The sequence below is a fragment of the Staurois parvus genome, unplaced genomic scaffold (genome assembly GCF_062004578.1).
Source record: "Staurois parvus isolate SC_StPar_1 unplaced genomic scaffold, SC_StPar_1.0 ptg000122l, whole genome shotgun sequence".
Classification (NCBI taxonomy): domain Eukaryota; kingdom Metazoa; phylum Chordata; class Amphibia; order Anura; family Ranidae; genus Staurois; species Staurois parvus.
In genome coordinates, this window is record NW_028317918.1 from 10839567 (window position 1) to 10911655 (window position 72089).

Consider the following 72089-nt stretch of genomic DNA (forward strand, 5'->3'; position numbering starts at 1 on the left):
TCATTTACTTGGAGTTGGATTTTTTTTGGACAAAAGAAGGATTTCACCTTGGACTCTTTATACTGTATATTTATAAATTATATTTGGGATGGGTTATTTATTTTAAAGAATGCTTAGTTATTTTTTCTTAACAAATTCCTTTATTTTTTTAAGCATTACCTTTATTTAAGATGATTTCTTTGTCATGACTCACTTTCAGGCTGTGCAGCTTACGGTGTCTCACTAGTCCAATGTTTCCTGTTTTATTGTTGATTGTATTAGATATATAGTATTTAATATAAAACAACATGTATATATTGTTAAAAGTTTGTACAGTGCTTTACAAAATAAAGGATACAAGACAGTTACAGTGCAATACAATTCAGTACAATATATTAGAGGGTTCTGCTCTCAAAAGCTTGCAATCTAAAAGGGAAGGTCATTTGCTACAAAAGGTAATAAGTGTGAGGGGCGAGCTGATGGAGAAAGTAAAAGTACAGTTTATTGAGTGGAGGCATAATAGGCCTCCCTGAAGGGATGATTTTTTCACCTAAAGGTGGACAAAGTAGCAGATAACTGGACAGATTAGGGTGAGGAATTCCAAAGGATTGGAGAGACTCTGGATGAATTATGGAGGAGAGTATGGGAAGAGGTGATGAGGTAGCTCGGTAGTAAGAGATCCTGAGAGCAGCAAAAAGATAGGTTTGGCTGATATTTTGAGATGAGGTTGGTGATGTAGTTTGGGGCAATGTTATGGATTTCCTTGTATATTGTTGCTAGTATTTTGAGATTTGTTCATTTTGTGTGCAGAAGTCATTGGAGGGTAGTAGTGAGCCAACTGACCCTGGCTTCTGTTTGGCAGGGGTTCAGTAACAGTGATTTTTTTAGTACTAATATTCAAAAAGTAAATAGGTTTTAAAATTGCAAGCAAATAACTATGGGAGCTGTCATTGATGTCAAAAAATAAAAAAAAACCCAACTCACAGACCACTCTAAAGGTCTGCTATGTATTTTGTGGGACATTAGTGTTTGTGTGCATGTTTTGTTCTTTTTAAAGAAGCTGGCAATAAATGTAATTTACTGGCAGTTTAAACTGAACTGAAACAGAATGGGTAAATAATTGGGTGTTTGTCCAAATTCCAGGACAGACAAATTTCTGTTTGAACCAAACCTTGAACTCATCCCTAGTGGAGAAATTGGCAGAGAGGAGTAGAGGAAACTGATTGGTTAGTAAGCTGGATTAGTCTGGTAAAAATATGGGGTTTTATAATATTCCTTCTGTAAAAAGGATGCCTCAGATTTGTTTATAATACTGTTCTCTAGAGTTTCTTTAAACGCTTCCTGACTGCCCTATAGCAGAACTACTGCTACAGGGAGGCAGGGCTGCACAAAATCACATATATATACTTGATTTTGCATTTCTGGATAGGGGGCGCATGTGCGCTGCCCTGTCCATTCCGCCATTGGTGGCTATAGATGTCGATCATTCTCCGCTGGCACCCGGTGATTGGCAAGTATCACTGACAGGGGAGAGACTTGAGTGTAAACACAGGTCTCTCTCCTGCCAGCAGTAACATGCTGCTGTGAATTTCCTATTTTAGATTAATACGGAAAGAAAATTAATTACCAAGGCAACCTACACTCTGGGTGATGGTCTCTCCAAAGAGCACTGTGAGATGGGGAAACAGCTTCCATTGAACACTGATTGAAGTAAATTAAAAACGTTCTGACTGACATTCTGCAGTTTAGCCACAAGATGTCACTGTTTTGACACAGCCTCAGACTGCATAGAGATTTCTATATTCATGAAGGGGTGGGGTTTTACACTTGGAGAGTGAACAGGAAAAGGAGAGGAGAGCAGCCATGCTTGAGAGAGAGAAGGGGGTCTGTGTGATCTGAGAATCCGATGCCATCCAGATGTGAGGACTGCCCTCCATAATCAGAAATTCAGTTGAGTGAAGCTGATGGTGTTCAAGATGCTGATCCTGTTCAGAGAAAGGAAGATCGCTGCCAGGAAGGCTGATGAGATTGCATGCTTGTTGGAGAGACATCTGTTCTGAGTCACCAGCGGATACAAGGCAGACCCGGGTCGGTAAGATCATGCACGCACCTCATTTCAGTGTTGGCGCCTTGAGACTGAATCCAGGCCTATAGTTAGTTAGTTAGGGTCTCTGTTTGTGTCAGGCCACAAGTGTTGTTACTGATTATTGGAATGACTCCACAACTTAAAGTGACATTTCACATTGGAGAGCTGATAAAATCCTACAAACTCAAGCCAGACTGGCGTTTTGCTCAGAAGGAATACTCAGGCACATGCTACAGGACCAGTTATGGGAGAGGGAATACTGTAGATTTGTGTAAGATTGTAAGCTGTTGTGCTGCACCGCAGGCTAGCCCATACCATACACCCATACACTGATTCCTGCTCTTTTAGGGTAATAACAGGTAAGGTGTGGCAGCTTAGTTGTGCCCGCCAGTAGGTAAATTACTTCACTTTCTACCTTCATCCATCAGAAGGCGCCGTGCTGTGCAGCACAAGGGTCTCAGCCTTTGGGCTGGGTGTATGTAAATGTATTGTATGTTCCCAGAATTTGTGGTTGTGTTTATTTGCCACATCTAAGTAAAATTCTGTTGTGGCAAAAGCTGGTGTTGAGGTTGCTTTCCTCATTCGTGACTTCACTGTATCCTGGGGAGCCTACCCCGGAAATGGCTTACAGCACAACCATGTAAGAAACAGCTGACCAAGAAAGGACTAGAGCTGAGTGTTCTGAAAACCATATGCATCACTGGGGTACTGGCCTTACAGGCAGGCAGGACATGGAATACTGATAATCACTGGGGTGCAGGGATCACAGGAAGACATGAGTGCAGGAGTGCCCTACAAAACTGGGAAGCTAAGCGTACAAGAAACACAGGAGAAACGATTCTAAGAAGTTCAGATGCAGAATCCGAACTCCAATGATGTCCAATAAAATGCCCATTTTCTAAGCCAATAGGTAAGGGAATTTAAAAACATAACATGGAAGGTGGGCAATCAGTGGCGTCACTAGAGTTGGTGTCACCTGGTGGGGTGAAACACGGTATCACCCCGCGCTAGCCTGCCACAATGTTCCCTTCAACACCCCCCCCTCCCCACTAGCCTACCACAGTACACAGCAGCCATCTTTATGACGTAACCATGGATGTTTTATAAAAGCAGTAGACCTGTGTGCAAGCTCATAATTTGGGTCCCATTACCAGACACAACAATGCGGTGCACTCAGCGCACTGCTGCAAAAATTAGATATGGTTTTCATGGGCTCTAGGTAGCGCCTGCTGCCTACATAGTACAGTAAAGATGCCTGATGATTGAGGGGTTAAATGCTTCCTGCGGCTGTTCAGCTCCAACTCAGCTCCTTCCTGACAGGGTTGCAACCCCCCACAATTTTTTTTCACCCTGAGAAAATATGGAAAATCTACTGACAATGCATTTTTTACTGGAATATCCTGAAATGTGACAGAAACTCCTATTAGAAACTAAGAGGGGAAGAGGGGATGGAAGTATAGAGACAGAAGGGGTGAGGGGGGGAGGGAGGGGAGATAGGAATAGGAAGTAGAGAGAGATGGGGGGATAGAAAAGGAGATACATGGAAAAAGGGGAGAAGGGGAGGGGGGAAAGAGGTGGGGGGAGAAAGAAAAGGGGGTGAGAGAGAGGGGGTGTAAGAGAGCAGGGTGTGAAAGAGAGAGAGAGAGGGGGTGAGAGAGAAGGGGGTTGAGAGAGAGAAGGGTGGCGAGAGATAGGGGGGTGAGAATGAGAGGGGGGGTGAGAGAGAGAGAGAGAAAGTGGTGGGAGGGGAGTGAAAGAGAGATGGGGTAAAAGAGAGAGAGAGAGGGTAAAAGAGAGAGGGAGTGAGAGAGAGAGAAAGAGAGGGATGGGAGAGAGAGGGATAGAGGGTGAGAAAGAGAGGGTGATAGAGAGGGTGTAAGAGAATGAGAGGGGGTGAGATAGAGGGGCGAGAGGGGAGTGAAAGAGAGAGGGGGTAGAAGAGAGAGGGGGTGAGAGAGATGAGGGAGAGAGGGGTGAGAGAGAGGGGGTGAGAGGGAGAGAGAGTGGGGGAGGAAAGGGGAGAGGGGGGCTCCCCTATCCCCCCATATTACACCAGGAGATGCTTCCATCCCCCCTCAACACTACAACGGAAGATCACCCCCCCAAAGAAAAAAGTATACTGTAAACTATATAATGATATCAGCGGGGATTCCCTGATCACACCATCAGCCGTGGTGAAGAAGTCAGTGTCCACTCTTGCCATCTAGTATTATGGACCCTCGCCTTTCCACAGCCCACCAGCTCCATCACCAGGTGTGTAGTAAGGTACAGTCACAGCCCGGGACGCCAACCTGCTCTGCCACCATGAGTGAGCATTTTTTCCGAGATCGGAGGCTCCCACCGCTGCCGCTTCCTACTTCACCCCCCTCACTATTGCAAATTGGTCAGTCCTAATCCTCCCCAGAGTGTCACCTGGGTGTGATCCACTTCCCCTGCACCCCCATAGCAACGCCACTGTGGGTAAAGCCCTAGGGAACATGCACCAATACAAACATTTTTTTTAATATCCACGCAGGCAGGAGGACAGTCAGTGTCCATCAGTGCTGCCTATCAGTGCCCGTCAATGCTGCCTATCAGTGCCCATCAGTGCTGCATTTCAGTGCAGCCTCATCAGTGCCTCCTCATCAGTGCAGCCTATCAGTGCTCATCAGTGCTGCCTACCAGTGCTGCCTCATCAGTGCCCATCAGTGCATCCTATCATTGCTGCTTATCAGTGCAGCCTCATCAGCGCACATCAGTGAAGGAGAAAAGTTACCTGCTTGCAAAATTTTATAACTGAAAAAAAAGAGTTTCTTGTCTAAGTTTTTGGTCTTTTTTCATTTATTTAGCAAAAAATAAAAAACCCAGTGATGATTAAATACCATCAAAAGAAAGCTCTATCTGTATAAAAAAAAATTATAAAAATTTAGTTTGGATATAGTGTTGCATGACTCTGCAATTCTTATTCAAAGTGTGACAGTGCTGAAAGCTGAAAATTGGCCTGGGCAGGAAGGGGGTGAAAGTGTCCAGTAGGTAAGTGGTGAAGTAAGAAAAAGGGAAAAACTGTAATATGTAAGTCTAACAGATGTTTAAGAGCAACAATGACTTCTACTTCTGGTGCCACATGAAAGAATCATGTGTTTGTACAGCTCCTGCTGAGCCTTGCTTTAATCAGAAAATAAATCCTGCACTGGAACTCCATTACAGGAGACTCATGCTCAGCTACTTCAGAGCTATCCTATGGACCACCCTTTGGAAAGAACCCACACCTTATCTCACTCCATGCCTCAGTAGTTGCATGACACTGAATGAGTCACTGCTCTTAAGATGGCAGACAATTCACGAGACAAGGAAGGGAGTACCCTCATTCCCTGTCTTCCTCAGATACTGAGGGAATTCTTCTCATGCACTGATAGCTTGGGCAGTGGCAGTTCTGCTTGCTCCCTTTTTAATAGAGGTGGAGGACAAAACAGTATCACAGGGCATTGAACAGATCTTCAGGGAAGACAGAGAGCAGTTTCAGTTCTCAACTGACACCGAGAAGAAGATCTCATCACTGGAGGATGAATCGCAGCAAACAACTAATACTATTAAGCAGTGGCTTCACTAGGGTTGGTGTCACCTGGTGCAGTGAAAAAAATATTTATTTCCTTTTTTCTGAAAGTGCACCAGGACGTTTGGCATGCTTTCAGAAAATGCAGAAAAAATGTGCAACCTAATAGAAATCTATAGAACTGCAGCTATATCTGCGGGTAAAATGCAGAAAACCCCCCTTTACATTGCACAGCCCCTGCACTTGTGATCCCTTTAATTACACAGCCCCTGCACCTCTTATCCCTTTACATTACACAGCCCCTGCACCTCTGATCCATTTACATTACAGAGCCCGCTTTACATTACACAGCCCTCTACTCGTTACACAGTCCCTTCACATTACACAGTCCCTTCACATTACATAGGCTCCTTCACATTACACAGCCCCTTGCAGCTATTCCCCCTCCTTCACAATACACAACCACCTCAACTCTGCCCTTTCCTACCTTACTCAGCTGGGGCATGCAAAGTGGGACACATCAGTGCTGAATAGAAGGTGGGAGCTGCTGTAGTTAATTTTTCAAATCAAGTTGGGGATTGGTTGCTAGGACCACCTAGCAACCAATCACCTGCTGGTTAACTTGGAAAGTCAACTCCGACAGCTACCACCATCTTCAGCACTGCTGTGTCTCTGCATGTGTTCTGCCTCCTGCTCTCCAATCTGTTGTGTTAGTGACAGCGAGTGACAGAGACAATCCAACGGATGGCCCTGGGTGTCACCCCTTTGGCGGGTGTCACCCGGGTGCTGTCCATACACTTTTATCCAATCATGGCAGTCACATGAACCTAAACCCTGCCCTGCCTCCCGGCATCAAAAACCCCTTTAAGGCTCGGGAGGCTCTGGCACCAAGGGGGTAAGCATTTTGTATAGAAAAGGGTTTTTGCAATAATTTTTACGAATTGTGTTCAAGATGTGCCTTAAAAGTTCCAGCCCAAGTGGGTTGTCCCCTATATTCCACATAATACAGGGGGATCGCTCCCTTCCCACTACCTATTTTTCTTGATGGACAGTTGCAATCTATTATCTTTGTATCGTACTCAATGAAATAATCTGTCATTTTTTCCTATGTATATGTACAGATTATCTAAATATTTGTATCACTAAACCATGTTGATTCTTGTATATGTTCTACTTTCTGCTTTATTTTAATAAAAAAAACAATATTGAACCAGACACTTGTATTTTGCAATATTAAGGTGTTAATATCTTCATTTCTTTTGTAGGGGATTTCAAGACACCGAAATATCTTAAAGCGAACATTATGCTTTTACAAGAAACTCACCTGGTGGCAGATGATTTTTGGAAAATCATTGCTTCCCTATAAAAATCACTAATATAGCGTATATGCACCCAACTCCACTGGGAAATCCTCAAACTAAAAGACTGGGACAGTTCTTTGTTACCTCTACTCCACTCTTGCATATGAGCTCAGCACTAAATCTAGTGCATGTAAGATGCTTGGCAGATCCAATAGATAAAATATTTACTTATTACTCCACCCTCACAATTCTTTTGCGAGATTTAATAATCTATTCATCTCACCTTCTGTCCTACTCTACATAAGTCTAGGTTCACACCTATGCTGGTTGCATTTGAGCCGTTTCTGCATTGCGTTTTGCAGTGTGTTTTACATTTTTGCACTTGTGTTTTGCTTTTTTTTGTTTTTACTTTTTCTTGTTGCTGGGAGGATTTTAAATGCAAAATGCATCAAAAACGCAATACATGCTCTTCTGTAGTGTTCCCATTAAAGTCTATAGAACCAAGAACACAACGTTTGCATTCAAAAAAGTCCCTGCCCCTTTACAAAAAATGCGGAGATGTGAACATAGGAAATCATGTTAAATGGACTATACTTCATTTTTGCAAAATGCTGCAGAAAACGCTTAGGTGTAAACCTAGGGTTAGAGAGTCCATGATTCACAAACTCGCTATTTCTAATCATAGCCCTAATCATACCAAGCATGGCTTGAGTATAAGTTTTATAGCAAAGACCACAAATCTGACTCCAGTGTATATTTGGAGGCTGGTAAAACCTTTGTCTGAGGTAGGATCATCCCATATGTAACTTCATACAAAAAAATCTTCTCTGCATAACTATATTAAAAGTGAGACTTCATGTGGCTCAAGCCAATATAGTTCATTCTAACACCTTAGCACACAGAAGGGCATAGCATTAAATTTGATCTGTGGGCTGAACAACACAAATACATCAAACAATCTTATGCTGATCTACAGTTCCATAAATATGGAAATATTTGGGAAAACTGCTAGCTAGATTGAGTAAGGAATCATACAAACATATACAGTACATATCACTCTTAAAATGATGCAGGCTATTTGGCCACCTTTCCAAGGGAAATATATAAAATGTTAGAATTTATTTTATATGTTTAAAAATCTCTTTTCTCCAATGAGCTCATAGACCAAACTATTGGGAGTTATTTCCTATACAAACTGACAAATTCCCATTTGGACAAACTAAATGCTCCTATAGCACCAGAGGAAATTACTGTAAATCTGGCAAATAATAAAAAATTCTATAGAATGACCTGGGAAACAAGCTTAAATACCCTGACAGAACTATAAAATACCATGTGGGATGGTAGTAACTTCCTACTCATGAGGACCAACGCCTAAATTAAACTACTTGCAAATAAAGGAAAAGCCCACTATGCCTGGATCTTATAGACAAAATTCTCTACTAAAATCCTAAGATCTTGGCATCTCAGCTAGCAAACATACTCCCCTCAACAATTCACCAGACAAAGGATAACTTCATTAAATAAGCTCTGCATCTTCTAATATTTACAAGGTTCTAGCAGCTCTTGAATACGCAATGTCCCACTCGATGATTTTGCTATCATTGCATTAGTTGCTCAGAAAGTTGTTGATAATATCACTTTCCAATAGCTTTATTTAGTTTTGAATAGAATGGGATTTGTGGGTCATTTTGTAAAATTTCATTGATTTCATTGTAGTATGTATTCTAACCTAGCCAGGCTACTTACTTCGCAAAAAATTTAAGACACTATAAATGTTTACAAGGGAATAGGACAGGGGTGCCTGCTCCTACCACTTTTGATTAATTTAGCATTGAAACCTCTATAGAGATTCTTACTTCACTTAGCCCCTTTGCATGGGATTCAAATAGGCTGCGAGGAACTCCGCATTGCACTGTTTGCTGATGATATATTGATGTTCAGATGTGATTCCTCCAAATAACCTTAAGTTGGTCATAGACCATGCAATTTCCTTTCCTGCAATCACAGGTTGAAGGAAAGAAAATTGCTCATTTTCCCCATCAACACAGTAAGTGTTGATGGGGGAATCCCTCCCACGGAGCTTTTATGTTCTTGAGGAAATTGCATGAAAAATCCAACAGGCTAGTTGTACCCAAGCCATACACCAATCAAATTGGGTATATTCAGCCTGACCATAGATGGTTCGAATATTGGCCAGTCCCTGCTAAACCAGCCAAGATTCAAACCATCTATAGCCAGCTTTAGACACTTAACGCTTGTGGTCAAAACTACATATAAACTATAGTAAGACTGAAGTGCACTCTCTAACCCCTACTAGCTTTAATACCTGGACCTCCTCTTCCCCCTTTCCAATAGCTGATCATCATATTGTTTAAATAGGTATGAAAATAGGTAGAAAACTTTCTTCCTTTTCATTATTTAAACTACCATCCAACAATATAAAATATTGTGGGTGAGCTGGAGGCATGGACCACTATCGCTCTTTGGTAGATCTTTTTATCAAAATGGTGAGTTTTGCTCACTTATTTTACTCCCTCCAAATTATACCACTCCGTTTGATATACAAAATTTTAACAAAGCTATGGTTTCCATTCTGTGGTGCAGTAAAAAAAACTTGTATTACCCTCTCTTAATTGCATCTCCTAAGGAGCAAAGGTAAAGTGAGCCTACCAAGTTTAAAGTGACTGTAAAGGGTGACGTTTTTTTTACCTTCATGCATTCTATGTATGAAGGTAAAGTACTTTCTGTGTGCTTTTACCCCACAGCCCCCCAATACAATCTCACATATCATAGTTCACAAATATTTAACATAAATGGTGTGATGAACCTCAACATGGTAAAGGTGAGACAGATTTGGGCACTCAATAGTGCCTTGCCTGCCTGGCCTCCAATACATGGTAGTCCCAGGTCCCCTTAACCCTTTGAGGAACAAGGGACGTATTTGTCCCATGTTTTTAATTGCGTGTATCATCTGATTAAGAACTTAAAACTCTTTTTTTTTTGTTTGAGTTAACATTTTTGTTCTGATCAACAAACAACAAATGGATCTAGCTTTTTGCGAATTATTTCATAAAATGACTTAGTTACAGCAACTGAAGTGTACGAACTTTAAAAACAAAAAAATTGATTCTTTTGGCGTTCCAAAAATCTTACGGTCCTCAAAGGGTTAAAGCATGTAACACGAGGCTTATGTAATTTGGCAGTCAAAAGGGCTAACATGGGTGGCCTCTTTTTTCAAAACTAAACCTTTCAAACCAAAACCCTTTCAGAATATCTCAAGAGAGTTTAATCTGCTACCTCATCATCTTTTTATTATTTCTAATTAGTTGACTATATTAAATCCTGCTGTTGTTACAAAAACAAACTTTCCTTGGTCAACAGAATACTGTCAAAATGTAGCTACTTTATCTCTGGCCTATCGGAGCAGTTAAGTACTTTCTGGATGATACTCTTGTGGACAAACTCTTTGAGGGCTATAACAAGATACATAAATGATTCATAAATAAAAATTGGAGGGAGATTCAATATGAATTGATTCAGAGCATTTGTACTATTTCTCTCAGCCATAGATACTTTACAGTCTTCCAAATTCCCTCAATATGGCTTTAATAAACCCCCTTTTTATGACATCCTTTTTGGTACTGACTCCACATCTCTGTCTTCTGGAATCAAGTCATAAATTTAATCTTTGGTGCTACCCAACTGTGAATGCCTAAGTAAAAAAATCTGCCTATTCAACAAATAGGTAAACTTCTTCCATGGATATTCATATATTTACTTGCGGGCCACAAGAGAAAACATGGACAATCCCATCATCCTCAAAAATTGTTAACTAATGTTAAAAAAAATCCTAAATTGATCCTATACAGGGAGAAACTGGATTCAGAGATACAAAATTAAATTCTTTGAGTTTTTTCACCAGATGGAAAACCTTAATGGAACACACCCTGCTTACCTCAGAGCTAGTGACCATAATTATCTCCTTTCAATATATTGAATGGTATGCTAACAGGGATCTAATTCCTTGGGCAAGCTAAAATTTTAACTTAAATGTTTATGGCAACTATTACCTATTTTCCATCAAAGTTTTCCTACAAGGTTTTTTCTATCCATCTCCACCCCCTTGATATATATCAAAACTCTGGATATTGTGTATTTGCTTTCCTTTTGTATTACCATAACACAAAATTGATAGCAAGGTGTCAGTCTCAGTTAGAGCAGCAATGATTGTCTGTAAGGGGAATAGATGGTACTTAAACAAGATAGTATTTGATTGTGCCAACCCCAGACTGTGCTACCTCAGCCATCAGTTTGTGGCCAATATAATCCCTAAATGCTTACGTGTGACATTTATGTGTAAGTTATGAATTTCAAGTTAGTGGTAGTCATAAGAGTTTCTGTAATATAAGTAAAAAATAAAAATACGCAAATTTAACTATGGTGCTCAATGTGTAAAAATGCAAACTTTATCAATTAATTCATGGAACAGGGAAAAAGAGATATTAGGAGTTATCAAGAAAGATAACTAAATAAACCTTCATTGATCATCCAAGTTCCTCTGCAAGGGATTTAAAAAAAATAAATGTGTATACATTGTTCACTTTACATCATTTCACCCTTATTGTATAGGTAGGAAAACAGTGGCATACTGTATGTGTTTGGTCGCTGCAGCTTGGAGACATAGATGTCAGACATTATTTAGTCACAGTCTCCTTGTCACAAGTTAGCCTGCAGTTTCTTGTTTGTGTTCTTACCTTCTTGCTGCAGTTCTGTTCCTGATCCCTTCTCATGTGTTTGTCTGTGCTCATCTATGGGCATCGTCTGCTGTTCTCTGGGTTTTATTTCCTTCCCTTCCATCACTTCCTGGCCCACCTCCTTGTTTGCCTGTCTATATAAGACGTGCTCAGGCTACGCCACTTTGCCTGAGCAACTTCCTAGTTGTTGGAGCTTCTGTGTGTTACTACTGTCTGAATCCTATATTGACTACTCGTGTACTGACCCCGGCTACATTCTCTGACCTTGCTTGTTTTCCGCCTGTCCTGACCTCAGCTTGCCTATTGTATTCCGTTTGTCTCCTCCCTTTATACTCTGCTCCTGTGAGCTGTCTCCTCAACCTCAGCTGGGTGTACCTGGGGGCCGCAACCTGGTCCCAGCTTGCTGCAAGTCCATCCCCACCATCAGGGGCTCTGGTGAACAAGCAGGCTGGGGCTTAGACTCCGCACCCTGGGGTACCCCAAGTTGAGGATAAATAAGAGCTCACTACCACAGGTGCTGACACTCCTATAGCACACCTGCAATTCTGACTGTGCATTGCAAATAGTTGATAATGTATTTTATTTCCTTTATCCACTTTTCATATTACCTCCTAATTTGATGACTTTTGCTTTTTTCTTTCTTTCATATTTGTTCATTAATTTCTATTTGTTTATCTGGACACAAGTCCATAGGTTTATTTCTTAAAAAAAAAAAAAAAAAACAGGTGGATTTCCTGTTAGGTAACACTTGTCCATTTAGAAGCTTTCTCTGCATGGATAATTTAAATGAGGATTAATGACTGATCTTATTCTAAGAAAGAAGGAAGAAAAGCAGCTTTGCAGGATTATAGAAGAAAGTTGCAGAGTCTGCATATAATGTTTAGATACTGTACCTAACCCAATTGAAGAATTGCATTTAATATGTACAAAACATATTATTTTTTTTCTACATTCTTGTCCCAATTCTAGTCTAAAATAAAAAAGCAGATCAAATTATACACAATTACTAAGGAAATTTGTAGGAAGAAAATGTAGTCTGTCTGTATATATTACTTCATATATCTGCTTATTTGGCTTCTGAGGAGAGAACTTCAGGCCAAGTACTAAGTACCAATGTACAAGCGCAAGGAAAAAAAAACCAACAGCAAAAACAAAGTTATTAACATGCATTGTTTAATATGTATCTCAAATTTTTTTTTTGATAGAGTAGCACCAAGCCACTGCTCTTCCCAAACACTTACAGAGTGCCAATTTGCCAAAAGTAAACAACATGTCTAAGGTTGAATATATTTTTATTTTTGTGTACAAAAGTACAGGAAACAGAACACAAAAGGAATAGTAATTAAAATATGACTATAATGGCATTAATGTAACAAGGTGGCTATTGATGAGTGTAGACAGACATTTACAAAAGCACGCAGGATAAATCAGACAGGCATCATATAAAACAGAAGAAAATATCATGTAAGCAGCACCGACTAACACTCCATCGGGTGAACACTTAATAAAGGTAATGGGTAACCTCTACTGGTAATTATAAACAAACAGTAGCCATATTGAGCTAGGGGGAAGAAGAAGAGAAGAGTGCTGAAAAAGGAAAAGAAGATAGAATAAGGTAAGCAGACATGAAGAAGTATGAAAGAGCATGAATACAAAAGGGCATGAGGGCACAAGTCCTTCCAATCCAATTCACTCCATAATATATATAGGGAAACAACCCTACCTATGGGAGTGATTGAAGTCTATTCCGTAGTTTCTCAAAGGCAGAGTAATGTATCCATATAGACCATAAGGAATGGAATTTTTCCCAAGAGTCCATTTCCACGGCCTGCATTTCTTCCATCAATATAGTATAATTTAATATGTCTACCCAGAGGGATAGGGAAGGGCTAACTGTAGTTTTCCAAAACCTAGAGATGAGTTGACAGGCTGAGGAGAGAAAGAACCGTAAAAGATTATTTTGTGATTTGATGGAGCAGGGTAAAATGGATAATAACACGATTTTGGGAGATGGAGTGAGGGAGTCATCATAGATACAGTATCTGAATATACTTGAAAGATCTTAGACCAAAACGGCCTGATGAGATCGCAATCCCACCAAACATGTAAATATGTCCCCCTCTCTCTGTGACAGCGCCAGCAGATGTCCAAGGTTGAAGGAAAGATACGGTCACAATACCATCTACAACGTAGTTTAAAATTATTTTCCTGTATATAGTTAGAGACAGAGGATTTTTGAGTGAAAATGAATGCTTCTGCTATTCTCCCAGGGAGATCTCCATTCCCAGCTCCTCTGACCAGACTCTAGTGTACATAGGTGGCAAATTACGCCTGTGGGCAATAATTTGCATACCTTAGAGAGAATGTGGCAGGGTAACTCCAGGAGTAGGCACATGTGTTCAAAATCTAAAAGAGGTCTATGTATGTGTCCCAACGAGTGTAGGGATTTACAATACATTGAGAAATGAATCTTCATCAGACAGTTTAGTGGGGGTGTCACATGGGCTGTGGAACTCACAAAGGAGCTCAAAGAAGGGTGTACAAAAAAACGCGCCATTGGCCAAGCAGATCTGTCATAGGAGCTAAAGATAAGAGTTTGTCTACTATTTGGAAGCAATGGATAGTCGAAAAGGGGCAAGAGTGGGCTTGGATCAGAAGATAATGAATAAAGTCCACGGCGAAGATATCAGACCCTAAGCGAGGCTGTTGTCAAAGCTGAAAGTGTGGAAAGAGCATGGAAAGAGCATGGTAAGAGCCGGTGTAGCCCCAGAGCAACACTCGTAGGTCCCCTGGAGAGAGGTCTTGTTCGACAATGACAGAAGCCTTTATGTGCAGATGAGGAAACCATTCCAGTAGCTTTATAGATTTCAAAGTATGGGAGACCGGTGCCAACCTCATATTTAGAATAGCATAAAAGTTTATGTTTCAATCTGGAGTGATGGCAGTGCCAAACAAATTGTATTGTGAGAGTACGAAGGGTGCAAAAGAAAGCTGGTGGTAGTAGAATTGGTATGGTTTGAAATAGGTAAAGCAGCTTAGGTAAAATAGTCATTTTTAATATATTTATGTGCCCAAACCATGATACAGGTAGATCCTGCCATGTCTCCAGTGACATACAAATTTTGGTGAGAAGTGGACTAAAATTGAGAGCATAAATGTCTTGTAGATGGGCAGGGATTGCTGGCCTTGGATTGCCATTTAAAGTGGAAATTGTGTTTAAGCGTCAGGAGAGTGGAAGGTGAGAGAGAAAGGTTCAAGGCCTCAGTTTTGGTAAGGTTCACTTTAAATTTTCTAAAACCGCCAAACCTTTGGATTTCTGCCAGTATGGAAGGAATGCTAATGTGAGGTTGGGTTGCATAAAGTAATAAGTCGTCTGCGTATAATGAGAGTTTACAATGTGAGGAAAAAGTTTGGATTCCATTGATGGAATTATTAATTCTAATAGCCTGAGCTAGATGTTCAATAACTATCACAAATAGAAGCAGGGAGAGGGGACATACCTGTCATGTGCCATTAGCGATAGTGAACTCCTCAGATTGAGTTCCATTAACCTTCACAGTAGCGGAGGGTGTAGAATAAAGAGACATGATACGAGTTAACATTTGCGGGCCTATATCAATTTGCACTAAAGCTTGTCTAAGAAAGGACCAGTTAACCCAATCAAATGCCTTCTCTGCATCACAGGAGAGAAGGCATGCTGGAATATGATTTCTCCTGACCAAGGAGATAAGGTGGAGTGTTTTGGTGGTGTTATCTCTGGCCTCATGCCCCGGGACAAAACCAACCTGGTCTGTGTGTATTACATCGGGTAAGAGGGGAGAGAAGCGGTTTGCTAGGATTTTGGATATATTTAGCAGGGAGATTGGTCTATAGTTACTACAAATGGACATAGTCACATAGTTAGTCTGGCTGAAAAAAGACAAAAGTCCATCCAGTTCAACCACTGAAAAAAAAAAGTTATAATCCTATACCCACAGTTGATCCAGAGGAAGACAAAAAAAAATAACAAAGCATGATCTAATTTGCTCCTGCAGGGAAACAAATTCCTTCCTGATCCCCCGAGAGGCAATCAGGTATTCCCTGGATCAAATTTACCTATAAATGTTAGTATCCAGTTATATTCTGTGTATCCAAGAAATAATCCAGCCCTTTTTTAAAGCAATCCACTTTGCTGGCCAGAACCAACTCTTGAGGGAGTCTATTCCACATTTTCACAGCTCTTACTGTGAAGAAACCTTTCCATGTTTGAAGATTAAATTTCTTTTCTTCCAGACTTAAAGAGTGCCTCCTTGTCTTTTGTGATGACCTCAGGGTGAATAACTCTACACTGAGTTCACTATATGATCCACTGATGCATTTATACATGTTGATCATATCTCCCCTTAATATCCTCTTCTCAAGAGAGAATAAATTCAGTTCCTCTAATCTTTGTTTCTATTATAAAATTTTGCAAACAAGTAATTTTTCTCCTTCACTGATGTTCGTTGATGAGGCTGCACTGAACGGCAGCACTGATGGGTACTGATAGGCAGCACTGACGGGCACTGATAGGTGGCACTGATGCATATTAGTGATGCACTAATATGCACAATGATGGGCACTGATAGGCAGAACTGATGGGCACTGACTGATGGCACTGCTGGGCATTGATGGGTGGCACTGTTGGGTGGCACTGCTGGGCATTGATGGGTGGCACTGCTGGGTGGCACTGCTGAGCACCGATCATCAGGGCACTCATCATCAGTGCCCTGATGATCGGTGCCGATCCCTCCTCTGACAATTGCCGGTTATCGGCAGTACTTTCCTCATGCTGTGACAGCGTGAGGAAAGTGCAGCTGATAACCGGCAACTGCATTTACCGGTGATCTGCTGTGTCTTTGGACATGGCTGATCACGTGGTAAAAGGCCGCTGTGATTGGTCTTTTACCACCTCACGTGATCAGCTGTGTCCGTAGGACACAGCGATCATAGAGATCGCCTGGGGTGCGCGGGAGGGCGGGTTCTGGGAGGATGTCATACTACACCCTTCCAGAATTGGCCGGCTGCAGTGAAGCCATCATTTGGCTATCTGCGGTCGGCAAGTGGTTAAATTGATTCTTAAGGAGCCTCCACCTTACATGTATTCATTGGTTCATACATGGACCAAGACAGTTGGGTCATGTCCAGCCCCACCCAGTCCACCACATGCCAAACTCTGGCACCAGGGAGACAGCAAACCATTCAGTTGAGGCAATCCTGGCAACAAATTATTTGCCAGGATCGCCTCAACCGAATGGTCCTTCTGATTATAGAATCCCCTACTACCACCAGTTGTCTAGGCCTTCCTACACTACTCTCACCACCCCACCCAGATGGTCACAATCTTCCTACTTTCAAAATCTCCACACATACCTTATGCACCCAAGCACAACCCAAAAAACAAAGTAAAATTCTACTGGCAAACCATCACTCCCAGACATCTTACCCTTTTTCATTTTTTCTATACCTCTATCTCACCTTTCATTATATCATCACACAAAACTCATCCTCATCATCCAAACATTTCTCCACACACTCTAAAACCTCACCCTCCATACCTCTATCTCTCTCCTCCTCTCCCTCTGCAGCCAGGGTTTCAAAGACACAACCCTCAGATGGAGAGATAGCCCCCTCATCCCTAGCTGCCTCACAGGGGGGATCCAGAGAGGCAATATCCACAACAGGGGCACTCACCCTGGGAACAACGCCCTGTTCTACATCAGCATATGAGACCCGTGCCTCCTGCACCCCCCAAGGTCTCGCTGATACTGCCATCGTTAGCAACACCAGAGTCTACCGCCCTTTCCTGTACCACCTTAGGGCACTGCCTTGCTAAGTGGACCCCGCTGCCACAGATGTGACATCACCAGCCCATGGGACACTCCGCCATCTTATGCCTGTTTTAAAGCAGTTGCGACACACTTGCCAAAGGCAAACCAGGTCCTGCAAAACAAAAACTTTCTGTGCCCAAAACTTTCTGTGACCATTAAAGGTACCAAAAACATTGTTCAATTTCGTGTCCACTAATACAAAGTCACAGTACTGCAGCAAAAAGGTTCAGATTTCCTTGTCTCGTACAAATGGATTGTACATATGCATCATAATAGGGACCTGCTGCTTGCTCTCACTGCACTGAAAAATAATGCCCTTCAACAGGGGAACCCCCTCCTTCTCGCCCTTCCAAAGTAAACATGTCTGCAGGTCCTCCTTTTTCCAGAATGTTACATCAAACAATCCAGATGCAGGAAAACACTGCATGCAAAAAATACTTTCTCACACCATACCGAACAGGTCCTCCATCACCTTTTTCTGCACGTAATGGAGATCAACTTCACTGCACTTAGGTTCAGTCACGATCAGCCTCAGTGTATTTGGAGCATCCGGCAAGCCAGACTCCATCCTTCCGCCCAAAACTTATCACTGACCACCAAGGAAACAGGGTAAGGGACTGCTCTTGTGAACCTCAGGCAGCATCCCGCCCAATAGCAACATGGGGAGCACCTGAAGGAAACACCCCAAGGCCAAGTGGGACTGGTGCCATCAGAAGCCTAGTGTCCAAGACACAAGATCTTAGCAAAAAGGCAGAAAAGCGATATAGGTTGTACCACAGGTTAGAGGTGGCCCAATACTGGCTATGCTTCAAAGACTAGCCTGCCTTGCTAAATGTTTCATATCAAAAAGGACTTTCAGCACACTTGGGGGTAGGACCATGGAGGTACTGGAGGTACCCCAGCACTGTCCTGGTGCACAATGAGCAGGAATATTTCACAGTTGTCACCATTTAAAGTGGAACTTCCATGAAAATGAAAGGTCCACTCTATTAAAAGCTCTCACCCATCAAATTCAAATTCACACCCAAAGGCAAAGGTGGACTTTCTGGGTAAAGCAAATCCTTTTGCTATTGACAGCCATGGAGTGCTTGAGATGCTCAGGTATGAAGAGTCATCTGTAATACTGTACTTCTCCCAAGATCAGTTTGAGTATGTGAAAGCTCACAGCTAGAATATTTCCAAAACTTTAAGGAGTTTGAGTGCTGTCTCAACTCTTTCCATTTTGTCCCATTGGCTTCTCATTTCTTGAATATTACCTTTTTACATTAAGTCACTTCCATGGCTACACTTGTTGGGACTTCTGTAGCTCCATGGGACCTTAGTCTGGTTCTGTTGGCTCTTCAAGGTCCCCTTTTGGGCTTCTTCAGTAGATACATTTCAAGATTCTAGCTGGCATGTCACAAGTATAAAGCATTCCCTTGTCCTAGCCCATCTTCTTTTCTCAAAAATGTCTTGCCTTCATATCAGTAAGGATATCTTTTTGCTCTCCTATTTAACTTTTTTTATCATCCAAAGAAAATGATTTTCATTTCCTAGAAATGGTGAGGGAAGTCAGGAGCGATCTGAACTAGAATTCTGATTTCTGCTAGGGATTTTCACTGTTGGTCTTAACCGAAGGGCATACTGTACATGTTTTAAGCAACTATATTACAATAGATTTTTAGTTAATTTACCTGCTCATTTTGCTAGATAAGTAGAAACATCATGGGCTTAGGTTTGACATCAAGCAGGTGTGCAGAGCTTCCAACTGCTTATTGGTTCATACTGTCACTAAGTAATATCAAGTGGTGACCTCATCAAGGCCTCCTTTGCTTGAAAGGTTTTGCAAGCAATGTGTTTGATCAGCTGGACCTCCACTATATGGAAGCTGAGATATTATGCATTTTCCACTCCCTTTTGGACATTATAATGGTTTAGTGTGTCCCCCTCTCAATAACCTTAAGAGAAAAAGGGTTTTTTGGACTTACAAATTTATCCTTGTTCATTAGTTTATAGGGTGATAGGGTCTGTCCAGTTTTGTTTTTATATTTGTCAGGTCTATTGACTATTTTAAGGATTACAATTCTCATATTTGTTTGAATCTAACTTTGAGTGCTAGCTGTCTGAGGTGGGTATTATAGGAGGGTATAGACGGCTGGTTAATTCTTGTGAGGAATACAAGATTTTAACATGTAAAGTTCGCTGTTTGAAACAGGTTTTTGGATGTGCTTCTGTGAAAGAAAAAGAAAAAACTTGCTACCCTCAGTTTATTTATTCATGTGGGTAAAAAAAAAGGCTTGTTTATAGTATTTTTGGGGATTCAGTATAGTGAAGTTGAGAAAAGGCACATTTTGTGCCTTTGAAAGAAGTGTTTATTGACCTCAGGCAAAGCTTTAGTTTCCTTACTTCCATGCACTTTATGTTTTACAGTAGATTCCATTTATAACAAGATTTATTTTTCACCATTTTATCCTAAAAACTACACACTGTGGGTCTTAAAATAAGAATATACACAAGACAAGCACAATTGTTTGATGGGCATGTCCTAATTGTTCTCGACAAATAAGTAGTTTTAAGGATGTCCTCAGGCAACTACAGAGAGAAAGGTAAAAAGATGCTTTCAAGGAGATTTTTTTCTTGCATTCTGTTTTTTTAATGGATCAATTTATACCTGTTATAATGAATCCCAGTAAACAGAAAAACACAGACCATTGTGCATGAATAAGTTATAAATGCACAGCTTTTGCTTTAGTTAAAACCCATACCTAAAATACTTTGTGCATTTGAGAATTCTAGTAGTGGAACAATAGCCAAATCTATGGCAACACAAAAATGGAACTAGATGCTAGAGGAAGAATCCCTCATAGTTTGAACAGTTTGAATCCAATTATTTTCAGAACTATTCCTAAATGTACTTTTCCTTGCCTGCTTGTATTGAATACAAATTGCATTTTATTTTGACACTGCTATCTGCTAAATATATAATTTTTTTCTTACCAGCCATTTTAAGAGTTTGTGAAATGTAACGGAAAGGAAAAAGGTCTTTTTAATTTAATTTTTAGTTTATGGTAGATGTTTAGAAGTGAAGAATTTCATATGTCACGCTTCTTTTTTTTTTAAATGCTCTAATGAAATATTCATAAAACATTTTAGGTTTCACATTTCCACAGCATTGTTGTAGGTACATTCAGCTTCAGCTGTGCTAGTCTGTTTTACTGCAAGTTAGTAAAGCCCATTTAAAGCCTACAAACAAGAATAAAAATATTTAAAAAGAAAGGCTCAATAGGCATATGGAAACAGTCATATTTGATATGTGTAATTTATATATATTGTAACAGTGCAGGGCCCTGTCACAGGATAGAAATAGGTAGAAGTGGTCTGGTAATGGATACAGGGTCTGCACATGTGCGGAGTGCAGAACTGCAGAGTGTAGATTTTGAGTGGAGAAGACTGCTGTTGCAGGTTTCTCCGGATTTTGACATTTCTGGATGGGGCTTCGTAATTTGGAGATTTCAAAGTGCCTTGGGAGGGAAGAAATCTCCAATCCAGTGTCCAGAGTTTGTAGTCAACCAGCAGGGTGTGGGCCCAGTTACTCACAGCCCTTATATTGATGGTCTGCTGAGAGTTGTGGGGGGGAGTGAAGTTGGAGCAGTGGCTGCCATTGAGAGTCTCTGTGTGAGACAGATACCGTGTGTATCAAAAAGGCTTGAGGCTATGTGCGTTAAAGGGCTAGAGGCTGTGTGCGTTAAAGGGCTCGAGGCTGTGTGCATTAAAGAGGTCCAAGGCTGTGTGCGTTAAAGGACTGAGGCTGTGTGCCATGAATAGCCAGTGGTCTGGGAGACCCATACTAGCAAAGGTACTGCTGATCAGCAGTGATAATAAGGAGTAGCCAGGAGGCTTAGCATTTTTCATGTGGATTTACAACTGGAGAAGAACCTCTGTGTGGAAAGCTTATTATGAACTTTTGTGGTTTTTGTTTCTTGCCTTTTAATAAAAGTAGGCTACTAAGCCCTAACTAGCATGGACTCACTTGGAAAAGCATCTACCACTAGAGCTAATCATCCCCCATGCCTATATATATATATATATATATATATATATATATATATATATATATATATATATATTTTTTTTTTTTTTTTTTTTTTTTTTTTAAAAGCAGTTTAAGCATAAAGGTGTTTATTTTTCTTTCAAAGCAAACAAAATAGAGCTTCCAGCAGTAATTAAAAACTTCAGAAAACACAACTCAAAAGTCTGCTTACCTTCAGCACAAATAAAAATATCAAACATGTAAAGTTCATATAAGGGCTTTACCCCAGGGTTAGCAGCATCCAGCCTCAGATGTTTTATCAGTTTTTCCAGCACTCTTGCAGCACACAATCAAGTCTCCTCACCACTCCTACTTCACCCCCAGGACTAGGAGCTTCCTGTCTTTTGTGCTGCTTCCTGGAGGCTGCTTAACCCTGTAGGAACCAGAATCCTGGTAGTTAGGAATGGAGGTCCTTTTCCCACTCGAATATCACTCCAGACCTCCAAAAATCCTGGGTCCCAAATAAGCCACTACTATTGACGAGAGGACTGCGAGTCAGTTCTCTCCTTTTGCTACTACCTCAGAATTCTTCAACCATAATGGGGGAAACCCCAGAGCACACAAAACATTTAAAGGGACCATAACCCAAATATTAGCACCACATAGCACCCATCCAGGACCCATCCTTGATGTCCTGTACATATCCCCCCCACCTTAAAGAGAAGGTGTTGGATGTACCATTCAACATCATACAATGTATTCAGGAGAGGGCATTGGCATTTTGATGCTGTTTCCTGGGTCTGTGCTCTACTACAAAATTGAACTCCTGGAGCGAAAGGAACAATCTCGACTCCCTGGCATTGGTCTACTTGTTTTGTCTCATCCAGGTCAATGGGGCATGGTCTGAGACCATGTGAAACATCCTGCCTAGCAGAAAGTGCATCAGAGAGTCCAGAGCCCATTTGTTGGTGAAACACTCTTGCACAGTGTAGTTTTAATCTGCTGCCATCAGTGTCCTGCTGAGAAAAACTATGGGGTGCTCTTCCCCATTGACCACTTAACAAGACTGCTCCTACGCCCTCACTTGAGGCATCTGTCTACTCCACAAACTCCTTAGAGAAATCAGGAGCCATGAGTACTGGATTCTGGCACAATGCAGTCTTAAGCTTTTGAAAAGCTTCTTCAGAATCTGCATTCTACTTAATTTTTACTGGCTTCCTGCCTTTTGTTAAGTCAGTTAATGGCACAGCAATGGTGTTGAAGTTGGGGACGGACCTCCGGTAGCAGCCAACTATGCCCACAAAGCTCTGACCTTTTTTTTTTTGTTATGGCCAGTTCTGTATGGCTTCCACCTTATTCATTTGGGGTTTCACTAGCCCCCTATCGACAATGTATCCTAGATACTCGGCTTCCTCCATTCCAATTGCACACTTTTCAGGATTTATTGTGAACACTGCTGTTATCAAAGTGTCTATGACTTCCTAGGGAAGATGGGACTCCCAAACAATACTGAAAGTGACAATGTCACCCAGGTAGACTGAAGAGTATTGTCTGTGTGGTCGAAATGTTTTGTCCATTGCCCTTTGGAAAGTGGCCGGGGCAGAGCGTAAGCCAAAAGGTATCCTTTTATATTGAAAGTGGCCTTCAGAAGTGGAAAAAAGCTGTTTTCTCTCTGGCTTCCTGGGTGAGGGGAATCTGCCAGTACCCTTTTGCGGGGTTCAATGTCTCGATATACCAGGCGGGACCCAACTTTTCAATAAATTTGCCTACCTGGGGCATCGGATAGGCTTTAAATTTGTAAACTTTATTACATTACCTAAAGTCATTGCAGAAATGCAGGGTGCCATTGGGTTTTGGTACCAACATGATTGGACTACACTCTGCGGCTCTTCAATGATATCAAGCTCAAGCATTGTCCTCACTTTTGGGATACAGCCTTTTTATGTGCTTCTGGGATGTGATATAGCTTTAAACTGATCTTTACATTGGGCTCTGTTACAATGTCATGCTCGATGACGTTGGTGAAAGCAGGCAATCCTGAAAACATTTCTTTATGTCTCTGCAAAAACTCTTTTGCCTGATCTGTTTGTGGCTTAGAAAGGGTAGCAGTAACTGTAACTCCTGCAGGGTCTTCCAAACTGACACCTAACACAACAGATACCTGTTCTCTGTCTCTCTAGAGCTTTAACAAGTTTACATGATAAATTTGGTGTTGTTTCCTTTTCCTAGGCTGGTGTACCTTGTAAACTAAACAAATCCCAGCGCCAATCAAAGAAAGTATACAATTATGCAGCTGTGCACCAGTGAAAACCACCAATAATAAATAACACAAAAAACAGCGCAAAAATTAAATACATAAAAATAATCACAAATAAATGTCCGTGCAAAAATATATATATAATATTTCAAACATAAGTCCTTATTTTCCCAAAAGGATTTTCAAAACAATGCACTTCTGGTCTGCCGTCTTCTTGGCCTACGTCACTTCCAGTATTTGGAACGCACGCCGACTTTTGCGGTTAAAGCAGCCATTTTTGAGATGGAAAGCTGGTCATCCTCTACAGTGATCCTTAAAGCGTGAGATCCCTATATTTACAATTTGGAAACTTGTTCCTTTGAAGCCTTTGAGGCTATTAAACAAGGCCTGTTATTTTATTTATTTTATTGAAACATGTGAGTGTCCTTATTCTATTGATTTATATGGTATTGAGTGGCAGTATTACATTATGTAGCCTTTCTTTCCTTGCACACTATTGAGGATTCCATGGAGAAGTAGAGTGGAGTCGATTGCTGTATCTAAGCAGGGTGAAGGCGATTTGAGTTCCTCCTGAGGGGCTATAGGATCCCTTATATCCTATGAGGCTTATTACTCACCTCCATCTGGTGAGTGCGGTCAATATTATTTTTCACGTGGTGATTAGGTGGAAGCACATTTTGGAACATTGTTTTGAAAATCCTTTTGGGAAAATAAGGACTTATGTTTGAAATATTATATATATATTTTTGCACGGACATTTATTTATTTGTGATTATTTTTATGTATTTAATTTTTGCGCTGTTTTTTGTGTTATTTGGTGTACCTTGTAGTTTATGTCACTCACTTCTTCCACCACCTCAAATGGTCTCTGCCACTTGTCCAAGAACTTACTCTACACCATGGGTGTAGAACACCCACCCGGTCTCCTACTGAAAACTGTCTGATTTTAGCTTACCAGTTACACACCCTTCTTTGTGCATCCCGAGCCTTCTGGAGATGCTCCCTCACTAACGGCATCACTCTAGCTACCCTCTCTCACATTTGGGAGATATGCTCTACCACTGTTTTGTGTGGTGAGGACTCACTTTCCCATGTTTTCTTTATAGATCCACAGGGTCTTCGCCCATACAGCAGTTCAAATGACATAAAAAACCATGGGTGCACGTGAAACCTCCCGATGGCAAACAACAGGGCAGGGAGCCTTCCCATCCCAATCCTTCCCAACCTTCTGGACCACTTTTTAACATGGATTTCAGGGTTTTGGTAAACCTCTCCATGAGGCCATCCATCTGCGAGTAATAGATGGAAGTTTGCAAATGCTTGATCTGAAACAGTTTGCACAAGTCCTCCATCACCTTCAACATAAACCCAGTTCTTGAAAACACTTGAAATAATTAATGAGCAGTGGCCTTAGAGGAATTTTTCCTTAAAGAGACCTCTTCTGGATATATAATTGGGTAGTCCAGGATGACTAACATATATTGGTGCCCCCCTGCTGACTTTAACAAGGGCCCTATGAGATCCATAGCAATCTGTTCAAATGGCACCTCAATTATTGGCAAGGGTACCAAGGGGTTTTGGTATTGTGATACTGAGGTGGTTAACTGGCAAGTGGGACAGGATATATAGTACCTTTTAATCTCGGCCTTCACCCCTGGCCAGTAAAGCCATTTGGTTATTCTGGCCTCTGCTTTTTTCAACCACCAGGTGTCTTCTAGTGCATCATTATGGGCTAGATTGAGGACCATCTACCTATACAGCAGGGGAAAAAGTAATTACTCTACTGTCTCCCCTCAGATTTCAGCCACTCAATATTGCAAGTCCTCACTGAGCGCAAAATGAGAAAATCTCTGGTTTGCACCAGGCATTTGTGAGATACCATTAACAATGGAATCTTCTTCTCTAGCATTAACCAAGGTGAGGTTCTGTATTTGGGTGGAGCCAAACGCACCCCTGGACATGTCCAGTTCAAGGTGTACTAGCCTAGAGGATGTTTCAGCTTCATCTTCCTCAAACGGGATCTGCAATGGATAAAATTCCTCTTAGTCCTCCCCCAACATGACCTGCAATGGAGAGATTTACCCTCCCTTAGAGGTTAGCTCGGTCTTGAGACCTGGAACATGTAGATCATCATTTACATCAATATCAATTGCAATTTCATTACCATCAATAGGTACCTCAACATTAGGGGTGTTTGTTGTGGGTGCTTCTGGACCAGACCCATCAAAATTTGGTTGTGTCAACTTTTTTGGGTTGCAGCCTGTAAAGTACCTGGTGGTAGAACCTGAAGTGCACAGGAGGGCCTCCCTTGCAGCTTTGGCTCAGGGGCCCTGGTAGAGTAATAGGGAGTGCCGGAGCACAGAGGTGCACAAGTGCCTGGTAGGACTTCTGCGGATGGATGATGACATGCGTCAGGAATGCAGGAGCAGCTGGTGGATGGCACACTGGCAGAGGTGCAGGAACGGCTTGACAGATGATACTCAGGCACAAGTGCAGGAGAGGGATACTGGCAAGAATAAGCCAGTTCAGGTGCAGGATCAGAGTAAAGCAAGGTCAGGCGATCTGGGTCAGAAACTAGCAGGCAAAGTAAACAGAAACAGCAGGCGAAGAATAGTCAAAGGGCAGGCCAGGGGTCTGTGCAGGCAGCGTTCTAACAGGGTCAATAACAGATCAACAACGGAATCACAGGTAACAGAATGCATGGCTGCTTAGAAGTATAATACCAAATGGCACTAATGAAAGGCACTAGCCCAGCTTAGATAGCCCGCCTGGTGCCAATGTGCTGTTGCACATGCACACTTTCGCACACCTGTGTGTGCTATCACACACTCGCATTTGCTAATCAGCCACGAGCAGGGCTAACAGAGGTTCTGAGCCCATGCATAGATATGTGCATTGCCTGACACAGCCATTTCTTAACCAGCTGCACCAGCTCAATCACATGGGACCTTGGTGGCCGGTCAGGTTTGTACTTCCAGCGGTGCACCCTCTGGGTCCTTACTGCTGTAGTCACCCCAAGGCGGGCCAGGATCTCTGTCTTCATACGCTCATAATCCTTGATGTGCTTGGCTGACATGTCAAAGTAGGCCTTCTGGAGATCACTGGTAAGAAATGGGGTGATAATTAGAGATGAGCGAATCGAACCAGGCGAACCGGAATTCGATACGAATTTCAGGAAAAATTCGATTCGCGGCGAATCCGAATATTTGCCTACTTCGGGTGCGCGAATCGGATTTTTCCCGATCAGCCGGCAAAAGTGTCCCTGCAGAGAGCTCCGCTATTTCTGACAGTTCTCTGACAGAAGGAACACATGTACAGCGGTTGAAACATTGTATCTATTAGTTTCCATTTAGGATACAGATGTTTCAACCGCTGTACATGTGAAGAAGCTGTCAGAGAACTGTCAGAAATAGAGGAACTCTGCACATACACTTTTTGCCGGTTTGGAATTCTTATTTTCATCCTACTTCTTCTTCTTCTTCTTCATCCTCATCTTCTTCTTCTGAGGATGAAGAAGAAGAAGAAGAAGAAGAAGAAGAAGTAGGATGAAAATAAGAATAATTCCAAGCCGGCAAAAAGTGTATGTGCAGAGTTCCTCTATTCTGCAGATACACTTAGAGGAGCTCTGCAGATACACTTAGAGGAGCTCTGCAGATACACTTTGTGCCGGCTTGGAATTAATCTTATTTTCATCCTACTTCTTCTTCTTCTTCTTCCTCATCCTCAGAAGAAGAAGAAGAGGATGAGGATGAAGAAGAAGAAGAAGAAGTAGGATGAAAATAAGAATAATTCCAAGCCGGCAAAAAGTGTATGTGCAGAGTTCCTCTATTCTGCAGATACACTTAGAGGAGCTCTGCTGATACACTTAGAGGAGCTCTGCAGATACACTTAGAGGAGCTCTGCAGATACACTTAGAGGAGCTCTGCAGATACACTTAGAGGAGCTCTGCAGATACACTTTGTGCCGGCTTGGAATTAATCTTATTTTCATCCTACTTCTTCTTCTTCTTCTTCTTCATCCTCATCCTCAGAAGAAGAAGAAGAGGATGAGGATGAAGAAGAAGAAGAAGAAGTAGGATGAAAATAAGAATAATTCCAAGCCGGCAAAAAGTGTATGTGCAGAGTTCCTCTATTCTGCAGATACACTTAGAGGAGCTCTGCAGATACACTTAGAGGAGCTCTGCAGATACACTTAGAGGAGCTCTGCAGATACACTTAGAGGAGCTCTGCAGATACACTTTTTGCCGGCTTGGAATTAATCTTATTTTCATCCTACTTCTTCTTCTTCTTCTTCTTCATCCTCATCCTCAGAAGAAGAAGAAGAGGATGAGGATGAAGAAGAAGAAGAAGAAGTAGGATGAAAATAAGAATAATTCCAAGCCGGCAAAAAGTGTATGTGCAGAGTTCCTCTATTCTGCAGATACACTTAGAGGAGCTCTGCTGATACACTTAGAGGAGCTCTGCAGATACCCTTAGAGGAGCTCTGCAGATACACTTTTTGCCGGCTTGGAATTAATCTTATTTTCATCCTACTTCTTCTTCTTCTTCTTCATCCTCATCCTCAGAAGAAGAAGAAGATGAGGATGAAGAAGAAGAAGAAGTAGGATGAAAATAAGAATAATTCCAAGCCGGCAAAAAGTGTATCTGCAGAGCTCCTCTAAGTGTATCAGCAGAATGTCATTTATGGAAACAAATAGATACAATGTTTCAACCGCTGTATGGAGTGAATGTCCCAGAACTGTCAGAAATAGCCTATTTCTGACAGTTCTGGGACATTCACTCCATACATGTCCCAGAACTGTCAGAAATAGACTATTTCTGACAGTTCTGGGACATTCCCTCCATACAGCGGTTGAAACCGCTGTATGGAGTGAATGTCACAGAACTGTCAGAAATAGACAGAAACTGTCACAGAACTGTCCTTCTTCTCATCCTTCTCCTTCTCATCCTTCTTCTCATCCTTCTCATCCTTCTCCTTCTTCTCATCCTTCTCCTTCTTCTCATCCTTCTCCTTCTTCTCATCCTTCTCCTTCTCCTTCTTCTCATCCTTCTCCTTCTTCTCATCCTTCTCCTTCTCCTTCTTCTCATCCTTCTCCTTCCTCATCTCCAAGGGCATTTAAATTAAAGGTACAGTGTTCTGCACTAATTTAAAGGCTCTCTGAAGCCTAGAAACCCTTTTTATAAGTTAACTTCGTAGCGAATTAATTCGCATTGAATCAAATTTCTTCCTGGAATTCGCCGAATCAGCCAAATCGAATTTTTGAAAAATTCGCTCATCTCTAGTGATAATGTCAGGTTCTGCAAAAAATGACTGGCCCTCATGGCTACTTGGTTGCCAGGGGCAACAACCACTTACTCCCATCCCTGAGCAGGAGCACTGCCTCCTGCAAGGCAGCCACTTGTGCTTGTGTGATTTCTTGCTGGGCTGTAAACTGGGAGGCCAGCAAGCAAGTATTTTCCTCTTGTGTGGCTACAACCTGTGCCATGGCCTTCTGCTACTGAGCGACTGCATCCTCATGGTGACAGTTTGTCTCCGTGGAGGCTTGCTGCTGGGTCACAGTAGCTTGCACAACTGCCTTGATGACCTCTTTTCTTGTAGTGCCTGAGCTGGCTTCACCCATGACATGCCATCGGTACACTGCCTCTTTACATGTCAGTTTAGGGTTTAAACAGCCTTTGTGACTGCAATGCACTGTGCTCACATCCAAACTACCACTTGTGAATTTCAGGGGTATAGCTCCTTGGGACCACATGCAAAGACATTTGTTTACGCATAAAGGTGTTTGTTTTTCTTTCAAAGCAAACAAAATATATGAGCTTTATTCCAGGGTTAGCAGCATCCAGCCTGCACTGAGTGCTGCAGGGGGCTTTGTGACATTTGCCCATGGATGCTGTTGTCTGGCTGACAGTTGGGAAAATAAACTAGTTTTCGATAAGCAACAGCTACTTGGCTCCCACCTCATGCAGACACTGCTGAATAAATATTTGTGGGGCCCTTTCTCCCTCCAGTTTTTTTCTACATTCCAAATGTCTCCTTTTACAGCTGAATGCCACAAAAATATCAGTGCTGCCACCATTGCCATTACCATTCCCAGTCTTCTTCAGTATACCCAGTCATTATTAGCATATCCTTCTATTGCCAATGCTAACATCTCCTTCCACTGTTGTAGGCCTGCTATCATTACCATCTAAACATAGTGTGATAGTTTTTGTTCTTTATAGGACCTATTCACAATCACCTCAAACCAAAAAAATAAACTGTAAAATAAATTACTGTATTAAAAAAAATATAGTGTGCCTTTAAATGTACTTCAATTGTGATGAATAAACAACACACAGAAATAATACAATATCACCATAATGCTGCCCACACTCTATGTATTCCCACATGTACCAGTAAGAAATTATATATCAAACCTGTGCCGTGCAGTACTAAAACATATATATCATAATAGATAATAAATCAATTAAAGTCATAAAACAATGATCATGTGAATATTATCAGTGTCCATGTACACAATTCAGTGTTCAGTAAGTATTTGTTGATCCACCACCCTCAAAGAGTGTTCTTGATAGCAGACAGCCAAATAAGTAACAAGAATACCACCACCGTCTCCCAGTGAATTGCAAATTCACCAGAACTATCGGCTGCCACTACAGCAGCATAAATGCCTGTAAACCTCAGCCAGTCTCAGATGCAGCTTGTCATGGCAATCAGTGTAAAAAATGCTTCCTCTCTAGTGCAGGCTCTAGCAAAATAAGGCTCACCGAGAGCAAAAAGTGCTTTCCATAGTGTAGTATTTATTATAAAAAAACAAATATGTACAAATAAAGGTAAACACAAATATGCCAGCTTACATTTGTGGCCACTGCCAACCCGGGATCGTGCAGCGGCGTGACATTAGCACTGTAACTCCTTCCCAATGCGTTTCGTCCAGTATGATGTTCTCAAGGGGTGGTACAGTGCTGATTACTTACATATTTATAGGGAATATGGTCTCCACCCTCCTTTATCCAATCACAAACAGAAAAAATGGAACCAGAAGTATACAAGAAGCCATCTTGCTAAAACCAGAAGTCTCAAAAATGCCATGTTAGACGTGGTCATAAATGTTATATGATGAAAAAACGGAAGCGACTAAGCCTTCATTTTATTCAAGGGTACTGAGCAAGCATTGTCCTTCCATAACTGAATAAATGAAAAGCAAAACCAATGACAAAATACCTATAGCCGGTATCTCCATGGGACTATGCAACTAATTCGATTCATACCCAATAGATGAAAAATATGAAGATCGACTATCCTCTGAAAAAAATATTAACTTTAAGGAAACATAAAAACAAAAGTCCCCAAGCCACCATCTTAATGGAGGATAGAGGACAAAAACAAAAACCTCCTTAAATCAAGTAAAACAAATCATATGTTTATAATCATTTCCAATATGAAAAATAAAATAAAATGTTGGAGAGCGGGAGCCATCCATACACTAACATAACAAAGATATACAAACATTTGATTAAAAAGTACAAATTAAAGGTTAAAATTAAAAAAGTATATCAAATATATACTGCATCACTAAAACGATCAATATATTTATTTTGTATCTAGAAAGCAGTTATATCCCAATCTGAGTTCATGCCAAAAGGGGCATATGACTTCAGTTTGTTTATCCAACGCATCGCCAATTTTGAGACCTCTCTCGTTTTATTATCCTCTACAATGAGGTTTTAATTTATCAATTCTAACAAACTTAATATCTCCAGGAATCTATGGTATCTACTCCTGACATTAACTTTTACCACTCCGGACAAAATTTTACCTCATCCTAGAGTTTCACAGCAAGCATGTGGGTGGGTAGAGTCAGGAGAGGCAAAACACAACACTATTGACTCCATACGAGTACGTTCATCACTAACGGAAACAGAAGTGTCAGCTGGAAGTTTTGGTGTAGTGTTGGAAGAAGCTATTGGACAAGAGCTGGGGGATCCTGTGTAAATTCTGCACTTTGAATGGATGTAGAGAAGAGAGGACTTCAGATAAACAGTGGCTTGGCACTACAGTATAAACCTGCTAAAAGGTACCCCCTTTTATCTGGAGAGTCTATTGGCAATCCTCCTTGGGCCATTACCTGTTGAGTGTTGGTGACTGGGAGGACAAATCTAGGATAAATAGAGGTGGACGTTCCAGTTTATACCTCCAAAACACAACATTTGACCACCTTAGCTGGGGTCATATAGGTCTGGTGAGTGAGACATTCACTTATTTTCACCGGGGTGTGGATACATGGATTTCTGTCATTAGCATTATGCCCCAAAGGACTGTCATGATCCTTCATTGTTATCATGATCAATTTGTGTTTTGCACGTGGTTAAGGCACATGGACCTTTATGATTTATATTACGCCTTTGTTACTTATATTTTCATTTTTTATATTATTATGTTCTATATAGGAATAATATTTGTTATTATATATTATATATACAGATTTTATTGATCAACACTGGTTACAGGTCAATACATTATTTAGGCACATGGAAATTATGGGATCGCCTGTCCCATTTTTGAATTTATAACAATTTATCGCACAGCACCTACCTATTCACTAATACTGTATCTCACGTTTAAGTGTACAATTTCAGTTTTTAGGGGTAGCTGTTGATTCACATTGGTGTTAATGAGTGGCTATACCACTATTCATTTCAACACTACTCATTAGGCGCCACAATAATTTAATATGAATTTTTGTTTATTCCTATTATGGTATCGTCTAAAGTGTACTGAGAGACTGTGGTATTTGAATCTAGGTTTGCTGTTATTAACATGTTCTCTAAGTCAGTCCCTCAGTCTTGTGGTTCTCCCCACATATTGGATACCACAAGTACATTGGAGTAAGTAAACCACATGCATGGTATTACACAATACAAATGAATCTATATTATATTCCCTGCCTGTTCCTTTGGAAAAAAAATGATCTGTTTTTTGTGTCTATGTCCTCCCACTGTGCAGATCACACATTTATTATATGGAAAAAACCCTCTTAGGTCCTTAAACAGTTCTGGTCTCAAAGGTGGGTTAAATAAATTTGGGGCTATCTTGGGGCTATAATTGAGGACGCTATGGAACACCACTTGTGGGGTATCAGGAAGAATTTTTTCCAAAATGGAGTCACCCTTTAATATGTCCCAGTGTTTTCGAATAATACATTTAAGTTGCCAATGTTGAATGGAAAAATTGGTAATAAAGGGATACAAAACATCCGCACTACTCTCATTTTCTTTATCTATCAACAGTGAAGTTTGATCTAGAGAGCCCACCTGCCCTATAACCTTATTTAATTCTGCTTCTTGATAACCCTTTGTAGAAATCTTTCCTTAAGTATCTGACCTTGTACATAAAAATCGGTTAAATTACTGCAGTTCCTCCTCATTATGACAACTTGTGAGAGGGATGTAACAATTTCTATTGGTAACTTTAAAATAAGACTTAGTTGTAATAGTGTTTGATACAATAGTAAGTGTTAAGTCAAGGAAATTAACCTCTCGCTCACTATGGATATGGGTTAAGTGGATGTTCTTTCGATTATCATTTAGGAATGCGATGAAATTCAATAATTATTCTTCATCACCATTCCAAACTAGAAATATATCAATATATCTTCTGTAAAAGTTCAAACATGGCCAATGATTACCATGAATCACTTCCTCTTCCCAAAAAGCTATAAATAAGTTGGCGAGACTTGGCGCAAATTTTGCACCCATCGCCACTCCTTTAGTTTGCAAAAAATACTTGTCACCAAACCAAAAGAAGTTGTGCAACATAGCAAAATTGATAAGATCTAAAATAAAAATGTTTGCTTTCCTGGGATCCCTCCGGTCCGGTTCAAAAAGGATTTGACTGCCTCCATACCATCTTCGTGTGCAATATTAGTGTACAATGAAGTGACATCTGCTGTTACCAAAAAAGTTCCTGGTTGTAATATCAACTTATCAAGGTCACTAATTAAATGTTTAGTGTCCTTGATGTATGAAGGAATTTTCATAACTAAAGGCTGCAAAAAGGAATCTATATATTCCCCAACTCGCGATTGTAATGAATTAATGCCACTAATGATTGGTCTCACCAGAGGTTTTGTTTGATTTTTGTGTATTTTTGGTAAATAATAAATAATTGGAATCCTTAGAGAAGAGAGAATTAAATAATCTCTTTCCTTCCTATTTAGTATGTTCTCTTTATAACCTCTTCTCACAATCTCACTCAGCTGTTTCTTATACAATGTAGTAGGGTCCTTATTTAACTGTGTATAGGTGTCTGCATCATCTAAGATATTATACATTTCTTTTTGATAGTGTATTTTGTCCAGAAGGACAATGTCCCCTCTTTTATCCGCAGGGTGGATAATCAAATCCTGTCTGTCAAGCAGGCTTTTTGTGCCTTGATCTATTTTAAGATTTGGGGATTAGAACTACTGGGGGGGTTAAATAAGGACACATCCCTAAGATTCGTATGTGCATAAATAGAAGCATTGACATTCGTTTCCAAAATAGGATTTTGTGCAAAGTGTTTTTTAAGGGAGATCTGTCTAGTAATTCGATGCAGATCTATAAACGTTTAAAATGTATTCAACTTCACTTGTGGGGCAAATTTAAGCCCATGACTTAAGGTATACACTTCCTCTTCTTTTAATTGTGTCTTACTCAGATTAAAAATACCTGTAGAGTCTACGTTTTTTTTTCTTTTGTTGTTGTCTGATGACCTTTCTAGCTCCTTGTTTACCCCTCTTTCTGTAGTGCTTCTCTTTCTTCCTGTCTTCTCCCCTAAAAAATTATTCTGTTGATTGGTATGATGGGGATAGCTTGATGTCAGACCTGTGACATGATTAGAATATTGGGAGGGGTAATTTGGGCGGTACTGGTTACTACCTCCCTGGAAGGTGCCATTTTCCCTATATATGGTCTCTGATTCTCAGATCAAGATCTATAAATGTAATTATTCGATCCTTGTGGAGATCAAGAGCCAGAATAATTATTTATATGATATTCTCGATGGTAAGAAGGTAACCTGGGTCTAAATTGTGTATTATTATAAAACCCAGAAGGTCTTCGGTTCTGTTGCCAGTGTACCGCTCTATTTGGTGGCTGTTGAAAATGTGAGTCACCTGAATGTCTATAGATATACCTATATACCTATCCCCCACCTGTTCATCTTCCAACGAATATAAAGGTGCATAATGGTTAAACGCTGAAACTTTGCACGAGTTATTTTTTTCAGTGTCACCATTATTTTGAGACCTCTTCAATGGATTATTCTTATTGTTAGGGGCATGTTTATGTTTAATGGTTGGGCCCCTCTGTTGTATAGGCATAGGGGTCTCATTCCTTTACTGTGATGGTGGGTTCATATCTTCAGCTAAAGGGGGATGAAATACTTCCTCCTGTATCAAAGCTGGAGAAGCCTACTACTGCCATTTAAAGATTTTCCCTTCCTTGTAGTCATCATGGTCCCTTAAAATTTGTTTTAGTTTTTTGCATCGTTGTTTCAATTCTGTCTCCTCCAGAATCTTTTGATAAAGCTCAGATTCTTTCTTATAATCTGTCTTATCTTTATAAGGTTCTAGAGATTCTTTAATTTTGATAATGTTGGCATCAATAGTTAATATTATTTCTCTTTTTCTTAAAATCAAAAACTTTAGAAGATCTATGCCTGCATTATTAAAGAATTGGAACCACTCTGTATCATCATTTTTACCATCTCTACCTGGTGGAATATCCCATCTTAGAGAACGCAGAATCATTTTATCAGAAATATACTTTTCTAAAAAAAGATACATCCCACCAAAATATAACTTCTGCAGTCATTAGATTTTTTAAAAATCCCATGTATTTCCTCATCTTCAGTATTAATATTAAAAACATTATCAGTGTTGGGCACTCTACCTACTCTGGTTTCAAAGATATCCAACATAATAAAAGGCAGTATAGCTCTTTGATCCGCAAGGGTCGAAGGGATGAGGTGAGAGGCTAATCCAGATGGTGGTTGGATTCTCAGACTTGTACACACCCAGAAATCTGCACGAGTTTCACCTATGGTCACTAACAGTATTATTTGGAAGCACCGTTTACTGTTTTGTCACCAATAATATATTTTTTGGACTTTGAGATATATTTTCGTTTGTACCATTATTATGGTTATGTCACTTCACAACAGGCACGTGTGATTACATCATATATATGTGTAATTTGTTTTATGCATATATATATGGATATGGTTTTTTCATATGTTTTTTCACATGTTTTGAGCTATCCACTTTATTTGTGTTGATGATATTATTAACGAGCACTTATTGATATGTATTGTTAACACCGTCACTAGAGATGAGCGAATTATTCAAAAATTCGATTCGGCTGATTCGCCGAATTTGAGGAAGAAATTCGATTCGATGCGAATTTATTCGCTACAAATTTAACTTATAAAAAGGGTTTCTAGGCTTCAGAGAGCCTTTAAATTAGTGCAGAACACTGTACCTTTAATTTAAATGCCCTTGGAGATGAGGAAGGAGAAGGAGAAGGAGAAGGATGAGAAGAAGGAGAAGGATGAGGAGAAGGAGAAGGAGAAGGATGAGAAGAAGGAGAAGGAGAAGGAGAAGGATGAGAAGAAGGAGAAGGATGAGGAGAAGGATGAGAAGAAGGAGAAGGATGAGAAGAAGGATGAGAAGAAGGAGAATGATGAGAAGAAGGAGAAGGAGAAGGATGAGAAGAAGGAGAAGGATGAGAAGAAGGAGAAGGATGAGAAGGATGAGAAGAAGGAGAAGGATGAGAAGGATGAGAAGAAGGAGAAGAAGGAGAAGAAGGAGAAGGATGAGAAGGATGAGAAGGATGAGAAGGATGAGAAGGATGAGAAGGATGAGAAGGATGAGAAGAAGGAGAAGGATGAGAAGAAGGAGAAGGATGAGAAGAAGGAGAAGGATGAGAAGAAGGAGAAGGATGAGAAGAAGAAGAAGAAGGATGAGAAGAAGGAGAAGGATGAGAAGAAGGAGAAGGATGAGAAGAAGGAGAAGGATGAGAAGAAGAAGAAGGATGAGAAGAAGAAGAAGGATGAGAAGAAGAAGAAGGATGAGAAGAAGAAGAAGGATGAGAAGAAGGAGAAGGATGAGAAGAAGGAGAAGGATGAGAAGAAGGAGAAGGATGAGAAGAAGGAGAAGGATGAGAAGAAGAAGAAGGATGAGAAGAAGGAGAAGGATGAGAAGAAGGAGAAGGATGAGAAGAAGGAGAAGGATGAGAAGAAGAAGAAGGATGAGAAGAAGAAGAAGGATGAGAAGAAGGAGAAGGATGAGAAGAAGGAGAAGGATGAGAAGAAGAAGAAGGATGAGAAGAAGAAGAAGGATGAGAAGAAGAAGGATGAGAAGAAGGAGAATTTCAAGCCGGCAAAAAGTGTATCTGCAGAGCTCCGCTATTTCTTAGCGGAGCTCTGCAGATACACTTAGCGGAGCTCTGCAGATACACTTTTTGCCGGCTTGGAATTCTTCTTATTTTCATCCTACTTCTTCTTCTTCTTCATCCTCATCCTCAGAAGAAGACGATGAGGATAAGGATGAAGAAGAAGAAGAAGAAGTAGGATGAAAATAAGAAGAATTCCAAGCCGGCAAAAAGTGTATCTGCAGAGCTCCGCTAACTGTATCTGCAGAGCTCCGCTATTTCTGACAGTTCTCTGACATTCACTCCATACAGCGGTTGAAACATTGTATCTATTTGTTTCCATTTATGGAAACAAATAGATACAATGTTTCAACCGCTGTATGGAGTGAATGTCAGAGAACTGTCAGAAATAGGCCATTTCTGACAGTTCTCTGACATTCACTCCTCAACCGCTGTATGGAGTGAATGTCAGAGAACTGTCAGAAATAGCCTATTTCTGACAGTTCTCTGACATTCACTCCATACAGCGGTTGAAACATTGTATCTATTTGTTTCCATAAATGGAAACAAATAGATACAATGTTTCAACCGCTGAGCTCTGCAGATACACTTAGCGGAGCTCTGCAGATACACTTAGCGGAGCTCTGCAGATACACTTTTTGCCGGCTTGGAATTCTTCTTATTCTCATCCTACTTCTTCTTCTTCATCCTCATCCTCTTCTTCTTCTTCTGAGGAAACAAATAGATACAATGTTTCAACCGCTGTATGGAGTGAATGTCAGAGAACTGTCAGAAATAGCGGAGCTCTGCAGATACACTTAGCGGAGCTCTGCAGATACACTTTTTGCCGGCTTGGAATTCTTATTTTCATCCTACTTCTTCTTCTTCATCCTCATCCTCATCCTCTTCTTCTTCTGAGGATGAGGATGAAGAAGAAGAAGAAGAAGTAGGATGAAAATAAGAAGAATTCCAAGCCGGCAAAAAGTGTATCTGCAGAGCTCCTCTATTCTGCAGATACACTTAGAGGAGCTCTACAGATACACTTTTTGCCGGCTTGGAATTCTTCTTATTTTCATCCTACTTCTTCTTCTTCTTCTTCTTCTTCTTCATCCTCATCCTCAGAAGAAGAAGATGAGGATGAGGATGAATAAGAAGAAGAAGAAGAAGTAGGATGAAAATAAGAAGAAGAATTCCAAGCCGGCAAAACGTGTATCTGCAGAGCTCCTCTATTTCTGACAGTTCTATGTCAGAGAACTGTCAGAAATAGAGGAGCTCTGCAGATACACTTTTTGCCGGCTTGGAATTCTTCTTATTTTCATCCTACTTCTTCTTCTTCTTCATCCTCATCCTCATCCTCTTCTTCTTCTTCCGAGGATGAGGATGAAGAAGAAGAAGAAGTAGGATGAAAATAAGAAGAATTCCAAACCGGCAAAAAGTGTATCTGCAGAGCTCCTCTAAGTGTATCTGCAGAATAGAGGAGCTCTGCAGATACACTTTTTGCCGGCTTGGAATTCTTCTTATTTTCATCCTACTTCTTCTTCTTCTTCTTCATCCTCATCCTCAGAAGAAGAAGAGGATGAGGATGAGGATGAGGATGAAGAAGAAGTAGGATGAAAAGAAGAATGAAAAGAAGAATGAGAAGAATGAAAAGATTCTACTTCTTCTTTTCATTCTTCTTCTTCTTTTCATTCTTCTTTTCATTCTTCTTCTTCTTTTCATTCTTCTTCTTCTTTTCATTCTTCTTTTCATTCTTCTTCTCATTCTTCTTCTCATTCTTCTTCTCATTCTTCTTCTTCTTCTTCTTTTCATTCTTCTTCTTCTCATTCTTCTTTTCATGAAGAAGAAAAGAAGAATGAAAAGAAGAATGAAAAGAAGAAGAAGAATGAAAAGAAGAATGAGAAGAAGAATGAAAAGAAGAATGAAAAGAAGAAGAAGAATGAAAAGAAGAATGAAAAGAAGAAGAAGAATGAAAAGAAGAAGAAGAAGAATGAAAAGAAGAATGAAAAGAAGAAGAAGAATGAAAAGAAGAAGAAGAAGAATGAGAAGAATGAAAAGAAGAATGAGAAGAATGAAAAGATTCTTCTTCTTCTTCTTTTCATTCTTCTTCTTTTCATTCTTCTTCTCATTCTTTTCATGAAGAAGAAAAGAAGGAGAAGAATGAAAAGAAGAATGAGAAGAAGAATGAAAAGAAGAATGAGAAGAAGAATGAGAAGAAGAATGAGAAGAAGAATGAGAAGAAGAATGAGAAGAATGAAAAGAAGAATAAAAAGAAGAAGAAGAAGAATGAAAAGAAGAAGAAGAAGAATGAAAAGAAGAATGAAAAGAAGAAGAAGAAGAATGAAAAGAAGAATGAGAAGAATGAAAAGAAGAAGAATGAAAATAAGAATGAAAAGAAGAAGAAGAAGGAAAATAAGAATGAGAAGAATGAAAAGAAGAAGAAGAAGAATGAAAAGAAGAATGAAAAGAAGAAGAATGAAAAGAAGAAGAAGAATGAAAAGAAGAATGAAAAGAAGTAGAAGAATGAAAAGAAGAAGAAGAAGAAGAATGAAAAGAAGAATGAAAAGAAGAATGAGATGAAAAGATTCTTCTTCTTCTTCTTCTTTTCATTCTTCTTCTTTTCATTCTTCTCATTCTTCTTTTCATTCTTCTCACTCTTCATCTCACTCTTCATCTCATTCTTCTTTTCATTCTTCTTCTCATTCTTCTTTTCATTCTTCTTTTCATGAAGAAGAAAAGAAGAATGAGAAGAATGAAAAGAAGAAGAAGAATGAAAAGAAGAATGAGAAGAAGAATGAGAAGAAGAATGAAAAGAAGAATGAAAAGAAGAATGAGAAGAAGAAGTATTCCAGTACAGCAAAAAGTGTATCTGCAGAGAGCTCCGCTATTTCTGACAGTTCTCTGACAGTTCCTTCACATGTACCGCGGTTGAAACATTGTATCTATTTATTTCCGAATAAAAACATCTGTATCCTAAATGGAAACAAATAGATACAATGTTTCAACCGCTGTACATGTGAAGGAACTGTCAGAGAACTGTCAGAAATAGCGGAGCTCTCTGCAGGGACACTTTTGCCGGCTGATCGGGAAAAATCCGATTCGCGCACCCGAATTATGCAAATATTCAGATTCGACGCGAATTGAATTTTTCCTGAAATTCGAAACGAATTCCACTTCGCCTGGTTCGATTCGCTCATCTCTAACCGTCACATTTTTTTAAACTTATTTGATATTTTGGGATCCCACATTCACATATTTTTATGATTTGAATGTAGCGCTGCATTCCTTATTACTTTTATCTTACGTAATCACTGGTATATGATTTAATGTTAGCAGCTCCCTTTGGGATTTATACACTTATTTATTTTATTTATTATTTTTTAGTTTCAAAAACACTTGGGAGCGCAGGAGGTTCACACCATCAATATTAAAAGTATTGATCCAATAAAATAAAACCAGATATCCGCACTGACTGTCAGTATTTGTTGATCCACCACCCTCAAAAAGTGTTCTTGATGGCAGATAGCCAAATAAGTAACAAGAATACCACCACCGTGTCCCAGTGAATTGCTAAGATGGTGTTTTTGAGACTTCCGGTTTTAGCAAGATGGCTTCTTTTATACTTCCAGTTCCAGTTTTTGTTTTTTTTGTAAAAGACCCCCAAAACCATATATTTTCTAAAAGTACTTGACCTGTACAAAAAAGAAAATGTGCTACTGATTTTCTAGGCCCCATAATAGTTGTGCAAATGTTTATCAAATCGCTATTTTTAAGAAAAATACACTAAAATCATTCTTACCGGACATAACCACAGCAAAACATACAAAATTCCTGCTAAATTCCCACCAAATATAAAAGCTAAAGCTGTATTCAGTTAATAAATTACTAAAATTTGTAAATTTTGCCTTTTTTATGAAATGGTGAAAAGTGAAGGTGTGCAAAACAGTAAATAAACACAATTTATTATAAAAATCTGAGGTTACCATTCTTCCCTTACAGATTTCAAAATTTGTAAAACACCCCAAACTATATATTTTGTGAAAGCACATGACCTAAAGAATAAATAAATAAATGTGCTACTGATTTTTTTAGGCCGTGCAATAGTTACGCAAATGTTTATCAAATTGCTATTTTCACTAAAAATACACTAAAATCATTATCAGCGGACACAAACACAACATAATTTACAAAATTCTTGTTAAATTCCTACTAAGGCTTTGTTCACATGGGGTGTACTAAAGTGTATGCCTGTGGAAGGCCATGTTTACCTGCACAGGGATGCCCAGGTGTTCCATGCATCCCCATGCAGGCAGTCTTATTCATGTTAACTGAGATGCATTGGCTCCCAATGGCTGAGATGCACAGCTGCTGCTCCCAACCTCACCTCACATCCTTGTGGGCGTGGATACATGGCAGTGAGACCAGGAACATGCAGATGGACCCACATGGATGTCAAATTTGGAGCAGCGGCTGTTCATATAAACACGTTTACCAGCCCCCCAGCTCTCCATCCTAACAGGATTTCACTTGCTCTCCATCCTGACAGGATCTTCCTCTGGAGCAGCAGCTGAAGCCAGCGGGAGGGGATGATGGAAAGCTGGCTGATAGCACTACAGGGAGGAGTGCCAGAGGATCTGTGAGAGGGGTACTGCGGAGGGGGGGGGGTGAAACGGTGGCAGGACAGGTTTTTAAAATGTTTTTCTTCCTCCGCTGCTCCCCTATAGTATAAAAAGCTGGAGGGAGGGCAGAGGAGGGAAGCAAGTCTGAAGCAGCAGGGAAGGATCAGTGGGCAGGATCAGTGCAGGGGTATTGGAGGAGGCGGGGGGTAGAGAGGCTTGCCACAGGGTTTAGTTAGGTGGGGAAGGGGAAAAGAAAGCAGCACAGGTGAACTGTAGGCGACAGTGGAGGGGGGAGAAGTCCAAGAGAATTAGCGGTGGCAGCAGCGGCGGGCCAAGGGTGGGGGAGTACCTTATTTGTCATCCACTGATCCGAGATATTATTTTATTCAGAGGTGTCTGCTGAACAGTTTTGGTATAATATCATGGTCACTGAAATGCTGTAGGTCCATACACTGTATGGAACTGGGAGCAAAAAGGGTTAAAAGGTCTCTCAGGTTAGGACTGCTGTATTCACTTTCCAATGCTCAGATGCCCATTTAATTAATCTCCATCATCCGCAATCCTCAAGTTGTTATTCATGTAAAGCTCAAAAAAGGAAAGGATATCTAGTGCTCTTCATTTAATCACCAATATTTCTTTTTTTAAAATCTATAAACTGATCTTAAAATGTGCACATATCCTGGTGCACAACAGTTTACATGCATTTCAATAGGAAAACCCTTTCTCAAGATGGCGGACTGTGTACTTCCGGTTAGCAGCATGACATCACAGGTTTCCTCCCTATTTATTCCGTCACATGACGTCATCAGGGATCATGATTTATTGCAGGGTCCCCTGTCAGATCCAATGCAGTGCTATCTACTTCTAACTTCGGCTTGTTTATTTTGATTTTGACAAAAAATGGAATCTGATTGGTTTGTATGCAGAACTTATCCACATTTTGCACTCTCCTTTAGTAAATCAAACCCATAGCAAATAAAAACTAATATGGCTGTTACAAAGGCTACACAAGCCATGTTGTAATTTAGCATTATTAACCACTCGCCCTCCTGAGGATTTACCCCCCTTCCTGACCAGGCCATTTTTTGCTTTACGGCACTGCGTTATTTTAACTGACAATTGCGCGGTCATGCAACTCTGCACCCAATTGAAATTTACTTCCTTTTATACCCACAAATTGAGCTTTATTTCAGTAGCATTTGATCACCTGTGAATTTTTTATTTTTTGCGCTATAAAAAAAAAGGACCACCAATTTTGAGAAAAAAAAAACAATACATTTGACTTTTTGTTATTAAACATGTCTAGTAAAACAACAGAAAAAATCAAATTTATCATAAATTTAGGTCAAAATGTATTCTGTCTTTGCAAAAAAAAAAATCCCAATGCGTGTAAATTAAGTGGTTTACGTGAAAGTTATAGCGTTTACAAATAGCAGTACAAGTAGGACTGCTGGCGGACATTCTGACACTGGGAGGAACTGACTTGGTGTCACTGACATCTCCAGTGACACCAATACAGTGATCAGTGCTAAAAAAAAAGCACGGACACTGTACTAATGACACTGGGCAGGAAGGGATTTACATGAGGGATGATCAAAGGGTTAACTGTGTTCAGGGAGTGTTTTACTACGGGCTGTGTCAGTGTGCTTCACTGTAATCACACTGCTCTGGATGACTGTGCTATGCACAGCCATCCAAAGCAGTGTGTCCGAGCTGACAGGGAGGACTGTTAGTAAACAAAACAGTCCTCCACCCCATCAGGGATGCTCGGTAATCACTTGGCACCGGTGGGTAATCACCGGCCGGGTCCCTGTGGTTGACAGCCAAGGCTGTGAATGGAAGCGCAGGTAGGGCACTCACATGCGCCCCCTATCCAGAAATGCAAAATCACATATGTATACAAGTGATTTTGCGCATCCCTGCCTCCCTGTAACAATATATCTGCTATAAGGTGGCGGGAAAGCAGTTAATAACTACCTTTCCTTTTAAATCTGCAGCCGCTGTAATTTCTGTAAAATTCAGTGTGATATGGCAGCCTGGAAGTGTTCTGTACACTGTTGTTGTACTGAATGCCCCCAGAAATGGAATTTCCTGCTTGTGTGATTGGTTCACTGATTTTCCCAGAAATCTGCACTTCTAGCTTACAAATAATAAACACGTTTACATGGTGTGTTGTGTGTCCATACAAAATTTCTAGCTCTTGACTATAACATAAACTGTTTTTTTTCTTATCTAAATAATCTAAATTATCTAAATGCCTGGTCTCTTCCTCAGGCATAGTGGCCAATTACAAATTCTTGCTTAATGGCCAGTGAGTCTCTACAATATTTGTGGCTGCCATGTTTGTAATATCAAATTTGAATTGTTTTTTTAGAATTGACTGATTGACTCATCTCTTCCTCTTACATTGCTGCCTCGATCCCTAATCAAACTGCGTGCATGCTCTCCATCTATTGTTTTTGTTTCTGAAACATGGTTTTGTGATGTTTTGCTCAATTGGCATAATAACTGCCTCAGCTCTGCAATGTGGGTTTGTCATTTGTACACATTACAGTGTGTTATTGAATGGAAGATCACAACTATACTCTGGGACTTGTTTTGCTCCTATTTGGCAATTTTTATGACATTGATAGCTTTATTTTTTTTGTGTAATATACAAAGTTTTGGGGTTTTTTTTTGCTGTATTCCTTCTACTGCTTCCAAAGCTCAATTGTTACTGCTGCACACAAAAAAAATCTATTATTTTAGCAAAACTACCTACTACAAGTTTTCATATTAGGTTGCTATTGCTGTTTGTAAGCCAAGGAATTACTCTATGCAAAAGTAAAGTAAATAAATAGACAGATAGATCGGTAATGTGGGTTGTCAATATGCACACATCTCCACCTACATTCTAATATAATACATAATTGATAAACCAAAGGAATTAGGGACTTTTGAGGTGCTTGCTGGTAACACATTCACATAGAATTTTTTTTCTAAAAGACTATGCTAAAATATATGCTTACAAATGTATTGAATTACAAGATAAAACAGGAATAATATTCATAAATACTCTACATAAAGCACATGGTGTGGTTGACAACAATTATTACAGCGGTATATTGATTTTTATCAATCCCATGGTTACATGCGTATAGGTAGAGATTACATACAGTACATACAGCTGCAGTGTCTGTCAGTCCTGTCATTGATTGATACAGGCTGATTCCTGCAACTCTATGCAAACACCTGTGACTTTGAGTGCAGAAATACACTTTGTGTGTGTCATTCACACTGGTGTTGAGGCCTGTACAGCATGAACCACTGTTTTGTTTATGTGGCTGGAGCCACCTGGAGTTACATCTAGGAAGTCTTTGTTTATTCTGTGGGAAACACAGCAGCATGTCCTAATTGGACACACATGTGGGTTTGGGTGTGTGGCCCCAAACACAGAGAGTGTGCATTTGGGACCACTCACCTGTACCTGCACACCTGACATTCACAAAACAAACTCATTTCTACACCTAGAAGTCACAGATGTTTGCGTACAGCTGTAGGGAGAAGCCTGTACAGATCAGTAAGTGGACCAACCACATAAACAGACCTCTGATGTCTTACTTATGAATGAACACAGGACTATTCTGTATGGATCAACCAGTGTGTTCATTCAGGAAAGAAAGGGGTTGGAAAACATGACTAGTGCACCCGAGATAGGTTCATCCAGACCCCACTACACCACCATTACCCTTCCATACCAATCCCCTTTACTTACTATACTTACAGAAAACACAACACCAATTTTGGAGTAAAATGGCCAGCACGGCCTTTTATTAACCAATCAAGTTTAAACACATCAACTATTCCTTATAACAGAAAACATAAAGAGTTGTCGTTGGTCTTTGAAGGCACCACCAAAACGATCCGAAATGCACCTGCGGACAACCATATTCCACTAGGCCTCCAGCCGCAACCAACCAGCTCGGAGACAACCATACTGTCCGCAGTGCAGCACCGCCACCTTCCAGTTAAACCTCGGTTAACTGCGAATGTTCCCGGGCACACCATACCAACGATGGGTCCCACACCATTTTGTACCTCCAAGATAAGAACCGCCTCCAAAGACCAACTACCGCCACAGCACGCTGGGTGAGCCCTTACCCATGCGTGCCACACCACAACAAACCCCTCCGAACTCCATCCCTTAGACCCAGAGACCATAAATCCGCTCCAACCGCATTCAGATGTACCCCAGCACTCCAAAGATACCTCCAAGTATCCACCTCCAGCTCCAGATGCCGGACCACCAGCCCCCCATTATGGATAAAGAAGCGCCCCACCTCCTTGTCGACCTTCAGATCGTTGCCACCCGCAGGAAGCACCAGGACATCCAGTGGGCCATCCCGTCGAGTCAAACGTTGCCCCTCCTGCAGCACACGACCCCACAACATACCCGGCACACCCATCCAGCTGACAGAAGCTTCCTGCCTAGCCAACCCCAGCTGCCTACCAGTAGGCCTAACATCAGCCCACCGGGCCCCCCAAGAACACATAGGAGTGACCCAGGATCCACACCAGGCCACACCGCTCCCTCTGAAAGAAAAGGACAAGCAATACCCCCAGGACAATACATCACCCAGACAGGACAGGCACTCCCCCCAGGCCATGACAACAGAACACGAGACCCCACTAGACCCCCAACAGATGCGGACGAACGCACAGTCGAAATCTCCGTGAATCCCACCTACCAATACGTGTGACCCATATCCAACAAACCCCACCCGGCAGCTTCCGTAGCAGCCCCCATCCAAAGCGAATGCGAAGCACACAAGGACGCATCCAACCAGTCGCCGTAAAACACCGTCAGAAAACTGACACAAAGTGAAAGTGAATTAAGAGGACCCCTCAGCGTGCTGGAAAAAAGGACCCCTGCCCCACCGGACGATGGGATAGAAAATCTGGCACCGCACCCACCGGGCACACATAAGATGCTGGAAGAGCAAAGAACTGCACCCATGCACCACGCCCCAACTGGTCCGTCCTAGACCGATGGACGAGCACCTCCACCCCAGTAAACCCAGCACACGACCACATCCCCCAATAACCCCCCAATAACTGATGTAGACGGACTACCGAACTCACCAAAACGCAATACCCCAAAAAGGCCACCGCAAAGGCCGTACCGAAACAAACACCTCGAAGCCCGAAAGACACACAGACCGCAGGCGCACAAACCAAGACCCTAACAACTCAACGGACACCGGATGCCGTGAATCCCTTCAGCGATGAGCCCTACGGGAACCCCGAAGGGCCTGTCGAACCCAAAAAGGTTTTCGTGAAAACCCCGACACCCCAGCAACTTAAGAAGAAGGCCAAACCAGCCAACCGGCAATCAAACGCAGCAGCTGACACCCCCCGCTCTAATTTCCGTGCCAAAATTACAACACAGCGAACCCACCTCAGGCCCCCACGGATCAATATTGACCCGCTGCAGCAGGTTAACCACTCCCGCCAGTTAAAATGCACCTGCGGACAACCATATTCCACTAGGCCTCCAGACGCAACCAACCAGCTCGGAGACAACCATACCATCCGCAGTGCAGCACCACCACCTTCCAGTTAAACCTTGGTTAACTGGAATGTACCCGGGCACACCATACCAACGATGGGTCCCACACCATTTAAGTCGAGTATGCAGACCATGTCGCCTCACTCCCCGACTACCGGATCCAGCCTGCAACGACCCCAAGGCAAAATCCCACAGCCAGTCGGGACAAGGAACCCCGCGGTGCTCCTCCCCCAGCACCAACCCTCGAAATGTGTCCCACTGAAAATGAGCCAAAGCGACAACCAGAGTGTGCTCAATCCCAGGGAGATGCACAGCATGAAGAAAAATGGTCAGCTGCAGGCAACTCAACACGAAATGGCGAAGCAGGCCAACCACCGAGACCCGATTGATGACCTGAACCACCCCCAAAATGTTACACCGAAAATGAACCCTTACTTCCGAAAATGCTCCCCCCACACTGCAACCACCAGCACCACCGGAAAAAATACCAACAGCACCAAGATACGAAGAGAAAACCCCCCGCCTCCCACCAGGAAGCAGGCCATGGAACCGCGCTCCACCGACTTCAGCAAAAGGCCCCATATCCCACGGAAGCCGCCGCATCCGGGAACAAATCCAGGTCAAAATAGCTCCCAGGGCCAGACATCCACAGAGCTCGCCTGTTGAAGGAATCCAAAAAGGGGAGCCAAATCTGCAATCGGCGGCAGAACACCCAACCCATCGGCAGTATACGGTAAGCGAAGGTAAGCTTTGCCCAACAACGACTGCCAGGCCCGCAGCTGAAACTTACACTTGCGCAGTACCCCACGAATCTCAACTTCGAAGGCCAACAGCTTGTCCTCAGGCAGCCGGCACTCCACAGCTCCGGAATCCAAACAATGCCCAGGAAAGTAATCACCGAAGCCGGGCCCTCAGTCTTGTCCAACGCCAGCGGAATAACAAAACGTTGTGCAATGTGTTGCAAAGTGGCCAGAAAAAACTGCACATACCCTGGAAGCTGGCGGACCCACACAAAGAAAATCATCTAAATAACGGATGACCGCAGGCACCCCTGAGACATCCCGCACCACCCACTCCATGCATGAACTGAACTTCTCGAACAAAGCGTAGGATATAAAACACCCATGAGAAGGCACTTCACAACATAAAACGAGCCCTCCCAACGACAACCCAAAAACACGAAGACCGTCCGGATGTACCCACAACAGCCGAAGCGCTGCTTCAATATCCCATTACGCCAGGAGCGCACCGCGCCCATACCGAAGAACCCAGAAAACTGCCGCATCGAACGATGTATAATACACCGCACCTGACTCTGTATCGATGGCGTCGGTCACCGACCCCACTGTCAGGAAGGACAGGTGAGGAATTAACCGAAACGCATGAGGCTCCTTATTGGGCACAACCCCCCAAGGGAGAAAAAGAAAAACGGGCCGCCCACGCGGTCTAACCCCACTTCCTTACGCAACTTATCCGAAACCACCGCTGCATACTGCAAGGCCGACCGTGAGTTCCGCGCTAAGGGAGGAATCGAAGTCAAAGTGCACGGGATGCGGAAACCCTCCGAACAAACCTGGAACCGCCAGCAGAACCCCTACGCTTTGAGGCTGATTGTCCCGGGGAGAACGAACCACCGGCCCACCCCGAAAACAGACCAGAGGGCCCCGCCGGAGTCATAAGCCATATCCAAAGGCCACGGACCGTATTGTCCCAGCGTAATGACGGGTGAACCGCCCTACGCTGCCGAAACTGTTCATCGCACCGTAGCCCAGCGATCCCCCCTCAAACCCAGGAGCCTTGCTAATAGCGTCAAGGGAACAGAAAAGCGCCGAGCAATGCTCAGGGGCCGTTTCCCCAATGACACTGGCCACAATCGCGAAAGCCTGCAACCAATTAGCAAAAGCACGCGGGATAAACGAAAAAGAACGCCGCTTCTCCGCGTCCTCCCGCCTGCCCTCGTCAACCCTCGACCCATCGACAGGCAGCCGCTCCAAGATCAAGAGCATGAAGATCTCGACATACACACCTCACCCAATCTACTCCCGCACATCCGAATGTCAATGCACACCAACGGGCCCTCAAACCACAGGCACACTGCGAAGCCGCCCGGCCCTGGCACCCCCCGCACCCTCACCCAAAACCGTGGATGGGGCCGCCTAGCCCAGAGCACCGGACCCCGCCGTAACCACCCCTGACCCTAACCCGGAGAAGAAAACACCAGGCCCCGTGCGTCCCCATTATCCTGCCCTAGGCCCCCGCAAACATCCCCACCTGCAGGTGGGAATCACACAGAAGCAGGCCCAGCGCCCCCACTACCGCCCAGCGCAAAGCGCCGCAACAAGTCCCCAGCCGGACTGCAAATTGCAGACCCCCGCACCAATACCCAACGAGATGACGCCGCCCCCCGACACCGCAGAAGCCCGCCCCCCAACAGTTCCTGGAAAGCAGCTGAAAAGAAGAGAGCAGACCCCCCAAAAAAAAATGGTAACTCACCAGACTGCCCAGGAGACGTCCCAGCAGCCGCGCGTCCAAAATCCACCGGCGCCGAGCGGCCAGCTGTCGCCCCCGGATCGGGTTCCGATAGCTCGCCCTCCGATTGGTCCTCCTCCTCTCAATGACTGGATGGCCTCCCAGTCCCAGGAGCCACGGGTCCCGCAGGTCTGTGCCGCTCCTACCGCCCAGCACCAGCCACGCTCCCCGACGACCCTGGGCACTTGCCAGCCCTCCGCCTAGCGCTGCACCTGTGGAAAATTTTTTTTTTTTTTTTTTTTTATGGAGCCGCTGCTCCATGCTGACAGGGGACCCGCCGGCCACAGCACCAGACAGCCCGGCAGCTGCAGCAGGACATCTCCCCCCGCCGGGCACCCTCCCTGACAGGTGCCTTGTCAGCGGAGGAGCCGCTGTCATCCCGTCTTCATTGCCGTGCGGGCGGGGGGCGGGGCTTCGTCCACGAGTGACCCCGCCCCCCCGAACTCCGCCGAAGCCTAGGATTCCTCCCGGCCTCCCCGGGAGCAGAGACAGGAGAGCGCCCTGCCAGCGGGGGCCGGAGGGTCCCGAGTGGGGCTCCCATCATGGAGCCGAGCCCTGGGCTAGTGGGGAGACCGGGGGAAAGCTCTCCGGAGGCGCAGACCTCCCAGCACATGGGCGCTCCAGCCCAACTACCTCTGAGGAGCCCGGGTCCTGCAGAAAAGCAGAGACCCGGCTCCGCAGCCAGGCCCTCCCCTTGGAGGCCGCAGACTCACCCAGCCCGGCCCAACCGTCCTTCTCATCCCGGCCTCCCCACAGGCAGACGCAGGAGAGTGCCCTGCCAGGGTCCCGAGTGGGGCTCCCGTTCTGGTCCTGAGCTCTCTGTGGGGCGGGCAAAAGTGCTCCGGAGGCCTAAGCACATGGGCGCTCCTGCCCCCCTGCCGCTGGTGACAAGCCCGGGCCCCGCAGTGAGGCAGAGACCCGGCTCCGCAGCCAGTACAGCCCCTGCAAGCCGCAGCTGGGCCAATTGTCCCTCCCTGGCAGCTGCCACTGTACCTAAACCTCAGGGAAGGACACCCTGGTGGAGGGCGAGAGGGAAGCTCTCTTTTCCACGTCCAGCTCCCAACTGACGCCCCTCCCCAGAACACCCCACCCTAAAGTGCAGGAGACCCCACCTACACTCTCCTCTACCAACCAGATCCCCCAGCTATCCTTTACCAACCCTAATACTAACATTAACCCTTACACATCTTCCTTCCCACTCTGGGCCTAGTCATGCCTGCCCTGCACTAATTCTTTTCTTCTTTTATCGCTGCGGGCATTTCTTGCAAGAGAGCTTGGAAGGAGATCAGTTTCACCTGGAGATTAGTGCTGTGGGGTTTGGGAGGGATTGTGGACAGGAAGGGGAGTTCAGATCATTGGGAGGGGGGGGGGAGGAATATTTTGTTGGGGATGCAACAGCATGTACTATACAGTATTGTGTGTTAATATCACTTGACCAATAGATGGCACTGTACACTAAGGTTACCAGTTGTGCATATGTGTAAAACTTGTTGGTTTTCTCTTCTTCTCTCTCTCTTTCTTCAAAACCAAGATGTCTGCTGTTACAGTTTGCTGAAATGTATTGTATGTTTGCAACTTAAGCCACACAAGTAAACCAAGTTCTGCCTCATCACAAGCTACTAGTGTCTTCTCTAACACAAAACCAACATATTTCATTATTCAGCAAAGTCTGATGAACAATTTTGCTATAAGTTCATAATCACTGAAGTGACCATGAGCTTATAGCAGCTGGGGATTGCAAGCAACCTAAGACATGCTGGCCTGACCAGCTAGAAGTTATTATGTGCCCCTGTATGCCTTATGTCACTGGCATTGAAAGCATTAGGACATCCCCAAGCATGTTATGTAAAGGAATTGCATATTTTAAGTTTCCCCCTCTTAAATGGCTCTACAATGGCCTCTCTACATTACCTGATCATTAAAAAAAATCTTTGGTACAGGTCCCCTAGATCAGTATATCAGTGCCCATCCCCTCAGGCCTTTTCTTTGTCAATCCCCTGACTTGATTATGCAGCTCCCATTAATTTCAATGGGGTTTGAATTCTGGAGCTGAACTTCAATAACATTCGCTGTACTGAAATCAGATATATTTGACCTAATACTAGTTTATAATCATTGAACAAGCTGTCAGTGTACATGCCTTTGTTGAGACTTTCCTCCTTATTTTTCTTTTATGAGAGTGTGAGTAAAATTAATTGTGATAATGGGATAGAGGATGGAGAAAATTGCAATATGTGTGATAGCCTTGTGAAGTAGGATGTTATTAAAATGTTCACTCAGGACCATCACCACTGCATCCTGTCCTCCCAGGGGGTATTGGATTCCAGGAGTTTTGAGACTGGGTGGTTATGGTTTTCTGGCTGAGTTGAGGTTGTGGCATTCTTAAAGAGAATCCACAGTGTCCAAGTATGGAAGTATTTATCTTCCTGGTTTCTGAGGTCTGGAGTGAAATTCTCCATTTGCTGGACCTCTTGCTGGCATACTCTTAGTAGGAGTTTGTTTTTTGAGAAGGGAATTTTTGTAATACTGTATTGTGAATTAAGTAGGCGCATGGTTTGTCCACAAATGATACATGTATTTTACTTTATTACAGTCTAGGGAAATCCCATACCATGTGGAGTGGCGTTCCACTGCCTCTTTGTAATGCCAGCATAATTGGGAGAACTTGGGATTTATTTGGTGTAGTTTCTGAGGAGTTCTATACCAGCAAGTCAACAATTGTTGGCCAGTGAAACTTTGTGTGCATAATGACATCTTTTTGGGCCCATGAGAATGTAGTCTCGAGATCCTCTTCCCATTTGTGCAAGAATGGGAGGTCTCGTTAGAGGCCCTCTGTAGTTAAATTTGAGTAAAGTAAGAATAGAGAATGTTGGAATGGGGCTTGATCCATGGACATTGTTTCAAATGGGTCCTAGAACAGAGCCCTTTCCCAGTATCTGGTGAAAATCTGAGATGAGGAACTGAATTGAAAACATATCATGAAGTCTAGGTTAGTGGAGTAGGATGTTGTAAGTTCAGCACTGTTTGTCACACTGTTTTGACAGGAGAAATGGGCAGACCAGACAATTTTCTTATGCATCAACATTTGAAATTGAAGGTTTGAAATACTTTTGAATAAATGAGGGATCCGCAAAAGACTTGGAGTTGAAGACAGGGCGATATGTTGTGAAAGGAGCCTAACGCTCTTGACTGAGGGGCCTATAAGAATGGTATTCTTGATTGTAGAAGAAACTAAGTCATGTCTATCTAGCCAGGCAGAGATGGTCCAACAACAGAGTTCAAAAGGAATGATCGTTCCATCCTTATCCAAGGCTTTCTGTCCTTTTGAGTACACCAATCTGTAAGTCTGGCAGAATGAATAGCTTCATAATGTTTCATGGGATCTGGAAATCCAATACTGCCACAGGACTTTGGGAGTGTCAAGATGAAACCTTTGAGCCTAACTTTTTGCTTAGCCCATATATTCCACACAAAAGTATTTTAAGAATCCTGCAGGGAGCTGGTTTGAAAGAGTTTGAAGGGAATATAAAAAGCATGAAAAAAGCTAATCTCTATTGATCTGTTACCAACGTATGAAGTCCACTTTGATGGTTTGGCTTAAATGCTAGACTGTGGATATTATAGGTATTGAGTAGACAATCCATTCAATCAATTTCAATCTTCCTATATATCAACTGTGGATGATTAGCTTTTAGGCCAACAAAGCTATGAGTTTTAAATAAGAGCCGGGAAAAAAAGAAACAATGCTTATGGTCCGCTCAATTGTGACACTGTAGTCTTTATTTACTGTATGTTACTGCAAAACAGCTAGAGCTTACAAACACTGAAAGTGTAAATGCACGCACAGAAATGAAGAGACCACTGCAACTATATGTATCTGTCTTTACTTAAAGTATATGTAAATCCTCACCTATATAAATCATAAATATTTTATTTCAGTTTTGTTTTATAAGTGATCATATTCCCTTTGTTTTCAACTGCATAAGAGCTGGGGTAGGGGAAACAGCAGTACACTGATCTTCCTAGTGAAAGGCTGTGCAGGGGTTGCATGTCAGGAAAAGTCTGATCATTGTAGGGGAGCAGCCTGAGTTCCCAGAATAGCTAGAGAACTTACCATGGTGTTTTCCTGGTTAGTGTGGTCAGTTTTTAATAGGAAAGCAGAGGGACTGACAGGAACACCAGGAATTTCACATAAAGGACGCAATACAAAGAGAACAGGATACTTTTTCGTACAATACATGGTACAGCAGATACATATCAGGATTTTGAAATGTTGGGTTTACATACTCTTTAATCTGTCTGATGAATTGTACACAGTGATTTCCTTGCTTTTGTATACTTGTATCATTTCTGGTTCATGTTTCCTGCCTGGCAGGTTGTATGTGTTACCTATATTGCTGTTATCAAACCTTGATTGACACCTGGTTTCAGCAACCCATCAATTGTTCACAATAATTTGTCCTGCTGTTATTGGGAAAATGAAATTTTTGATCTGGTTTGTTTGTAGAACAAGAAGAAGCACTGCATATACCTTGGCTGCTCTTAGGCCAAGGTCTTCCCATTTAGCTTTTTTAGAAGTACTGAGAGGTCTACTGCCATCAATTAGCTTTCCTATATCAAAGCAGTCAGATTAAAAAATCTATTGCTGCATTTGCATTTACTATATAGCTAATAATGGGGTGGAGGGTTTAGATAGGAAGACTACCACCAATCAGGGGCTGCGTAAGGTTGCATGTAAACCGATTCTGCTCAACAGAAAATGTATTTAAAGTTTATGTATATAGAAAAGCTTCAGTGCAATGAAACTTCCTAAAAAAATTGTGCAGTTAGCGTATAATGTGTTCCCACATGTAACAAAGTAAAAGAAATGAAATGAAGAAATGCAGCACAATAATATATAAATAAATATAATGGTGCTTACAATCTAATACGTGCGTGTAGAAATAGTATGAAGTCCTGATGAAGTCACATGATGTGACGTAACACATAGGGTACGCTGATGATGTCAGCTCGTTAACCGGAAGTGCACGTGCCACCATTTTGGAAGAGTGATTTCTGTATACACTTGGCAGAAAACACTGTATAGTGAGTTTTTAACCCTGTAGTGTCCCAGGAGGAGTTGAACTAGATTGGTTTGATAACAGATTTTTTTAGTATAAATACTACACTATATTGAGAATTTTTTTCACATGGATATGGAGCAATCTGGATCTGCTTAAAAGTGCTGGCAAATGGTGGAGAAGATCTGTGTACCATTATACCCTCCTGAGTTAAAGGGAAAAGCACAGTTTGACCTGTCATTACGAGTCAAACGTGGAGGTGAGCGCAGTAGAGTGTTGGAGGTGGAAGAGCACTAAGGGGTGACACAGGGGCACCGTACACGTTTATACAGTAGTGTGTTTACACTGGTCCACTTGAAGTACAGCGGATTTAAAGGGACGGTCCACCACTATTAAGACTATATTCAGTTTACACTTTTTGTTGGTGTATTTGGATCACGATACACAGGAAGTGTACCACACAGGTCCACGTGATGGTATTTAGGATTTAAAAGGGACAGATCACCATTTAGGATTATCTGTTTTGTATTTGTGTGCACAATTTATTTATAGTACTGGTTATGTGCAGTTTCTATGGATGTTTATATGTATGCATTGGAAGATATCTTGAATAGCATATATTGATCTTCACAAGTACAGCAGGTTGTTTTTTACTATTTATACACGCACGTATTAGATTGTAAGTATCATTATATTTATTTATATATTGTTGTGCTGCATTTCTTCATTTCATTTCTTGTATTTAAACTTTATCTATCTTGATTTTTTGCATAACATGTCTATTTTTGAGTAGGTTGACACCTAAAATCAAATATCTCTATTATTAATAATCACCTAAATTCAAAAGTCTCTTTTATCACAGAAGAACTTAACATGTACTTACACTTTTGCAGTGACATTTCTATATGTTTTTCTATGTGTTCACATTAATATAGAATGTAAAAAAAGTTTTAAAAATATCTCTTACCCTTTAGATGTTACTTGGAAGAAGGCCTCAGACTTCAAGCATTGCTGATCAATTTTAGAGTGAATCTGTCCCAATAAAAAGCCTAAGGACAGAGATTCCTCTCGTTAAGAGACATTTTAAATCAATTGTTGTGACATGCAGATTTCAAATCTGGATTACAGTTGATAGTGAGATCTGCCAGCACAGTGCAGACAGGGTTAAATATGGCAAGCATAGCTCCCAAGTCCCCTTATAAACAGAGTAAATAGGATTTTGAAGTGTTTGTTAAATGTTTCTATGTAAAAAAGAACATTGAACAAATATAAAGCAGGTGTTATTCCACTGTGGCTGCAAAGATGGGTGTACACTTTAAGGTGCTTTGTTGTAATCAAAGGTGATTTTTACAGTATATCCTTAAATGTTGCTATCTTCAGAAGGGACACAGACCACAAAAAAAAAAGAGAGGGCAGGGGGTCTAAATATTACACGTGCTATCCAAACCTAAAAAAAAGCAAACTTACAAAATAAACTTAACTTTACATACACTTTAAAAACTGCTTCACCATGATACTTTATCTATAACCACACATTGGCTGCCCAAGCTTTGAGTGTTGCAATTTAGAAAGAAGAAGACACTGTTATGTGCTCCCCCTAATTGCAAATACTGTATTTTCTGGGGGAACCAGCAGGTGACTGGAATGGAATAGGAGAACAGAAAAAATAAATAGCATCATTGGAGGCTGTCTGCTATCCACAAAACAGTTACAGGCAGTCTCTGAGTTACGAACATCCAAGTTGTGAATGACGGCAGTGTGATGTCAATTCTGGCTGCTTGCACTCTAAGCTGGTCCTAGAAACCACCGAACAGCCATCTTGCCGATTCCAGTACAATACTGCATGGCCACAAGCGCCTCAAATAAACCCACATCACTGCATGCCCAGAAGTGCCTGGAAAATCCCATATCACTGCAAAGCCATAAGAGCCTGGAAACTGTGGAGCTGGTGAGATTTATTACAGTAGTGTACTCAGTGCCTACAACTATTGGGAGTATGCCCTGTACTTGTACCTGTAACTTCTATGATACCAGAACTGAGTTACTGTACAGTATACATCTGTCCAAGTTTCATTTATTTATTAGTTTTGATTTGTACAATACTGTATGGTGTGGGGACAGAGCAACTGTGAGGTTTTTACTGTTGTCTTTATCCTCATTAGAAGGATTTAATCTCACTTCCTGTCTCTGAGACAACAGGAAGTGAGAGGAAATCTACCTCTAGAGAGGGAAATTCACCCTTGTAATTTTTGTTTGGCTTAAGTTACACTTTAAACGTGTACTGTTCCAACTTACTTACGCATTCAACTTAAGAACAAAACTACAGAACCTATCTTGTTCATAACTCGGGGACTGTCTGTACTTTGCTCTGTACTGGCAAAGTATAGCTTTATTGTAAATATAATTTATATTAGTATGTATTCCAGCATTTGGATGTAGACTGTTGACACACATAAAGCTATAAAAATATTTACCCAAATGCCATATTATGTGACTCTCAGATGGCACAATAGTTCATTAGTGCTGGTTCACATATATGCGAATTGGATGCGGTTTGAATTGCATTGAATGCGTATGACATGTGAAATAACATTGATTCCTATGGTGCCTGTTCACATATGTCTAGTGCACTGGCAGTGCGGATTCAGTGCAGATTGAAAAGAGTCATGTCCGATTTCTGAGCAGTGCTGTCCGGTTCAGGTGAGGATTTGTAACATACCTGGTGGTGGAGCCTGATGTGTGGAGGTAGGCTTCTCTTACATGTCTAGCTCAGGAACCCTGGTAAAGTGACAGGAGAGCCTGAGCAAAGAGTGGGCATGAGTGCCTGTGTCAGGGATCCCGGCCGCTCAGCGTCGCGCGCATGCGCAGATCGCCGACTCTTCCTGGCCGGCGAATACAGAGATCGCGGCGGCGGCCGCGCATGCGCAGTAGCGATCGCGGCCGCACCAATGGAAACTCAGGGCGCCCTATTTAAATCTGCCCTGTGCATTTCCAAAGTGCCGCAAGGTCTTGTTCCTGTTCCTGTGTTCCTGCTAGTACGTTTCCTTGTTGCCAAACTCTGCCTGTTCTGATTACGCTGACCCTCTCCTGCTCTGACCCCGGCTCGTTCCTGACCATCCCTCTGACTGACTCTCTGTACCACGCTGCCCGCTACCTGCTGAACCTGGCTTGTGACCCCGACCATCCTCCGCTTGCTCCCTCTGTACCACGCTGCCCGCACGATACTGACCCGGCTAGTCTGACCTCGCTCACTCCTAGCAGTCGTCCATCCATCCCACTCGGATCGGGATCTGTCATCCCATCCATCCCGCTCGGATCAGGGTCTGTCATCCCCTTCACAGCAGACTCATCCCGGGCACATACCCTCAGCGGGACCCCTCTGCCACCGCCGGGGGTGCCCAGGGACGCGACCTGGTTCCAGTCTTGCACCAAGTCCATCCCCACCATCAGGGGCTCTGGTGAAAAGGCAGACTGGGACTTAGACTCCGCGTCCTGGGAAACCCCGTGCCGTGGACCACTAGAGATCCCGCTGGGCGGAGCCTGACAGCCTGACTGGTCTTCCTTTGCAAGATTCTGAAGAGCAGTGCATGTGTTGCTGAAGAACAGTCTGTGCATTGCTGAAAAGCAGGCTGTGTGTTGCTGAAAAACTGGAACAGGAGACAGGCACAGGTCAGCAGGCAAACAGGGTCAGGCAGTCTGGGTTGGCAGCTGACAGGCAGATCAAAGGACAAAGGGCAGGCAGAAGAATAGTCAAAGGCAAGATAGGCTCAGTAACAGCAGGTAGTTGGGAGGATAAGCAGAAGGAGCAGGCAGAGACGAAATCTAAGGACAAGTAGTGTTCAGGCAGAATCTGGAGCAGATCAAGTCACAGGGAATCAACAAAGGAACAGGTAGCAGATACTCAGGAAATGTAATAGACCAAAGAGCAAACATCCAAGGCCCTAGTGCAGCTTAAATAGCCTGCCTGGCATTTGTGCGCGTGCATGCACCCGCACCAGTTTGCGCATGTGCACCTGCGAGTTGGCCATGAACCAGTATGCTGCACACAAGAATGTGCCTTTCCTGACACAATTACAGGCTATTGAATTCCATGGGAACAGCTACTGAACTGCATTTGTCATCAGTTGTGAACAAGATTGCAATTCAGGATTAGGATTGCAGTTCAGAATCAGGTTTAAGCACATTTATTCTCCTCCCCCCCTCAGCAAAACAAAATAGTCTTGCAAAACCGCATCCAAACCGTCCCTGAACCTGTGAGCAGTACAACCCACAGCTGTGTCACAAAAAACAGTCTGTCAGGGCAGGAGCTGAGGAACGAACAGGCAGGCCTAATCACAATGTAACGCACTGGCTGACGACAACCACCACCCACAGACCGAAGTCCCTCAGGGCGCGGAGTCTAAGTCCCAGGCTGCCCTTCACCAGGGCCTCTGATGGTGGGGATGGACTTGACGCAGCCAGGAACCAGGTCGCGGCCCCCGAGACACCGCAGTTGCGGTAATGGCCGCCGCCAATTGCGTGTAGCTGGTGAAAAGGACAATAGAGTAGTCGGGCAGGCTGGGTCGACAACAACGGCACAAAATGGTACAGAACAGCAGATGAGAATCACAGGTCACGGGCCGGGTTCAGCAACGGAGGGTCAGATCAAAGGAGAACACAAAGAATGGTCGAGTCACAAGCCGAGTCAGATTCCAGGAGAGTCATGAGAGTCAGAACAGAGCTATAGCAACACAAAGACACAAGATACAAGTGCAAAGAGCATGTGCGGACCACAGGATTATACAGTTGCAAGAAAAAGTATGTGAACCCCTTGGGATTACGTGGAGTTTTGCATGAATTGGGCATAAAATGTGCTCTGAACGTCATCTAAGTCACAACAATAGAAGAAAACAGTCTGCTGAACATAATACTACACAAACATTAGATGTTGCCATGGTTTAATTGCACATAACATGTAAACATTCACAGTGCAGGGAGGAAAAAGTATGTGAAGCCCTAGCTTAATGACTTCTCCCAGAGCTAATTGGAGCCAGGAGTGAGCCAACCTTGACTCCAATCAGTGTGATGATATTGAATGTGTTGCTGACAGCTGTCCTGCCCTTAAAAAATACACACCTGTTTTGGGTTTACTGGTTTCAAGAAGCACTGTCTGATGTGAACCATGCCTCGCAGAAAAGAGCTCTCAGAAGACCTACGATCAAGAATTGTTGACTTGCATGAAGCTGGCAAGGGTTACAAAAGTATCTTCAAAAGCCTTGATGTTCATGTGTCCACGGTAAGACAGACTGTCTACAAATGGAGAAAGTTTAACATTGTTGCTACTCTCCCTAGGCGTGGTCATCCTGTAAAAATGACTGCAAGAGCACAGCGCAGAATGCTGCATGAGGTAAAGAAGAATCCCAGAGTGTCAGCTAAAGACCTACAGAAATCTCTGGCACATGCTAACATTTTTGTTGACACATCTACAATAAGGAAAACATTAAACAAGAATGGAGTACATGGGAGGACACCACGGAGGAAGCCATTGCTGTCCAAAAAGAATATTGCAGCACGTTTGAAGTTTGCAAAAGAGCACTTGGATGTTCCACAGCACTACTGGCAAAATATACTGTGGACAGATGAAACCAAGATTGAGTTGTTTGGGAAGAACACACAACACTATGTGTGGAGAAAAAAAGGCACAGCACACCAACATCAAAACCTCATCCCCACTGTAAAACATGGCGGAGGGAGCATCATGGTTTGGGGCTGCTTTGCTGCCTCAGGGCCTGAACGGATTGTTGTCATTGATGGGAAAATGAATTCCAGAGTTTATCAAGACATTTTGCAGGAAAACGTGCAACCATCTGTCCGCCAACTGAAGCTCCGCAGAGGATGGGTGATGCAACAGGTCAATGACCCAAAGCATACAAGTAATTCAACAAAACAATGGCTGCAACAGCACAGAATATGCCTTCTGGAGTGGCCCAGTCAGAGTCCTGACCTCAACCCGATTGAAATGCTGTGGCATGACCTTAAGAGAGCGATTCACACCAGACATCCCAAGAATATTGCTACACTGAAACAGTTTTGTGAAGAGGAGTGGTCCAAAATTACTCCAGATCGTTGTGCAGGTCTGATCTGCAACTACAGGAAACGTTTGGTTGAGGTTATTGCTGCCAAAGGAGGGTCAATCAGTTATTAAGTCCAAAGGTTCACATACTTTTTCCTCCCTGCACTGTGAATGTTTACATGTTATGTGCAATTAAACCATGGCAACATCTAATGTTTGTGTAGTATTATGTTCAGCAGACTGTCTTCTTCCATTGTTGTGACTTAGATGACGTTCAGAGCACATTTTATGCCCAATTCATGCAAAACTCCACGTAATCCCAAGGGGTTCACATACTTTTTCTTGCAACTGTATGTCATCAGCCACACCCCTCTGGGGATGGACCTCAGAGACCTGAAGGCATAAAAGATTCCCACCATGCTCTGCAGAAATCCAAGATGGATGCCAGCACATGGAGTAACATAACCTCTGGGAAAAGGTAGGACCTTGACACAGTCCTGACCCGGTCCTGAACTGCTGAACAAGTAGATTTCAATCCCCACTGAAATACGGAACACACAGAGGCACTTACAAATTTATTTGGTGAGGTTCCCAGGAGCATCCTACCCAGGGATGTTTTTTTTTTGTAAATAACTTGTACAGCAGTCAGTTTGCAAACCTTAAAGGATTTATTTAGTAAAACATATAGAAGTAACAAAGTCAGAGCTCTATTCCTCTAAATGTTTCTCCTTGGGTCTCGTGGTAGCAACTACCCAAAACTATGAAACAGTGCTGTGCTAATCTTTGCTAAATAAACAAATATTGAAAATGTTAAGAAATATGGAAAACTGAGTGGGGGATCACAGAATGGCTCAAATCTCACAGCTCTCAATTCCTAGTTTGTACACTCTTTCAGAAGTGTGTCTGTGCCTTCACAGTTACTGTTGGATCCTATCACTCAAGGTTCAAGTAGTATCTTGACGATATCGTCCTAAGACAAGATGACTCAAAAGGTTTTTGTGAATGCTTCTCTCACAGCTAGTCACCTACCACTTCTTCTAAGAGGGAGGCAGCTGAAGGTAATTCTTCAAGGCTTCAAAAATTTTAAATCCTCAGTAGTCCAGCATCTCTATAAAAATATCCCTGAAGGAAAGACTCCTTCAACATATTCTTCCTCTAGGGAGAAGCCATTCATCAAAGGGCTTATGGAAGGGTTGTTCTAAATATGTACGACTTCCCTACTTAACCACACAACTGAGGGATTGGCTGGGCTGATTAATATTCATAACTCATAATTTTACCCTCTCTGACACAGACCGCTGGTGCATGTTCAACAGCAGCTGGTAATCATCACTATGAGAATAGGTACACACAGAAGTAAAAATAGGCTATGGCTGCAGCAAAAGGCTATGGCTGCAGTGCTAACTGCTCCCCATAATAAGCAAAAAAATACACATTATTATCTACTATTTGTAGAAGGGCCCCTAAACATTTATCTGTATTTTTTGTTCAATAATTACTACATTTCTGCCTTCTTACTTTGCATTATCTCATTTATAAGCTTAATGTTCAGTAATAAAATACAAATGATTTACTGAAAACATGACAGTGCCTCATGAGCAAAAAATATCCAAAGTGCTTGCTATTCTTCTACAAACTTAACCAACTTTTTAAAGTAACTTTGGAATTGATTAATATGTTTTGACTGTATGTGCATATTGTTTTCCAATTATACTGTTAATGCAGATTAGGAACCATACATAAATGATTCTTTGGGAATTTTTTCCTCAGCAATATAGCACTAAAAATTCACTAACAGATTTAGTCTTGGGCAAGGTCAGAAAAGAGGGCATAGGTAGATTTGCAGCTAAATTATAAAACTGAATCAAATGACAGAATAAATATAAAAAAAGAGAACAACACTGATTGGGCACAACAGAGAAAAATGAGAAAATAATGAAAGTTGATCATTTTGGTTCCTCTGCGTTGCTTATGCTAATGCATTTCCAGGTCTTTTTATGCTCTTGTGAATTTAATTTTATTTTATGCTATGCTGCTGAGCAGGGATGTATCAATATCAATTAACTGTTAGTGTATTCTCTGCACCTATTTCATATTCATCTTTCTCCTTTCCAATTGTGTATAGGAAACAAAATAAAATTAAAACATTTTTTCTTTCCAGAGAAAGCTTTCACAAATGGACATAAAGAAGTCTTAGCCAACCTATTTCCAGGTAATGAAATCTAGCTTGTTTTGTGCCTGGATTATGATAAACCTCAATTAATTTTGCTATTGCCTCCAAACTGCAAAAAAACTGTGATGGGTGAACAGAGTAAAATGAACTAAAGGAAACTACAGAAATCTTGGACACATTATAATATAATTCAGCAAGAACATTTCCAAAGTCATATTTTATCCTGCATTGATTGATTGATTTAAACAATAGTCTTCAGTCAAAATTACATAATTGGATCTGAATAGCTTTTTAACATCATGGATTTCTGAAAGTCACCATAATATGTTATGAGATTAAAATAGTTTTATTTATTTTTAGACTTCAAATAAAGTCAGGCTAAAATTGTGTTACTACAGGCTTGCATACGCAAGTGCTGAATGTAAAATGGCACCTGACACCTGTATGGCTCCAGCCCATGTTCTACTTGCTGTTGAAAGACTTCACTATGGGGAAGAAACAATGTAAATAAATAGACCTTTTACACCATGTGCAGCATAAACAATACGTTTAGCTTTTCTGTAAATGTGGCATAGAATAAAGTGAAAATTTTGGTTATTTAGCTCAGGGCACTGGGGGAAGGAGTTGCTTGACACACAATAAGGGGAGGATTTACTAAAGGGAAGTAAACTGTAAAGTGCAGTTGCTCCAGAGCTTACTAAATGAGGAAGGCTCTGCCAGGGGCAGACTGACAACTCATGGGGCCCCTGGGCAATAGGGGATCATGGGGCCCCTGTGTTCTTGCCCAAACTCAAAAAAGCCTATGAAAAAGGTACCAGGGGCATCGCATGGGGCCCCCTAATGACCCCGGGCCCTCGGGCAGTGCCCAAGTTTCCAAATGGTCAGTCTGCCCCTGGGCTCTGCTGACTTCCGTCATCCAATCCATGAGCAAGAAAAATGTTTTGTTTTTTTTCCTTGTATTTGCCTTTAATAAATCAACCCCTAAGTATGTGTGCACACTTTTTTTACACTTGAGTGTATGAAGCCAAAGAAAAGTATAATACTGTCAATTACTCAATGAGGTTGAAATGTGTTTGTAAACAGTACATAACAATCTGTGTCTCTGTTCATACAATAATGATGAGGCTGCACTCACACCACTTATATTGTGTTTAGATTGTGTTGACACAAGCTAATGCACTTGAGTTGCTGTGAATTGACATGTGTTTTTTGATACGCAGCATTGATGTCCTTTTTTTTTGCCTTAATATGCCTTGTAAAGGAATTGAAGTGTATTGAGCTGCATTTAAATACTGTGTTCTATTTTTGCCCTTTGTGACCCAATGCTATAACTTTGTGCGAAAACCTACTGTAAACAATGAATTTTAACTTGTCATTAGGTGAAGCCTGATTTTAGCCCTGTTGCTTAGTGCACATGCTATGAATGGTCCTTGAAGGGTGATAGTGTTAATATAATAAAAAAGGATGGTGACCCAACTGAGGACGTACACACGTACGAAACGCGTTTTGGAAGAGCCTGCAAGCCTTGTCGTTACGCCGCCAGAACAAGGAGGTGCGGCGGCCCCTATCACCAAACCAGCTGGTTAGTGCTCATAGCAACCCTATGGTTGTTATTTGATTGTTCATGGTTGTCGCAAGATTTCCGATGTTGACATGTATGGAAATACATTTTTATTTTATTTCTACTTCTCCTTAAACATCATTTGAATCTACTACACTATGAGTTTTTCCATGTTTTGCTCTCCATCGAGCACTTAAATCCCCAGAGCTCCCCCTGGTGACCACTACATCACATTGAAGAGACTACACCCGTGTCCTTTAAGGGTACCCCCGGCTGATGACATCTGCTTATCCTGTGGTGTTCCTGTTCCTATGCTGAGAGGGACCCATTGGCAGACCTCCACTATACCATACACTGCGCATTACCATTGCGCATCCGGTGAGTGCGCATTTTATCCATCACCTTGCCTCTCACCTATCTGTTTGAGGAAACACGTGAAGTCACATTGAGCTCCATTGTTTTTAAGGACTTTTTATGCACATATGATTTATACTTTTAGAATTTTTATATATATGATTTACACGAAATTATTGAAGAACTCTATACATCTTTGTGGTTTTAGCGCTGCACTTACCCTGATTATTATAGTATTAATATAATGTTTACAGTTTGCCCCACAGTGTGTATCTTTAACTAGGTGAGCAAAGCAGCTAATAGTATTATAGTTTTACATTTATCTACAATAGTACTATATACTGGGAACTGATTTAAGGAAATATGTGATTCACCAATCTTTCATTAGCTTAAATACGTTTATATATTGTATACTTAATTTTTTTTATTGTTAAACAAATCTCTCTTATTTGTGAATAATCAAACAAATAAGGAATCCAATTAACTGTGATTCATTGTTGTATCATTGTCTGTGCATTGAGCTGAGCATATCTGCCTGCATATATTCAGACAAATAAGTTTGTGACTTACAAATTTCAAATTTTCCTAATTTGCTAATGTATTCACTCCTCACTAATAATTTGTAGATTATATTTTCTGAAAAATCTAAACTCAAATAATTTCAAATTAGCACAAAGTAGCACTGATACATGAAGTTGCAGTATTGCAAACTACGCAAAAAGGGCCCCCTCAAAATTATTTATAAGATAGCCGTGAGATACTAATACCTAATAATAGCTGTGAGTGGTGGCTGTGAGGTGTGATGAGTGACATAGTTACCTCAGATCTGTTGCTGTGGAAGCTGCTTAATAAGAATGTAAAGCATTTCCATTGTAAGCAGCCCATCCGGGCTGGGATGGTGCCTGAGGGAGTGCCATGGGCCCTGGTAGGTGCTCTTTCAGCTTCTGAGGGGAGAAATTTGAATGCCTTGTTGTAAAACTATGGAATAAATGCATTAACTACCTGACCTGCCAAGCTACAGTTAACCCTGCTGAGTCCAAAACAATTATTTTTATGAAACAAATTAATATGAATTTTTTAATTCAGTAAATATTAAAAAAAAAGATGCTATAACAATTAATGAATACATCTTCCACTTTGATCTGCCATAAAATAACTATTTGTGTGGGGATCAGAGTATGATGAGAGTATGGCCTAGCCCAGGCCTTATATATACACTGTATATATATTTATATATAACATTTTAAGGTCTGGAAATGCATTGGGAAATTGTTTATTGGAATATTAGGAACATTTTCACAAGTGTATTAAAAATGTTCCCATTGAGAAAATAAGGGTCCTTTTAGAACAAGGGTCCTTGGGTACTGTGTAGCAGTAACCCCATAGATGAAGCTAGCAACTTGGTTCAAAAATGGGAGATTAATGGGCATGCCTAGATACAAAGAGTGAGGGAAGGCCTAGAGTAGCAACTGCAAGGACAAACAGACTGCTGAGGATTTCTTTTACCAATAGAAATGGATTGAAGACTCTATGAAGTAACTTTAATTGCAACTCTCTCCAAGTTTCTGTAACTCATGATAAATGTTTAGTGGCTCCCACTCAGGCTAACAAGGTCTGATGAATTGGATGCCACTGACCAGTCAGGATGCAGGCTTGGGAAAGGTTTGTCCAAACCCAAAGCATGATGTAGAAATAGGAGGAGATAGCCCAGCCATCTCACACCTCACCTGGCTCAAGTGGTTAGCAGGTAAAAGCAGCCTCAGATTGATTCATCAAAGCCATGCCCCCTTGGATGGGGGCATGACTTGGATGAACTGAGCTGAAGCTGCTTTTACCTGCTAACCATTCGTGTCGGGCAAGGTGTCTGTCGGCTGGGCTATCTCTTCCTATCTCTCCAAGATTCGTTAGTGACCAGCCTTTGTACTTTATTGTACCTGTCAGCAAACTTGTTAGCGAGTGCATCATCAGGAACGTCCTTACTCCAGTTGGAGACGGAGGAGGATCACAAAGTATAGATTAAGTTGTTGGTAAATGGTAAAGATCAAATATGATTGCCTTTGAATCTGATGGTGAATCTCCTTGTCAGGTCAGCAGGATTTTACATAATCAGAACATTGTAGATAATGTAATAAGTTGTGGTTCAGCAGCCCAAAATGTTTACTGAGAGTTTTAAATAATTTCAAGTTTGGCTTGAACAATGACATAGCCTGCAAGAGACCTTTATTCCTCCACATGGAGAAAGCTTCATAATGCATGCTTTGAGGGAACATCAGGTTACCTTGGATAGGTATTTGGATATACTGCATATGGAGAAAGTCCCAATTTTTTCCTTGTTTCCCTCCAGTCAACAACCATATCCTGGATCTGTATGTTGTGTTGGAGACTGGCAGGTAAAGACTTCAGTGCTGTTGTGGACGATAGCCATCAAACTATAAAAAAGGACCATTTCCAATTACAGAACCAAGTTTGAGTACTGAGAGGTCTGCAAAACCCATTCCAGAGCATTGTAAAGAATAAATGCCAGATTATAAACTGTAATATTTAGTAAATTAGCCCCACCTTCGCTCCTTGTCAAGTAAAGCATTGTAATAGCTAAACAAGGTTTTTTGTTTCACCATAGAAAGGAGGAAACTGCCTTATTACATTTTTGTACAGTACAGTGCAAACGTTTTAGGCAGGTATGAAGACATGCTGTAAAGTAATAATGCTTTAAAAAATATATTTTTTAATTTTTATTTTTTATCAATTTATAAAATCGCAAAGTGAGAGAACAAAAGAAAAATCTAAATCAAAACAATATTTGGTGTGACTACCTTTTGGCTTCAAACCAGCATCAATTCATACACTTGCACTCTTTTGTAGGATTAGAGGCAGTTGTATGATTATTTAAATTGTACCAAACAGGTGCTAATGATCTTCAATTTAATGATGTTGAAAGACTGTCATTAACTGAAATAGAAACAGCTGTGTGGGAGATGTAAAACTGGGTGAGGAACAGCCATACTCTGCTACTAAAGTAAGGTTGTGGGAGACAGTTTCATGTCCCAAGTCATACAACATAGCGAGACTGAGCCCAGCAACAAGACACAATGTATTTATACTGTATCAGCAAGGTCTCTTCCAGGCAAAGATTTCAAAGCAGCCTGAGACTTGAAGTGCAATTCAAGCTCTTTTGAAGAAGAGCCAACAAATGGGCAATGTTGATGACAGTAGATGCAGTGGACAGCCAAGGAAACGTAATGTTGTAGATGAAAGACACATCGGGGTTTATTTACTAAAGCTGGAGAGTCCAAAATCAGACTCCCTTCTGCATAGAAACCAATCAGCTTCCAGGTTTCATTGCCAAAGCTTCATTGAACAAGCTGAGGTTAGAAGCTGATTGGTTTCTATGCAGAAGGGAGTCTGATTTTGGACTCTCCAGCTTTAGTAAATAAACCCCATCATGCTTACTTCACTTCAACATTGGAGGAAATCCATCAGTGCCATCAGCACAGAACTGGCGTAAACTAGTGAGACCCATGGAAGTGGTCTTTATGGAAGATTACAAAGGTAATCATTGGAGTTTGTTATAGGCCTCCCAGTGTTAATGTGGTGGAGACTCAGCTCCTTGCAAAGATCAAAAGGGCTGCAAGGGCTGGGACAGTAATAATAATGGGGGAATTTAACTACCCGGAAATTGACTGGAGTAATGATACTGCAGGAAAAGTTAAAAGGGCAAAAATGTTTAAACCTACTAAGGGACAATTTTATAGTACAGTTCATAGAAGCCCCAACTAAGAATGATGCTCTGTTGGACCTGGTAATCTCAAACCATGCAGAGCTTATTACGAATGTCCATATAAAAGAACATCTGGGTAGCAGTCACCATAACGTGATTTAATTTATTGTTAGCTGTAAACAGCAAGCACATATGGAAAAAATAAAAATGCTCAATTTTAAGAGAGCTAATTTTCCAAGGCTGAGAGCTGCTCTCCAAGAATTAGACTGGGAGGGAATATTGGCATCAATGAACACAACACAGAAATGGGAGTTCTTCAAAAAGACTGTATGTGAACACACTGTAAAAAATATTCCCATAGGCAGCAAGTTTAAAAGGCTAAAAATCAAGCCTATGTGGCTTACGGCCACAGTTATAAAAAAGCTATAAATAATAGGAAAAGAGCTTTTATTAAATATAAAAATGAAGGAATGCTATAATCATTTACACATTACAAAGAATATAACAGAATATGCTAAAAGGAAATAAAGGCCACACAAATTGAAAATGAATGACAGATTGCAAAAGATAGCAGGACCAACCCCAAACAATTCTTCAAATATATTATTAGTAAAAAGGTCCAGTCCAAGCATGTAGGCCCTTTACAAAATAATCTAGAGTGTGTGACTGGGGACAAAAAGAAGACAAATGTATTAAATACCTTCTTCAGCGTGTATACAAAGGAGCATGGGGGAGCTCTTGTCCATAATGGGCATGGTATTGACACAGCTCCTGATGATCCACATTGGCTCACAACTGATATGATCCAAAAATATTTAGACAGAATAAAGGTGAATAAAGCACTTGGACCGGATGGCATACACCCACGGGTCCTTAAAGAATTGAGCTCTGTCATTTCAAAGCCATTGTTTATAATTTTTAGGGACTCTTTAATGACTGGCATAGTACCACTGCATTGGCGTAAGGCCAATGTGGTGCCAATATTTAAAAAGAGGTAAAATTCTTTACCAAATAATTATAGACCTGTTAGTTTAACTTTTTTAGTTTGGAAGATACTGGAGAGATTATTAAAAGACCACATAGATGAGTTCTTGCTGGAAAAAAATATTTGAAGCAACAGTATGGATTCACGAAAGACAGACGTTTTCAAACAAATCTTATTTCTTTTTATGAGGAGGTGAGCAAAATCTTGGACAGAGGGGTGGCAGTGGATGTGGTATACTTGGATTTTGCAACAGCGTTTGACACAATTCCCCACAGATGGCTAATGTGTAAGGTAAAGTCTACAGGCTTGGAAGAATCCATATGTAAATGGATGGAAAACTGGATAAAAGATTGTATTCAGAGAGTAGTGGTAATGATTCAATGACTCTGAGTGGGCTAGGCTTGTCAGCGATATACCGCAAGGTTCAGTGTTGGGACTCTTACTTTTAAATATATTTATAAACGATATAGGGTCTGGGATTAAAAATACAATTTCAGTTTTTGCAGATGACACCAAGTTGTGCAGTGGAATAACGTCCTTACAGGATGTCTCAAACTTACAATCCAACCTCAATGCACTGTTTAATTGGGCAACTATGTGGCAAATTAGGTTTAATGTTGATAAATGTAAGCTTATACACTTGGGGGCTAATAATATGCATGTATCATACATACTAGGGGGAGTACAACTGGAGGAATCAATGGTGGAGAAGGATCTAGGAGTTCTGGAAGATCACAAGCTTAATAATGGCATGCAATGCCAAGCTGCGGTTTCTAAAGTCAGTAAAATCCTCTCTTGTATTAAAAGAGGTATAGACTCCAGAGAGATATATACAATTTTAACCATGTACAAATCATTAGTAAGACCTCATATGGAATATGCAGTTCAATTTTGGGCACCAATTCACAAAAAGAATATTGGGGAACTGGAGAAAGTACAGAGAAGGGCAATCAAACTGATAAGAGGCATGGAGGAGCTCAGCTATGAAGAAAGATTAGAGTAACTGAATTTTATCTTTCTTGAGAAGAGGAGATTAAGGGGGGATATGATCAACATGTATAAATACATCAACGGTTCATATAGTGAACTCGGTGTAGAGTTATTCACCCTGTGGTCATCACATAGGACAAGGGGGCACTCTTTACATCTGGAGGAAAATAAATTTAATCTCCAAACATGGAAAGGTTTCTTTATGAAAGAACTGTGAAAATGTGGAATAGACTCCCTCAAGAGTTGGTTCTGGCCAGCTCAGTGGATTGCTTTAAAAAAGGCCTGGATTCCTTCTTGGATACACAGAATTTAACTGGATATTAACATTTATAGGTAAAGTTGATCCAGGGAATATCCGATTGCCTCTAGGGGGATCAGGAAGGAATTTTTCCCCTGCAGGAGCAAATTGGATCAGGCTTTGCTGGGGCTTTATTTGCCTTCCTTTGGATCAGCTGTGAGTGTAGAATTATAATTTTTTTTTTAATGGTTGAACTGGATGGACTTTTGTCTTTTTTTTTCAGCCAGACTATGTAACTATAATATCAAAATAATTTACTCTGCGCTCACCAGCTATATAAGGAAAGCTTTTATGTACCATTGTTGCAGCTGTAACACTGGTATGTGCTCCCACATCAAATAAATATTAGCCCAAAACAGGGTACTCTGCACTTGTTTTAAGGTCTTCATGGAAGAAATGCAGCCAAAAATGCATACATCTGACATGGAAACAAGGCTAAGCAACTGAACTATGCAGGAAAACATAGTAACTGGGGTGGAGAAAAATGGCTGTGGCAGGAGGCAGTTTATTCACAGAAGGGCTGGAATACTGTATAATAATCAGTGTTTACAGGCAATAGTGCAGCATGGTGGAGGTTCCTTGCGAGTTTGGAGCTGCATTTCTGCAAATCAAGTTGGAGATTAGATTAGGATTAATGGTGTCCTCAATGCTGGGAAATTCATGCAGCTACTGTACATATCCATCATGTCATACCATCAGGGAGGCATGTGATTGTCCCCAAATGTATTCTGCAACAGGCGAATGACCCCAAACATACAGCCAAAGTCATAAAAAACTATTTTAAGTGTAAAGAAGAACAAGGAGTCTTAGTAGTAATGGTTTGGCACCCACAGAGCCCTGATATCAACATCATGGAGTCTGTATGGAATTACATGATGAGACAGAAGAATTTGAAGCAGCCTACATCCACAGATGATCAGCGGCTAGTTCTCAAAGTTGTCTGGAACAACCTACCTGCTGAGTTCCTTCAAAAACTGTGTGCTTTTGTACCTAGAAGAATTGATGCTGTTTTGGAGACAAAGG